The 72,089-nt window shown below is 34.3% G+C and overlaps 8 protein-coding genes and 2 pseudogenes across 9 annotated transcripts in view; 5 read left to right on the top strand and 5 right to left on the bottom strand.

Moving 5' to 3' along the window:
* The first annotated feature begins 1,722 nt into the window (after positions 1–1,722).
* On the top strand, positions 1,723–3,502 carry LOC122608831 (annotated as a pseudogene).
* Positions 3,503–11,123: 7,621 nt separating this feature from the next.
* On the top strand, positions 11,124–12,835 carry LOC122607360 (UDP-glycosyltransferase 85C1-like). Its single transcript, XM_043780318.1, has 2 exons — positions 11,124–11,729; positions 11,855–12,835. The coding sequence occupies exons 1-2, from the start codon at positions 11,204–11,206 to the stop codon at positions 12,790–12,792; spliced, it is 1,464 nt and encodes a 487-aa protein (XP_043636253.1). The 5' UTR covers positions 11,124–11,203; the 3' UTR covers positions 12,793–12,835.
* Positions 12,836–13,958: 1,123 nt separating this feature from the next.
* Positions 13,959–16,399, bottom strand: LOC122607180. Its single transcript, XM_043780107.1, has one exon. The coding sequence runs from the start codon at positions 15,931–15,933 to the stop codon at positions 14,083–14,085; it is 1,851 nt and encodes a 616-aa protein (XP_043636042.1). The 5' UTR covers positions 15,934–16,399; the 3' UTR covers positions 13,959–14,082.
* Positions 16,400–19,606: 3,207 nt separating this feature from the next.
* LOC122607593 (F-box protein At3g58530-like) lies at positions 19,607–21,686 on the top strand. 2 transcript variants are annotated; one of them, XR_006325067.1, is made up of 2 exons: positions 19,607–19,705; positions 20,344–21,686. XR_006325067.1 is itself a non-coding variant. In XM_043780601.1 (2 exons), the coding sequence occupies exon 2, from the start codon at positions 20,335–20,337 to the stop codon at positions 20,986–20,988; it is 654 nt and encodes a 217-aa protein (XP_043636536.1). In that variant the 5' UTR covers positions 19,614–19,705; positions 20,238–20,334; the 3' UTR covers positions 20,989–21,593. The 2 variants fall into 2 exon arrangements, 1 of the variants encoding a protein (XP_043636536.1); XM_043780601.1 differs by having other exon boundaries at positions 19,614–19,705; positions 20,238–21,593.
* A 3,391-nt stretch (positions 21,687–25,077) lies between these two features.
* Positions 25,078–34,659, top strand: LOC122607430 (protein TIC 40, chloroplastic). Its single transcript, XM_043780401.1, has 14 exons — positions 25,078–25,414; positions 26,096–26,207; positions 26,293–26,350; positions 26,795–26,812; positions 28,920–29,292; positions 29,627–29,730; positions 29,817–29,883; positions 29,988–30,066; positions 30,910–30,950; positions 31,023–31,068; positions 31,161–31,255; positions 32,287–32,390; positions 32,503–32,550; positions 34,209–34,659. Exons 1-14 carry the CDS (start codon positions 25,222–25,224, stop codon positions 34,266–34,268), a joined length of 1,398 nt encoding a protein of 465 aa, XP_043636336.1. The 5' UTR covers positions 25,078–25,221; the 3' UTR covers positions 34,269–34,659.
* Positions 34,660–37,603: 2,944 nt separating this feature from the next.
* On the top strand, positions 37,604–40,177 carry LOC122607819 (serine/threonine-protein kinase-like protein CCR4). The gene has a single exon (XM_043780871.1). It carries the CDS (start codon positions 37,672–37,674, stop codon positions 40,024–40,026), a length of 2,355 nt encoding a protein of 784 aa, XP_043636806.1. The 5' UTR covers positions 37,604–37,671; the 3' UTR covers positions 40,027–40,177.
* Positions 40,178–42,216: 2,039 nt separating this feature from the next.
* On the bottom strand, positions 42,217–44,254 carry LOC122607803 (40S ribosomal protein S21-2-like). The gene is made up of 4 exons (XM_043780853.1): positions 44,151–44,254; positions 43,869–43,945; positions 43,351–43,483; positions 42,217–42,516 (listed from the first exon to the last, which is right to left on the bottom strand). The coding sequence occupies exons 2-4, from the start codon at positions 43,916–43,918 to the stop codon at positions 42,454–42,456; spliced, it is 246 nt and encodes an 81-aa protein (XP_043636788.1). The 5' UTR covers positions 43,919–43,945; positions 44,151–44,254; the 3' UTR covers positions 42,217–42,453.
* Positions 44,255–47,368: 3,114 nt separating this feature from the next.
* LOC122608448 lies at positions 47,369–48,434 on the bottom strand (annotated as a pseudogene).
* Positions 48,435–65,556: 17,122 nt separating this feature from the next.
* Positions 65,557–72,089, bottom strand: part of LOC122606711 (putative methylesterase 12, chloroplastic) — a 13,080-nt gene continuing 6,547 nt past the window's right edge. Inside the window, exon 5 of the mRNA XM_043779567.1 lies at positions 65,557–66,066. Within this exon, the coding sequence (XP_043635502.1) occupies positions 65,794–66,066 (273 nt within the window). The 3' untranslated portion in view covers positions 65,557–65,793. The remainder of the gene's footprint in view (positions 66,067–72,089) is intronic.
* LOC122606712 (40S ribosomal protein S21-2) lies at positions 68,127–70,309 on the bottom strand. The gene is made up of 4 exons (XM_043779568.1): positions 70,205–70,309; positions 69,640–69,716; positions 69,202–69,334; positions 68,127–68,377 (listed from the first exon to the last, which is right to left on the bottom strand). Exons 2-4 carry the CDS (start codon positions 69,687–69,689, stop codon positions 68,315–68,317), a joined length of 246 nt encoding a protein of 81 aa, XP_043635503.1. The 5' UTR covers positions 69,690–69,716; positions 70,205–70,309; the 3' UTR covers positions 68,127–68,314.

Below are 72,089 nucleotides of genomic sequence, written 5' to 3' on the forward strand. Positions count from 1 at the left end.
ATTTTCATAATCAGTTCTATAAAGATTTCACAAATATATTATATATTAAATGATAGATTGATGTACAAAAAGTTTTTATAAATATGTTATTATTAACATGAATTTTAAACATATTTAGTTTTTTTTAGATATTTCAAAATGAAATGTTTTGTAAATTTATAAAAAAGATTGTTGTGATGTGCTCGTTTTATCTATGTTTTGGTATAAAATTTATTCAAAAGTTAATTAGATCAAAATACTTTAGCTATGATATGTGTAATTTCATAAATTATAGAGTAGGTTTGTGTACGTGTCACCGGTTTAAATAAATTCCAAGCCAAGTGAATACTATTGTATTATCATTTTATATATGTTCAATTAGTTTGACGGTACGATCACCTCAAAAGTAAAAGTATGCACGAGGATCTTAATATAAGAAATGTTAAAGAGTTTTGATATCAAAATTACATATTATCACATATAATGAACGCAACGCCCAATTGACATATTTTGTTATGTTTTAAAAAATGGATATGAGATACAAACTATTGAGTCAAGGATTCGCTGACCAAATTTGTTCGTTGGTGAGGATTCATCAGCGAGTCGCTGCCAACGATGCATTCTTATCTAAATTGTTTGTCAAGGCGGGAAGAATTCAAACAAGAAGAAAACAAGAGTCACTTGGTAGTTGTTCCAATTGTAATGTTCTTCTTATGGCAAAGATGCAGTTGGATCCAAGAGAAGGGTTTCTCTCTCATACCCGATTTGGTAAAGGAGACAAAGGGCATCTGTCGCAATTACTTCTAGCTAATGAGATCTCGACAATCACCATCCTATCACCATCAAGACAAGACTCTGTTGCCCTACTTCACCCCTATATAAAGCATTACAATTGTATTTTCATTTACATGCTTGTAACTTTGTAAGTCAAGTTGTAATATCGACCATATTTTCACTGTTTATTTAATGGTACATATAATTAGACTTGCATAGATTGTGTTCTTGAATTCTACTCATGTTCTTGTTCTTTACTTACTGTTCTTAACATTCTTGTCTAGTTAATTAAAATAAATTAAGCAAACAAATGAACTATGAGAGCCACTATTTCTAATTCATTGAGACAAAGATCTAGTTTGCTTACTTATTTCTTTAAAATCCGTATAATATTGTTCTTTTTTTTTATATATAAACCTTAAAACTTATTAATCTTCTTATCTTTTCTTAAAAACAAGTATGACTGTTGTACCTAATCTTATTAACACACTTGACTTTGGTTGTACCTAATCTTATTAACACACTTGACTTTGGTTATGTGTCAACACTACTAGTAGAGGCGTTTCAACATAAAGATAACAACGTACCAACAACTTAACACTAATCCAACTGAATATATAATTAACCAAGTCTGCTGCATGCTCGCCCATTACTTGATCCGTACTCGACCGGACTTGATGCGAACCGTCAAGATTGGTCCAACACCTTTATATGAATGAAAAACGTTATATAGTTTAATTATTTTTAGTTCATTTAAAGCTAGATTGCATCTTACATCAACAATAATAACAACCTGTAAAACAATAATATAATAATCGTAATATATTATTAATCGTGTGAGTTCGTGTATTGCTTATGATTAATTAATAGGTTAATTAGATCTCTTTAATTAATTACTCGTATATAGGAGATGTACTAGCATATATATTCAAGGGCTAATTAAAGGCTGATCGATCACCAAATTAACGATCGACTAGCATGGTTGGGCGGAAGCAAAGAATTATCTTGTTTCCGTTCCCATTTGAGGGACACCTAAACCCAATGATTCAACTTGCCAATATTCTATATTCCAAAGGCTTCAACATCACCATCCTTCATACCAATTACAATGCACCCAAAACCTCCAACTTCCCTCACTTCACTTTCAGATCAATCCTTGATAACCATCCCGAAAGCCAAGGCTTAGGCCTCCGAGATTTTGTTGATAAATTCTTATTCAAACAGCAAGACGGTGGAGATGAACTACGCCAAGAGCTGGAACTGCTGATGTTAGCTTCACAAAAAGAAGAAGAATCCACCATACCGTGTTTGATCACTGATGCGCTTTGGTACTTCACGCAATCCGTTGCTGATAGCCTTAACCTTCCGAGGCTTGTTTTATCGGGATTCAACATGTTCCTTATGGTTTTTTATGATTCAATATCACTTCTTGATGACCGTGGTTTCTTCAAACTTGACAATATTAATAATACTGGTAAGTTAATTTGCTAGCTATATATCTATTTATATCTACTAGTGCAGAGACGGTATCAGAAAAAAAAATTCCATGAGGAGGAAAAATCTATGTAATACCTTCGACCCTGATCTAGTGCAAGTAGATTTATACTCCGTCCGACCCATTGTGAATGTCATCAAAAGTCATTTTCTGATTTATTGTTTGCATTATAATGTAAAGAATGTTTATACATTGACCATAAAATAAAAAATTTTATGGTTAAAGTTGAATGTAAAAGACGACGGAAGGAGTAGTAATAAATATTTCTTTTGTTCCATATATACATATAATGAGAAACTCGATGATCATTTAATTTGACTGTTTGATTGTGATGCGGGTTTTAATTAAGATATGGATGACCAAATGATTGAAGAGCTTCCTTTCCTAAAAGTGAAAGATACGTTGAAGACGGGAATAAAAGGCAAGAAAGATGTAGTCGCCGAGTTTCTCATGAGTCCCGCGATGAAAGAAATAAAAGCATCATCAGGAATCATCGCCAACTCTTTCAAGGAAATCGAAGGATCCGGGCTAGAAACGGTGCTTAATAACTTCCGTGTCCCCTGTTATTTGACACCATTCGCCAAATATCTCACAGGAGTGGCATCAGCAGCATCGAGCAGCTTACAAGAATATGATCGATCCTTTTTCCCATGGTTAGACCAACAACCGGCCAATTCTGTGATCTATGTTAGTTTTGGTAGCGTTCATCAACTGGGCGAGGAGAAGGATTTTGTGGAAATTGCTCATGGGTTGGTCAACAGTCAGCAGTCGTTTTTATGGGTGATTCGATCCGATTCCCCTGGTAATGGGTCAACATGGCTACCTGATGGGTTCCCGGGTGAAAATGGTCGAATAGTGAAATGGGCTCCCCAGCAAGAAGTGCTAGCTCATAAATCAATTGGAGCATTTTGGACTCATAATGGATGGAACTCGACAATGGAAAGCCTTTGTGAAGGTGTTCCTATGATTAGTTCGCCTTTGACTTGTGACCAACCGGTAACCGCGAGATATATGAGCGACGTTGCCAAGGTGGCGGTGTATTTGGAGAATGGGTTAGAAAGGCAAGAGATCGCAAGTGCAATAAGAAGAGTAATGGTGGACCAAGAAGGAACCCAGATTAGAGAGAGGGCCAAAGTTTTGAAACAAAAGTTAGACGATTCTTTACTTAAGGGTGGGTCTTCCTGTGAATCATTCAACTCCCTTTTTGATCGTATTTCTTCCTTTTAAACCCACCCACCCACCCCCTATTATATGGGAAGCGATCCGTATATTATCAGTTTTTGACCATACATCACTAAATGTGTTTTATAGGGTTGTATTATAGAGCATATTTGGCGGTGTATTGTCAAAAACTGGTGATGTACAGATTTCCACCCATATTTTATGCATGCATCGTGTTATCAAAATTTAGTGATGTGCACATCATAACATTTGGCAAAACCCGATAATCTACATCTTACATCTCTCATGCCTCGTTTTGACAGGGATTAACTGTTGTTGTTATTATGATGGTCAAATATTATTCTGTAAACTCTTCGATAATTAGTCCTAATTAAGAAATTTTTGTTTTACTTTTTAATTCAAATTTCGATAACCAAATCGGTACTTCAATCCTTTTTGAATTTTATTTGATTATTTCATGTAACCAACTCCACTTAAGTGGGTTGGTCAGGGTATCTTCTAAATTCACTATGTGGGCCCCAGATATAAGTTTTTCTCAAGGTCTCAGGTTCGGGTATGATGTTTCTCATTTCAAAATATTTTCCATGAGCAGAGGATTGAAGGTCCACCAAATCGCTGGTTAAAATTACCTCCAGCCAGAGCCGGCTCATAAGTATTAGTGGGCTAGGCTGAGACCTAGAGCCCCCACTTGACAAAGGCCCCTAAATTTTATAACATACTGTTTTTAAGTAGTTTCCTTTTACACTATATACATCCAAGGAAAATGCAAAATCACTCTCCTACCCCTACTTTGGGGTCCATCTTTTATAATACGTGGTATATCTACTCATGTGATATATGTACGTGTTTATATTTGATGGTAGATGTGTGTAGGTTATTTTGATGGTACATATGTAATTGTTATGTAAGGTTGCTGTATTTATTGTTATAGGCTAGTTTTTCCTTTTCTTTATTGTATTTTTTTATTTTTAAGATTTGAATCCTTAACGACTTAAATATGACCATTAGTTTATTAAATTGTTGGTTTAGATTTTACAGCAACATGATTATTCAAATTGAGTTTAAAATAGTTATCTAACTCGTTGATAAGTATCGGTTAATGTTATAACTAAAGTGCAGGTAAAGAAAAAGAATAAGAAAAAAAAAAGTTCCATGTGAATGAAAAGTCAGAGCGGCTAGAATGAAAGTGTTAGGTAATTGAAATACCTATTTTGGAGCATTAGTGATCAATGTCATTAGTTTACCCAAAGCTAATGAAATAAAATGTATTTGTGAGTCTTAAAAGCCGTCACACTTAATTTATATGTTAATGAACAAGGCCTCTAAAATTGGTCTCACCTAATACCCCCAAAACGATTAAGCCGGCACTACTCCAGCAGAATCAAAACTAACTTTAAAAAAATAAAACTAATTATTCATGTTTATCTATACTCCCTTATAAAGAGTATTGAATTTCTTAAATTCAGCATTTTTTTTCTTCCCAAACTACCCCTACTTAAACATAATACCCTTATATACCATTCTTTTTCTCATTCTCTCTAATCATTACACACTCTCATCGACTTTCTATCACCCTCTTCCGCCGCTGCTCTCCTTCTCCACCGCCTACCTCGCTCTCCACCACCGTCTCCCTTATATATTGTCATCACTTTCTAAGCGCTGCAACGCGCGGACACTATGCTCGTTATTCCATAGATTATCCATTATAAATTCTTGTTACAACATTTGTATACATCATGCAGTAGTTTTGTATTGGGTCGGTTTTATTCTCAGTGAGGTACATGATGAAATAGTCAAAATGTGCCTCCACCAAAATTTTCAGGCAAACAACCTATAGGTATAGGTTTAAAACATTGTCATGCTAGGGGCTCATATAGTCATATATACGTCAAGGTTTAGCAAATAAACTCCTAGTTAAAAGTTTCACATTACAAGTCACTTAAAATGTTGTCTCCATGCGTCTTTTGAAGTAAAAACATTAATTGTTTTAATTAATCTTGGCTCGATAAACTACTTTCAAAACATAACAAAAATGATTAAAAAAGACCTAACTAAAAAGTTTAAATTCCTAAGAACCTAACCACTAGTTTATTAGCATCTATGTCACAACTAACTAAGACGGAAAACTCTGGATGCAACAATAAGCACACGCGTCATGGGTGTTACATATAGTAACTACATAAGCAAGGCGGATCTACATAGGTCCAAGGTAGGTCCATGGACCTATGTTAGATTCCAAAAACTTTTAGAGAGTAATATGATATATTTTGATTAAACAAACTACACCTTAAATTAAATTGAAGAAGTTACAAACCTAAAGTGATTAGGTATAAGATTAACTTTTAGTATCTGAAAATATGAAAGTGAAATTCAACTGTAATGGCTGAACTGGTGAAGAAACAATTGAGCAGTGGTCTGTGGGGGTAGAACCGTAGAACTAAAGAAAATGATGTAGTGGTTTGGGCCTAAACCTAAAAGTTATAGTTATTGGGTTTTTCTTTTATGGGCCTAAATAATATAGATTATTACTATGGTTTTTCCAGGCAAGTGGCAACATACTATTCGTATATAATCTTTAATTTTTAATATATATTAAAACAAAACTTTTAATTCCAAATTGAAAAAGTATACACCATTGATTAAATTTTATCTTTTATTATCCACCATTAGATTTCTTTGATTACATCATCATTGACTAAAGAATTGGTCAATAACATTTTTAGTCCTTATACTTTACTTTTATTCATATAAATCATTTAGTTTATTTATTTTAATTTAGTAATTAGCCTAAATAGATACTACTCAACAATTTTATTAACCACATCTTTGTAACAATGGTATTCCTTATTCTTTAATGCTATAATTTTAAAAAAAATTATCTATCTATGTAGTATATATTATATTTTCATGTATATAAAGTTTTTTATATTATATATTTGTATTTCTAATGTCGTCTAATTGACTATTCTATAAAATTTCAATTCAAAATGGGTTGATAAAATTAAATATGATATTTAAGTTTTGATAAAATACAATTTTGATATCTTTTATTATACTAAAACACAGTTACTCTGATAGTTTATTAACAGATCAGAACTCTTGATTTCCTTAAAATTCCAATTTTGACTTTTCTTGACTTTTATTATATATATAAAATCAATTACGACTAATCATATTTCATACTTAATAATTAATGCAATATATTTAAAAGATCATCTATTTATCCATTTAAAATATATCAATTATATGAATTACCATAAATCCAAAACCTTTAATTCGATGTTGTGTACATCAATTAGTTAACCTTATCTATTTGTCTATAAACACGAGATTACAAATTTTAGTCAATGTATTTAGATATAATTTACTCTTTTTTTAAATTCTATTTCAATCCAACAATTTTATTTTGTTCGAAATTGATTATTTTGTATGGGAAAAAAATTATAATATAACATACGTAATAAATCCGTTTCGTATTATTTTTTTTTCCAACTTTGACCATAAATATTTTTGTTTGTGTTATATAATAGTAGATGAAAATTATATCAATAAAAGATAAATGTAAAACTCGATCTACCTAAAGAAAATATATTAAGTTGCATGAATTTAATGAAAGCATAAAACTTGATAAGTTTAAATTGAACATTTAATATGAGACAAAGATATATAAGTTGCACAAATTTTAGTTAATGTATTTAAATATAATTTACCTTTTTTTAATTCTATTTCAAATCAACAATTTTAATTTTTCAACTTTGATTATTTTATATGAGACAAAATAATAATATAGCATACATAATCAATCCGTACATCATAGTATAATACAACAATTACCACTCTACCTAAAGAAAACTATTATGTTATTAGAAAACTATTAAAAACTTATAGCTAGATACAATAGGAACCACAAATCCCTTATTATAAATCCAACACCATATATAACTAAGGTTTGATTTACGATCATCTTAATTGAATCCTAAATTCAAATGAATATGAACTTCATTCAAAGCAAATGTTATCTCTCAATCAAAAGGTATAATTTTCTTCTGTTTTTATATATTAACATTGTGTATTAATGTTTACACTTATGATTGTCACTCAAATTATGACTCCTAATAGTTATCAAATCATCTTATTTGATAATTTCATAAGCCCCGTGTTCAGTGTTGGACACAGGTTTAAAATCTAGTATATTTACTATATGCTTATTTGCTTATTAATAATCTATACCATTTACTTCACTAATTATTTTTCGGCAAACAATCTTAGTTGTATGATTTTAATTTTTAAAATTTTTTTTTAGTGTTTGATTATAATAAAACATTATAAATATTATATTGTTACCTGAAATTTTAGTTATATTTTCTTTACATTAATAACATTTTATTTCAACATGCTACAAATATTTTTCAAAAAAAGTTATATTACATTGTATTATGATGTGATTGCTTAAATACATGGATTAAAATAACACCTTGAGTACCCTTGATAACAATAGAGATATAGCTACAACTTATTGTTAATAAAAATATCTTTTTAATATTTCGTGTATATATTTTAGTTTTATGGTTGGATACATTATTAGTTAACATTCTTCCTTAACAGGGAATATGGTATTATAGTTGGGGTTCAAAAGTTTGTAAAATATTTATTTAGATGTTAATAGTTTAAGATATTAAAAGTTTTTTAATGAAAAAAATAATAAAATTACAAACTCCACGTAAAATGCGGGTAACAAGCTAGTAAGTATTTCCAAAAAAAAAACTAGTAAAAGTAGTTGTATCATTGGTTGTAGTTCTATATATATATATTATTAAATTAAATAGGAGTTTTATTAAAAGCTACAAATGACTTATATATATATATATATATATGAAAGTTATTTTTAGTACAAGGGTTTAAAAAAGTACAAAAAGTGCAAGGTATTTTCTCCTTTTTCTTCCTTCTTCCTTCCATCTCCGACCACCACCACCACCACCATGATCATCTCCGACCACCACCATGATCCTCCGGCGACGGCGACCATCTCTGGCGAGAGTTACACATGTATAACTAACCTACACATGTGTAAGTACAACTTTTTTTTAGCATTTTAAGGTATAAATTTTCTAGGTTTTTTCCTTCGCGAGACAATCACCACCAGCCACTATCATCTCCGACCACCCCAACCACGGCGCCGGCGCCGGCATCAAGGGCTTCGCCCATACCGTAGCAAACCGTTACCATCTCTTGGATCGCCGCCCATCAAATCCATACGATTCCCATATGCGTCCCTTAACGGTCAGCTTAGAACGGATGAGGGCCTCTGGCCCGTACCGTATCCACCCGAAAACGAAAAGTTAACTTACACATGTGTAAGTCTCGCCGGAGATGGTCGCCGTCGCCGGAGAATCATGGTGGTGGTCGGAGATGATCATGGTGGTGGTGGTGGTGGTCGGAGATGGAAGGAACAAGCATATGTAAGTTAACTTAGACATGCACTTTTTGTACTTTTTTAAATGTTTGTACTATAAATAACCCACCCATATTTTGAGAACCATAAAAAAAAAAGAACGCGAGAACCAATCTGGGCCACACATCTCATCTCCTTTTTTATCTCTCATCACTTTCATCCAAATTTTTCAAAACGTTTTATCTCACAAACCGTGCATCGTTAGACGAAAAAAAAACCATGGATAGTCTTAAAATTTCGTCCTCTTTCATTAGAGATGCGACTTGATATACTTTTGACAAACTTTTAAATTTCGAAATTTTTTTTTTTTTTCGAATTTTTTTTTTTACCTGCACATGTGTAGGATGTGTATGATGTATACCCTACACATGTCCTGCACATGTGTAGGATTATCGCTAAAAAAAAAATTAAAAAAAATCAAAATTTAAAAGTTTGTCAAAAGTATATCAAGTTGCATCTCTAATGAAAGAGCACGAAATTTTAAGACTACTCATGTTTTTTTTCCGTTTAACGATGTACGGTTTGTGAGATAAAACCATTTGAATGAATTGGGTGAAAATGAGGAAAGAGAAAATTAAATATCATCAAGATCAAAATCAATTACACATGTGTAGGATGTATGTGAAGGATATACATCCTACACATGTGTAGGATATACATCCTACACATGTGTAGGATTATCGCTAAAAAAAAAAAATTTAAAAAAAATCGAAATTTAAAAGTTTGTCAAAAGTATATCAAGTCGTATCTCTAATGAAAGAGCACGAAATTTTAAGACTACCCATGCTTTTTTTTTCGTTTAACGATGTACGGTTTGTGAGATAAAACCATTTGAATGAATTGGGTGAAAATGAGGAGAGAGAAAATTAAATATCATCAAGATCAAAATCAATGGCCCAGATTGGTTCTCGCGTTCTTTTTTTTTTTATGATTCTCAAAATAACCCACCCCTATATATATATATATATAAGAAGTTTAATAAGATAATGATGTTTTTTTTGGGAAACATAGTAGGTTGCGAATTTATGAATGATTGTCTCGTATCATATGTGGAAAAAGATGTCTTAGATGTTAGTAACAATACAATTATAGACACTTTTTACGACATAAATTTGGTCATGTACAATTGTAAGAATTTGAATGATATGTATAATATATACATATATGATCTTTTGGAAACTCTTGACACGAAAAGACCTGTTATCATATGGGGGAAAAAAATTTTTACTTTACTTAAACCGAACACATGTAAGTCTGATTCCTGGATCCGCCACTGTACATAAGTACTTAAAACAATCCTCACTTCATAAAATCCAAAGATAAGTATCAAACATAGCGTCAATATTTAAATCAAGCATAAATAAACTCCTACGAAAGGAATAACAATCAGGCATAATCATAGTTTAAACATAAAGCAGCAACAACAATAAAAATTATTAAGATAACTAGATAAGCAGCTCCAAATCTTAAGTCTGAGTCTGCTAAAGGTTACCATGCTATCCCCTTTAGCCACCTCTAATACGGTTCACATCTTGAACGGATACTCAAAACCGTCAACACAAGGGTTAGTGAGTTCGTAGGTTTTATGAACATAACAAGTTTTGCGTCAGGTCGAGTATCATAATGCACAACAAGCATATAATCGGCTACTAATTTACTTATGAAAGCATGCACATAAACATGAACTTCATCAATGTATTAAGAACTAACGGTACCAAGCTATATGTATCCAATGCATCCAAACAATCATAACATAACACTTTGCATAATATACAGTATAGTTAAGTAGCCATGAATATGATAAAAAAGAAAGGAAAAATAAAAAAGGACGAGTATCCTTAATTCCACACCAAAACATATAAAAAGGTTACGAAACTCACTTGAATGCTAACAAAGATTAAAACTAAACAACATATCAGAAAAAAGTAACTGACACACAAATAATCTGTTTCAAGCTACCACAATTAAGTATGTATTCATCATAAAAAAAAAAATTTTTTTTAAAAAGCGTGCTCATAACTTGCCACCAAATGTGACTAAGTTGTCCAAAAGCGCACAAATTTGCTTTGACCAAAATTTGAACACAACTCTTGCAAGGGGATGCAATGTATCTAATTAATGATTTACATTTGGTTCTAAAAGAGAAAATGGTATTGGTCCCAAAATAAAAGATAAAAGGTGTAACAACGATATATAGACAAATTTTCCAAAGATATGTATTGACTAATGATAACGATAACGATTTGTAGAGCTATTTCAGACCATTTAAACTAAAATTAAAAGAAGAAAACAAGACCAGACACATTGCAAAACACGTAGAGATGGATTCAGTGACCAGAAATGATCAAAAGAAGCCTCATGTAGTGTTCATACCATTTCCAGCCCAAAGCCACATCAAGTGTATGCTCAAGCTAGCTGAGCTATTGCACCACAAGGGTATCCACGTAACCTTCATCAACACCCGCTCCAACCATAAGAAACTCGTAGAGTCTGGTGGGACTCCTTGGCTTGATGACGACTCTCCAGGTTTTGTGTTCAAAACGGTTTCGGATGGTCCCTCTTCTGGTGCAGCAGAAGATGGTGTTGAACCTGTGACGCCAACAATGGAGGAAGTTTGGATGCACCTTGCAAACAATTTCTTTGATTCCTTTCTTGATCTTGTATCTGGGCTAAAAACTCCAGTAACATGTATCATTTGTGATGCTTTCATGACTTACACGAATACAATTACTGCTGCCGAGAAGCTTAAGATCCCTATCATCCTTTTCTGGACCATGGCTGCTTGTGGATTCATGGGGTTTTACCAGGCAAAAGTTTTAACTGATAAGGGGCTTCTCCCTCTTAAAGGTTCGGTACCTCTAACTGGAGTTGATCAATTTCTAATTTTATTTAATCAGTTTCTCAAAAAAGCTTAACCAAAATCAGCTTGTTTTAAATAATTAGTTAATAGTAGTCTTGCTTTATTTTGGCAGATGAAAGTTATTTGACAAACGGGTTTCTTGAGATGGAAATAGACTGGATTCCAGGAATGGAAGGTTATCGTTTGAAGGATCTACCTGAGCATATGCTAGCTACAAAGATGGATGATCCTGGTTTTAAATATCTCTTGAAGACAGCTGAGGCGGCTCATAATGTTTCATATATGATCATCCATACTTTTGAGGAACTAGAAGCTAGACTAGTGAACGAGATTAAAACCATATTTCCCAATGTTTATACTGTTGGGCCCCTTCAGTTGCTTTTGAATCAGATCAAAGAAAAAGAAAACAAAAGGACAAGTTTGGGTTGCTATAGTTTATGGAGGGAAGAACCTGAGTGTATCCAATGGCTAGAGTCAAAAGAACCGAGTTCTGTGGTGTATGTTAATTTCGGAAGTTTGGCAGTAATGTCTTTAGAAGATCTAATAGAATTTGGTTGGGGACTTGTTAACAGTGGGCATGAGTTTTTGTGGATTATTCGGACTGATTTGGTTAAAGGGGAGCCCGTGGTTTTGCCCCAGGAACTTGAAGAGGAGATGGGCAAGAGAGGGTTTATAGCAAAATGGTGTCCACAGGAAGACGTCCTGAGCCAGCCATCTGTTGGTGGGTTTTTGACTCATGGTGGGTGGAATTCGATTATTGAGAGCTTGTCGGTTGGACTGCCAATGATTTGTTGGCCATATTATGGGGACCAGCGTACTAACTGTAGACAGATGTGCAAAAAATGGGAAGTTGGAATGGAAATTGGAAAGAATGTGAAAAGAGATGAAGTGGAGAAGCTTGTGAGGCTCTTGATGGATGGATCAGAGGGTAAAAGGATGAAGGAAAAAGCTACACAGTGGAAGAAAATGGCCGAAATGGCTACCAGTTCTAACGGATCGTCTTCTCTAGATATTGAAAAACTTGCTAATCTAATTATCAACTTCTCATAATGTTTTATGTAATGTTATAAAAAATTTGATGTTTCCCATTTCATTATCTGTCAAAATACTTTATTTAACTCAGTCAGGATTTCATTAACCTAGTCGCGAAATCCTTGGTGTAATTATTACGAGTATACATGGCCATTTTCATCCGTGACAGTATAGGTTTATACAATCTCCACTGCCATGTTCCATTTTCTATAAGGAGCGGGATGCCTAATCTGAATCGCCTTCTTTGCGCATGCCGTTATAGGAGTCTTCATCACACAGGTATAAAGGGGATATAGCAAGGTCAATAATTCTTTATGGTCCACAAGAATATTTATTTTTTTCAACCAAGGTTTATTTATGTCTGCAACTTCACATCTTATTATCATCAGCTATAAAACAAGAACCTGGCTTTCTTTTCAGACATAATATGCCCCAAAAGAGAAGCTAGCAAGCCATGTAACAATCTAGGTCAGCCATATACCCTTGCTCGGAAGCATATAGCATGAAAATTATAATCATAAGTTGCAAGGCTTATATCAGAAAAAAAGGAAGATAAATGAATGGACAGAATAGATCCAAGACATTTCATCGCAATGAGAAATTAATAAACCTCTCACCTAGAAGTGGCAAGTTCAGCCCATTCAATTATGAATGGCTTGGGTCATGTTTTATCATAAAAAGATCAAATTCACTCGACTGGAAAATGTATATGAAATGGTAATGGGTCGAATGGGTTTAATGTCACCGAAAATCTATATTAATGCATATACTCTAATAACTCATCTTATTTATTGTCTTTGTAACCTTGATCCATTTATTTAGTTATTTACACAAGCTATTTACCCCAAAAAAAGCGAGACTTTTTACAGTCAACCTGAACAATCCAGCCTACTTCAACACAGACCAACAATAACACATTTCAACCCAAACTTGTATTGGCATCTTATCCAATCCGCCCAATGTGCCCACCTAGTCATCTCTACCTACAGCTTATGACTAGAGGTATGAACATTAAGCAAAGCAAACTTACATTTTGTCCCATCCAGCAGAAGTTTCTGGTACTTAAACCCTTCAAATCGGCCAAGAAATCTGTCATCCAGAAGAGCAAGAAAAACGTACTTCTAAAATATGTACAGGCATTCAAATGAAAGATAAAGGAAAGAGAGCCACAAAAGCTACAAGACTGACAAAAATAATTTATTTTAGGCAACTTGATAACCATACAATTACACAACTCTATGCCGACTTTCAAAAAGAAAAACAAGTCGATACGAATAAAAAATTATAAAACAGAACCGCTTATTGACCTCAGATTGGCATTGCACACTTCTTTTGGGAATGGCCTAACATATGGCAACGACCACATTGAACAATTCTTTTTGGTCTTTTCAAACTCTCAATTCTAAGAACCTTCTTTTTGGGCCGACCCGGAGGCCTACGTGTCTTTGGTGGTCGGATTATCATTTCACCCCTTGCACCACCACCCTCACTGTCATCATTAACATCCTTCCAAAGACTTCTGTCAGGAACTGGATATATTATTTGTGAATATGTTTCCCTATAACTTTCCACTTTAAAACAATGATCAGCAAACACATGTGCGTTTTTTCCACTCGATATAAGGGCAGCTGCAGCATGTGCACACGGAAGACCATATAATTGCCACCGCTTACATGAGCATACTCTACTTCTTATGTCAACAATATTCGTTCTTTCAGTTGACACAACTTCAAATTCAACTTCATTTGCACGTAACACTTGATAGCAACGTGAATCAGCAACAGATTCAAGAATCCGTTGCTCAGCAGAGGGTACAACAATTGAGTTCCATCTCATCCCCATATTCCTTCTATTATCAAACCATACAGTCAACTGATGACGAATATGTTCCATCAATTGAACAATAGGGAGTTCATGACCTTCTAAAACCCAGTTATATAAAAGCTCAGTGACCCCTAAAGTGAAGTGACCATAACGGACACCCTCAAAGTAAGCCACAGCCCAGAGCTGGGGTGGGAACTCTTGGAACCATAAAATCACATCTTGTGAAACCTCTAACATTTCAGATATCTTGCTTTCAAATTCGACTGGTGTAAGAGCATAAACGGCACTCCAAAAGATGTTCACTAACTTTGAGCTTTTAAAAGTGTCACGGAAATTTTCACTCACATAACGCAAACAGAACCCGTGAAAAGCACTAGGAAAATGCGTGTCAACTGCTTCCACCATGCCTCGTTGTCGTTCAGATAATATTGTGAGTCTTGGCATATTATCAGTGTTAGCACCAAGAAGTTTTCTTAATTCTGACATGAACCACATCCAATTTTCATCATTTTCAACATCAACTACTGCAAATGCTAAAGGAAACAGACCATCATCGGCATCAATGGCAGAGGCACATATAAGGGTACCCAAATATTTCCCTTTCAAATGAGCTCTATCGAGTTCCAAAAGTGGTCTACATGCATTTAAAAACCCAACTATTGATGCACGGTAAGATATAAAGAGACGATTGAAGCAATTATCTTGACCACTAGAATAAACCAAAGCTATACTTCCCGGATTACTCTTTCTAATTTGTTCACAGTAAGCCGGTAAAAGCTGGTAACCTTCTTCAAAAGTCCCATGTAAAGCAGCCATACTTCGTTCTTTTCCACGCCATGCTTGCATATACGACACCGCGACACCATGTTGATCACGAATATCTTGCAAAATTTCCTTTGGTTTATACTGTGGATTATCCCTAATCCGTGACTCAACAGATCTTGCAACCCAACCAACAGACGCTTGTTGATGATGAAGGTTTCTAACACCTTCACACGTATGTTCAGAGTGAAGTGTCCTAATTGAAAAGGTCAAAACATTCGGGCATTTTGCAACATGAACTCGCCAAGGACAACCTTCTTTCGAGCATTTAGCAATAAAACGACTACGATCTGATTTAACTATACGAAGATCGAAATGCAAAGCTATAGCTATATCTTTTAATGCCCGTCTACATGTTTCGACATCTGGGAATTCTTGGCCTATTACTAAACCATGATTTGCTATATCTATAGAATCTCCTAAATCTAAAGGCTGTTGTTGAAACTGATGACAATGGTCAGTCAAATTCACATAAGATTGCTCTGGGATTTCAACTAAAGATTCATCAGCCATGATACTAATAATTTATATAATATCTAAGTATCCTGACTCTTACGAATCGAATCACGAGTCAGAAATTTAGGCTTTCGAGCCACGACCCACGAGTCTACAACTATGTTTATAAACTTTATATAAGCCCTATTGCAGTACAAATTTTAAGAAAAATTTTCAAGCACAATAAGATACAAAGTTTCAAACTTTTTCATATGGGTATGCTCAAAATTACATAAAATTAAATGGGTATTAAAACTGCAGTGATTTTATTGAAGATTTTAAAAGTGGGTTTTATCTAATATTTTTGAAAAGGGGAAAACAGGAGAAGTTTAAAAGATGGATTCACCTCTGAATTGTGTGTTGGGGATCTCTGAAGAAGAATTAGGGCAAGAAATGCATTGAAATAGTGAATTTTTCTGGAATATGTTTTGTGGTGGTTCTTGCTAGCCCTAAAATCTTCAATTATTATTTTTTTATTTAATTTTAGCATTATTTTTTTATCTTTTACTTAAGGTATGTGAAATTGTGAAGTGATGACTGATGAGAAGACCTCACTCAACCAGGGCCCATGTTTATGGATTTTTTTTAATGGAGTTCATTTAAGGAAAATGATTGATATTTATAACAATTGGGTTGGATCAGTAGTTGGAGCTTATGCCTCTGGAAACAGAGGTCATGAGTTCGATCCTCATGTCCAGTGGTTGGAGCTTATGCCTCTGGAAACAGAGGTCATGAGTTCGATCCTCATGCCCAGCAAGGAGGTCATTTTCTACTTATGGTAGAACCTGAAAGCAACATTTCTATCTTTGGTAGGGGTAAGGCTGTCTACATATCAACCTCCCCCATACACCGTGGAAGACGGCATTGGGGGTTACTTTACTATTTTTACTTTGATTGATATTTATAACAAATTAGCCTAATAATTCTGTTAATAATTTAAAGCTTTGACATGTATAATCCACTAATTATCCTTTCTCATCATCTCCCTTGATTTTTCCATGTGGCTTGATCCTATGATTAAGAGAATTATTAGGTTGATTAATTAAGATGATCCATCATTTCCCTTTATCTAAATATCAAACCTCACCTAATACTCGTATTACTATATTAGTAAGAAAAAAACATAAGATCGTTCGTTTAAACACACGACAACATCTTAAAAGAAAGTCTTGCACTCTAATACTTGAACTTAAGGTTTCCTAAATCCAAACTCTCCTTCCTTACCATTGAGATATTAAGTCAATGGTATAAGATATTAGTTAATCCAAACATAAAACAGAGCTTGTAAACTTATGAAATAAAAACAGCGTTGGCATTGGGTGGGGGTTGAAGCATGGGTTACACTCAACCCATGTGAAATACCGTCGTTATTTACGTGGGTTGGGCGTGGGCAAAAGTTTCATGGATTGTAAAACTATAATGGGTTGGGAGAATTTGGATTATTGATGTCTTGGGTAACGGGCTGAAGCTATGTATATATGTGTGTGTGTGGTGGGGTTGGGAGAGTATTTTGTGGGTGGGTTTTCTAGATCAACTAAAGTAGTTGTCGATTTGTGTGTGTGTTTTTTTCCCCGACGAAGGAAGGGAAGAAGACATGCCCTATATTTATTATTATTATTGATCTTAATTTTCACTTTACACCTTATACTTTTATGTTATATTAAACTCTATCCTATATTAGTATTATATATATATATATATATAAGACTTATGTTTGAACAATACGGCGGTGGTGGGAGTACTAGTGGTGGCGACGGGTGGCAAGGGTGGTGGCGATAGTATCGACAACGGTGGTGGGGGCGATGTAAAAGTAATTAATGTTAAATGTGGTAGTGTAGTTATTTTAAGGGTTAAGGTATCAATGTTGTAAATTAGTTAATTAAAAGTATTTTAGGTATATTAAGAGAAAGATATTTTTAGTTTTGAAAAGGCTGAAAGTTTCTAGGGAAAAAAAAGTCATTTATTTTATTAGATTATATAGATACTGAATCCGATTAGTTATTAAAAATAATCTAACTTTATAAAATGATCGTAAAATGTCAAATACAAGCCATCTTAGCCGTGTAAGTTTCTCCTTTTTAAGTCTATAGGTTGTTAAAGTGATAATGGCAACGTGCTTAATTGGTATGTAGGTTGTAAGTGTTCAATGTTTTTGGAGGCGTTAAACGATGACAAATTTTGGGAGCCTAATTCATTAGCATATAAATCAAAGTAAACGAAAAAAGCAAAAAGAAAGTTAGCTCGACTTATGTTATTAAACTACTAGTAATAAGTAGATGCAGATGTTTATGCAAAAATCAATAAGGATATTACCAGAATGCAAATTATATAATGGTATTTACCCCGAAATTAAGTCGAGTATACAAATATTGAGGCCTTAAATTTTTTGGAGGCTTAAAACGATCGTCTAATCCCATAGTACTGTTGAGCCAACTATGATGAAAAATAAGTAGTAGAAAAAATCATGGGTATTGACCGAGTTCATCGAGAATGTAGTAGCACATACTACTTTGTTTACTAAGACCTCAGTAGTATGTTTGCCTATATAAGGCTTATTGGAATTGTTTAATGTGACAAACTTTACTTTTCCATTTATTTCTTGGAAATTAAATCTACCATCATCAAAATGTGAGTTAATTCAGTTTTTTAAACTGAGTAGTAAGTTTCCATAATTTTTCATTTTTTATTTACATACTTATTTTTTTTAAATAGCTTTATATTATAATAATAAAAAAAACATCTAACAAAGCACTAAATGCCTTACAGTTACATTTACATTATCAAGAGAAAAAAAAAACAATAACAATGAATTCCTACACACCTCTAGAGACTTGAAATACAAGGACTGCAAATAAGCCCCAAAGGAACAAGACAAAGTCAAAAAGAAGCAGGTTAATAAACCACTCATCTTGCGATACACTATCACTCTCACAAACCATCATCAAAGTCTCAAATCTCATATTCATTTTTTTTACTTGCAGATAAATGTTTGAGTAACCCTTTATGATTATAGGTAACGATAGAGATACTTTAAAGTTAAAAATAATTGTATAGTAAAGTTGAGATAATTTTAATCATTGGATTATAATAATCAGGGTTAAGATCCAAAGATGATTTTCTAATCTTACTTTTGATTTTAATCCAATTGTCAAAATTTTCAATTTCACTAATAAATTTCATGTCAAGTTTAAAGTATCTCAATTCGAGTTGAAAAGTGTAAAACTAATATGCTATAATAGGAAGGGTTAAGTGCGGAGAAATGTAACTAACGGAGAAATGTAACTAACTATAAGCAAATGTTTATAGTGGAACCAACTATCAGATTGGATATTGTGTGTTAAAAACTTAGTAAAAATGTTGAAATCATGAATTGACCAATCAAAAACTTACACGTGGTTGTTCATATGGATTGTCATGTATGTCATATTACTTAATTTGTACAATTTATCCAGTTGTTAACATACAATGTCTAAAAACCTTAGTTCATTTTTACAATAGACATTTGGTTATAGTTAATTATATTTTAAGGTACTTGACTGATATAGGATAGATTGACAATGTGGGTTAAAAATTAGGAAAGTGATATTAATACCACAAAATTTGATTAATTTGCTATAATATTTGTAATGTGTGGTACGAATATTCTAAAAATTATGGTAACCCTTATCAAATAAACTCATAAGCCCACAAACAAAAGCCCAGGCTAAACACGCCCTCAAACCTCACTCCCTTTCACTAGTCAGTATTTCTGTGTTTACTTTCATTTCCTCACCGTCGTTATCTTCACAAGGTGATTCTTCAGCCTTCACTTATTTATTATATCTATATCTGTTTTATTATACCCGTATATTCGTATCATATTAGCTTATTCTGATGATGATTCTGCTAATTATTTTGATTCTCGCTCCTAGCGATGCATTCACGCCACGTGGCACTTGTTTTTACTGCTTAGATCTAAACATTACCGATTGATAGGAATATTACTAGCATAGGTATGAATATGAATAAGATGTATTGATATGATATTTACAGTTTTTTTTGTGTGGCTAATTTATAGTTTTTGGTCACATTTATATATTATGTGATGTGGGTTTCAAGGTTTTTTCAATCATTTAGATAGAACCTGTAAACCACCTCTCTACTACATTTTAACCGCCCTCATACACCGTCGAGACAACATTGGGTGTTACATTTACGTTATTTATATCTTAATTAATTGAATTTAAAGTATTTTCTATCTAGCTCAATAAAAGTTTATATATATCTAATTCCTACTATTTCTTGATTTGTTGTAAAAATAACTGTATTTTTGTGTATTTCAGTTTTTTCTTCCTTTTCCTTTTGTTTGAACTTCAAGACTAGTTTTTTGGAGACGACTTGCTACTAGTTCTCGTGGTGATATTGTTAACTTGTTATGCTATGGATCAGTTTGGAGACGACTTACTACTCTCCATTTACGACAAAGTTAACGACCCAGATGATCGAAAGTCTTTCTCTCAAGTTTCTAAGCGATTCTGGAAACTATCATGCCTTCGCCGCCAACCAAGGTTATACATAGTGTTTCCTGATTTGTTATACTATATTCTACCTGCTGCATCCCCAAAAGTGGATATCTTTAAATGTCATAAACCACTCTCAAACGACCACATGAAACTCCTAGCTCAGTCATGCCCTCAGCTCTCAATACTCGATATCTATTTAGACCAGAATTTTGATCCTAGTGAGCCTAATTTTGATGATGACGGTTTGTGTGCAGTAGCAAATGCTTGTATGCATTTATCTAAGGTGTTTTTGAATAGGAGGTTACATATTAGTGATGTTGGAGTTGCTTATCTAATTGCACGATTGAATTCCTTAATATCTTTAGATTTGAGTGGATGTGTTAATGTTACAGACGAGTCACTCAAAGCTATTGGAGAATCTAAGTGTTTAGGAGGTTTGTTTTTGGCAGGCTGTAGTCGGATTACTGACTTGGGTTTGAAGTATTTGGCAAAAGGGAATGTGCGGAAATGTTTGGCGCAACTTACTCTGGCTGAATGTGATAGGATTAGTGATAACGGTATTGTCATCTGAAGAAAAATGCGTCGCTTAATGTGCTTGGATCTGTCAAAGTGTGGGATTAATGTAACAGACCGGGGGATTCAAGCCGCAATATCCCGATTCCCAAAAATGTATATATTGAATCTGTCTTGGTTGGAAAAAGTGACGGATGTTTCATTGTTTGCTATTGCTAGATTGTGCAGGAATCTGGGGTATATTGGGTTGATGGGTTGTGAGGGTGTAACTGGTAAAGGTTTACTTGCTTTCGCAGGTCATACTTTTCTACGTGCTATCAAACTGTCTTCGTGTCACAATATTTCTACCAAAGATGTGGAGTCATTTATCGTCGCCAGGAGAAGTTATACGAGTATCAAGCATTGGCCCAGAAGTAAAGTTTATATTCTCATGCCAGATGCAAATGATGATTTTGATCATGACAACTTTACAGAGTGGGAATGATCAGAAACAGACGTTATGTTTCGTCGATGGAAAAGAGGACGGTCATGTTAATTAGCATTTCAATTTCGGTATAAACTAATTTTGTATCGTCACCTGGGCATTGGGGATATATAACATTTTTTGTGTGATAAGAAATATATGTAAAATAACTACTCTAGATAAGTAAAATAATTTTATTTTTTTTTAACATTTTAGTATTTTACCATGGGCACATCCGTACATGTGTTTCTTTTTGGCATGACATGCATCACCTTTATTTCTATTTTTTTCAACGAAGATGCATAAAACATGTATGCATTCCGTATAGAAAAGTGAAAAGAAAGATTAATCAGCTTTGTTTACAATGCAAAGAGAGGTAATAACTCATAAGTTAGAAAATTTTGGTCTTTGAATTATGGGATAGTTATGACATATAATTGAGAGAGAGGAAGTGACTCATAAAGAGAAGAACCTTTTGGTGAAAGTTATTGGTTTTGGGCCATTGTCTGTGGGTTGTTCATTAGATTGTTTTGATCTTTGGTAGCATGTTGTATAGTTGTTGGTATATGGTCATGTCGACATTGTCATGTAGCTTTGCCATCTTTTAGAAAAGTTAATCTTGGAGATGTTTCAGTTAAATCGGTGAAGTTATGTTTGCCCATTCCAAAATATTTCTTCCTATTGAAGAAAATGAGACTAAAGGTTACAGGCAAGGTCAAATTAATGTGAGATGGTACTATGGTAGCTCGAATCATACGGTTACTATGTAAATTTTTTTATTTATTTTGTTTTATGTATAGTTATTGACTTATTTTGTATCATAAGCAGGTAAGAAAATGGTAGCATGTTGTTATATGAAAGCCTATAATTGTCTGACCTACCTTCGGTTTGTTCATCATGGTTCTATAGCTATGGACCTTTTAGGTTTAAAAGGAGTTACGACGCAACTTGTTGCCCGTTTGCCTTTTATTTCTATGTAGATTACTATATCTATCAATGAAATTACTAGATATTTAAACTATATAACACACTCTTTTTGCAGAAGTCTAAGGATCCTAATTGAGGCAGCTAGCTTTTGCTATTTATTGTTATTAGTGTGAATGTCACTCACTTTTTCAAACATCCTAAGGGGGAGAGAGTCATATATCCTCATCTCCCGATCTCCCTTAAATTACCCAATCAAATTACTATATCTCATTTCAACCCTTTAACCATTGTTCCAACCTTTTTTAGTGGCAATCATCACTCCCAACTTTTTTTCCATCTCACTCAACTCTCCCAACCTTTTTCCATCTTCCTCAACTCTCCCCTTAACTTTTTCAACCTTTTCTTCCATCCTTTCTTCATCTTCCTGCGAGAATAATACTCCTCACCCAACCTTTTCTTCCATCTCCCTCTCATCTCCTTTGAGTGGCAACCGAACCCCCTCTCATCTCCCGAGCTCCCTCTCATCTCCCTCCCTCCCTCACTCACTCCCCCTAAGTAGTACTAAAAAAAATAGATGGAAAGTTAGTATAACTTATTAAATTCATCATACACTAACTTAAATTGAATCTTCATTTTCTGCAAGTCCAAGCCAAAAATCAAAAATAAACCAAGCGTGAAAAAACGAAAACCAATTCTTTTGCAATACTAGAGAACAACAGGGGTTTTTTTTAACATGTAAACTACCTTAAAAAAACAAAAACTTTTGCAACTCTCATTAAGCTAACAGGAAAAACAGGTTAGAGTCTACGTAGCACTACTTTTACTCAATTCTAATACACTTACCTAAATAAATGTTCTCTTTTTGTGATTTGTGCAGGCTCAACCCAACAGTCTACCAAGTAAAACGACAATTTTGCAAGCTCTACAACAAAAAACGATTTTCTACATAATGAAGGCTTCCTAGATAGCAAATGCTATTGTAACTCCCATTAGGCTAAAGACACGACACATCACAAATGTGTAATGCTTTCTGATGTAACAAACACCCACTAAATTATGGAATGAGATTCCCTCGAGTTTCCCAACTTGATTAGTCAAGTTGGGAGGATCTTGACCCTTGATTAAAAATCAAGGGCTAAGATTAAATAAGTATTATTGAATTTTGATCCTTGATTTTCATCTAAGGGTCAAAATCCTTCCAACTTGACTAGTCAAGTTGGAGAAACTTGAGGGAATCCTCCTCCATTAAGTATTCTGCTCTATGGCTAAGCAATTAAGTATATTATATTAACCAATTTGCATTCGTAAGCTATTATAATTAACCCAAAATTTACTAGGTGAAATAACAAACGTGCCACAACGTGCAAAGTTATATACTACTTTTACAATATTTGTATTAATACGAATAATGAGCTTGTATGATGAATTTAATAATTTATACTATATTATAAAACAGATCTCCCCTGTTTACATTTCTCTCTCCTCAAATCTCAACCAATAATTTGTTTTCTCTCTCCTCCATAAATCATTTATTCTTCCAATTTATTCAAAATCTTTTATTTCAAAAACCGTACATCGAAAAAGTATAAAAATTATATGGGTGTTCTTAAAATTTCATGCTCTTTCATTAGAGATGTTATTCGATATACTTTCGACGAATTTTTAAATCCAAGCGCGGAGCCCGTACGGCTAAGGCATTTGGCTATCACACTCTTTGACCTATCACCCACATTATCTTATCGCCGCAACGCGCGGATACTTGCTCTCGTAACATATAAATATAATTTAGTGAGAGTGAGAAATAACATGTAAAAACAAAACGTACACAACTTATTAATTTAATACAATAAACTGGGAAAGGTAAAACATTCGAAGAAAGAAAGTGATATTTGTACCACCACTATTAATTAGTGTACCACACTCATGTATTACTGACTTATATGGTTAGCTGTAAAACATATATATTGTGGTACATTCATCAAAAGTGATGGTACTAATATCAATACTCTTTGAAGAAAAGACTTATTTAAAAGAGAATGTATAAAATAGAAAATGTAATTCAAAATGAAAAATAATAAAGTGTCAAGCAGAAAGTGTATTTAAGGGGCGTAAACTATAAGTTTATAAATACTTGATGATGACCGAATTTTAGTCCAAGTATCGAATTGTCACCTGACCGATACATGATACGATTCCGAAAAATCGGCATCGATCGATTTTCAAAACACCGCTCACAAGTATGGTACCATTTGCAATGGTGGTTTGCGATTTTAAGATGTCAATGAGGTTCATGTGAATTGAATTGAATTGATTTGATGGGTTGAAATTTTTGACCTTAATTCAAGCCATTTTTCAGGTCTCATATATTAGCTCACCCCTATTTGGATTGTCTCTAATGTGCCCTAATCGATGTGATTAATACATGAATTTTTATTTTTTTTTTCACAAGTGAACATTTTTGTGTTAATTTTTATATCGATAAGTTATCTTTGTTATTTTTTTAAGAGTTTTGTTAATAAGGGCTGTCATTATTAGTTAATTTAATGGATTAAAATTTGTACTTTGTCTTACGAAAATTCAGGGGGCGGTTATTGATATATAAAGTACTACTTTTTATGCATGTAATAAGCTGTTAATGACATTAGGGCTGTTATTATAATTTTTTTTTTAATATAAAAAACAAGAAGATAATATAAAAGAACCTACAAAGTAAAATTTGTGTCCTCTCTAGTATTGATGAGCTTATTATTGGCGATAGAAACCAAACATTTCTTCACCTTTGTCAACTATCTCTTCCCCTGTTTCTTTCACACTCCAAAAACCCTAAAAATATTTCTGTAATTATATTTTCTGTATCTATAATAATCATAATAACAAAATCTCAGAAATTCCTTCAAGTTAATGGACAAATTAACCCTTAGTTCTTCTGCATCTCATAAACCAATTTTGGGTTTTACTCAAAACCCAAGAATTGATTCCATAATAAACCCAAACAAACCCTTTTTTTGTTCTTTCAAGATTCCAAAATCCAGAACAAAATCTCTAGTTTCAGTCTCTGCTTTGGGCTCAAATTCATCAAATAGCAAATTAAATGGTAATTCTTGAATTTCCCTTTTTGTTAATTTGGTGTTTATTTGCATGTAAGTGATAAAGTTTGCTTCTTTAGGATGTTTTAAGTCTTATTTGCTATTTTTTAGCCATCATTTCAAGAATTGCTATTAATTTGGGATTTTTATTTTTTCAAATGTGTCAAGAATTGTGCTTTTTCAACTTTAATTGATGGTTTATATGAAGTGTTGTTATTAGTTTGAATATATACAATGTTTACATCGTAATTGAAAATGAGGAGCTTTTTTCGAGTCGAGTTAAATCTAAGAAGCTTGGATGAAAAAGAAGTAAACTTTGATGGTTTTTTTTTTTTTAAAGAAGGAATTGTGTTAGTGGATTTAAGAATTGCGTATATCCGGCTTACCGTTTTATGGATATGGAGGTCTTAATGGGCTAGATTAGGATCGATCAATGTAGCTGCTTGTGCTACTATGCTAATATTTGGACCGTGTCAAGAATCTTCTGATTTTTACTTCAAAGTTGATAGGGATTTCCTGTTTGAAGGAAGGGTTGCTAACTAAATGTAGCATTTTATTGAGTACATTTCGAATGACGTATGTTACATAGTTAGATGGTTAAAGTTGTGCCTCATCCGTACTACCTAACTGTATACGGAGTATAGTTAACTTATGTCATTTTCACTTGAAATGATTTTACCTGTGTATAGAAGTAGAGAGGCCAGGGAAAGATTGCTTTGCTAGAATTTCATCTTCAAGCACTCAACATACAACATCGGTTGGTGCCACCCCACCAATTACAGCACCCCCACCTTCTCAAGTGTAACTATGCATCATCCTCTCTTGTTCTTTTCATTCTATTTTATAGGATTCAAGCTTGACTTATCGACTTTGATTGTGTTTGCAGAGGTTCTCCTCTATTTTGGGTGGGAGTTGGTGTTGCATTCTCGGCTGTTTTTTCATGGGTGAGTTTTCTGATACATTGCTTTCACTTTCTTCAAGAATAGATTTGGTTCTAATTATTAGAGGTGTCAATTATGACCCGACTACCTATGAACGGGTTGATTCAGGTTATGTATCATATGTAAGGGTTAAACAGGTAAACTAAAAGAAGTTCTCTGAAAAGGAAAGGTGAAACTCGCCAAAGTGCATTTTTTAATTCATAAAACCTATGGAGTCATTATGTTCACAAATTTAGATTTTGGTGAAAGTAATTTAATTATCAAATCATATTTGAGGTAAGTTTAAACCATTTGGAACAAAAATATTTTCCGGGGTCAATGACCTGTTTTGACCCGAACCAGACGCCATTTGTTTTGACTTGTTAATCAACCTGCCCCCTCTGAGACAATAACTTATTAGAGTTGCTTCTTCTGCTTCTATGCTAATTTTTTCTTTTTAATTGACAGACGGCTTCATACTTAAAGGTAAAATTTATCAAACAGAGCTTTGTAATGATTTGTGAGCAAACTACTAATGCTTTAGGCATTGGAAGGTATTTTCTTATATTTGCAAGTGTTGCATGATGGTGAATAGTGGTCACAGTTGAGTAAACTAAAATGTTGTAGGAATGACTCCTGTCATTTTCAAGTAATTTCAGGTTCACTTATGGATTTTCCTTTTGTATTTTTGTTTAATTGATGACCATGAAATTTTGAAGTAATTATATGCTCAAGTTTTGTGTGTATAGTTGCATGTGTTATGCATAAAAGTGGAAAAAAGGCGGGTTCGATCGTCTTCAGCAATGGGTCAAAATATTTAAATGGTCATTTAAAAAAGGTGTCAAACTAAAATCAGTTACATATATCGAAACCTATGTAAGCAAACATCAAACCTAATAATGGTGAGATACAAATTGAATTGTAACTTATACATATGACACCTATATGAACATGTGTGAAACCCAATGACCAAGAAGTATATGTAATCTCAAGCTTTAGTTCGAATTTGCATTTAGCAAAATTTATACACACCCTGAAAATTTGTAATGGTGAAAATTTAACAACGCTGCCGATGGTGTGATTTTTAGTCGCTGGAACCTTAAACAGAAAAGGATCTGTCGTGCAGCTAGAAAGTTAACTATATTTTTAAGTGAGGGAAAGAGGTACGGAATTGATGTGTCACTTTCGTTTAGGGAGCTGGGGGTGAACTTGACCCGCCGCCTTGCTTCTACCGGCTCCCAGGATGACCAATTCTAAGAAATTTTTCGTTTTTTTCATCAAAGCCCACTGGACCTCCTTCTGAAATATTGCCTAGGGTCCAAGTTAGTGCACGATGTTATGATACATGTGCAAATCAGCCTAGTTTTGTGTTTTTGGGTTCAGTTTGCCGGCTCTATATATCAAAATATGCATATAGTTTTAGAACCAGGCCCTTTGCCCTAGTTATCTATTGTGGCTTGACTAATGCATTTACTGGAAATGATAATGGTCACCGGTATTTTTGGGTTTATAAAGTATTCTCACTTGACCTGATGAAGGCGTGAAGTATTTTAATAGGAAGGGGTATTATAATAACTTGTATATATGTGAAAATGGGTTGACTTGTGCTTTAGGATATTTACCCATGGGTCAAAAAGTTCAAAAACATGACAAAGACGAGAGTGGGAACAAATAGTGGATCATCATTGAAATGCTAGTTTATATATATATATATATATATCTTTCATCTCTCTAGTTATTTGTCATTATGTAAAGTTCACGAGCAGTTACCTACCACCTATTTTACTGCCTAGAGTTATGAATATTATCCAAGCTCCTTACAAATGCATGGTGGTGGGCTACATATTAGTACCATTTACTTAATTGAATCGGCAATTATGTTCGCTGGCAACTTTGCCATAGGTTTTTATTGATGTAAAATGGCCGTCCTTGAGAATTTGAGTTGGATACAGGATTGTAAAAAACTATACTGCATTATATGCTTCTAATCTGCTTACAAGGAAAACTATTCATAAAGGAAACTTTAGGTGTGATAAGATGGTTATTTGAACCCTTAAAAATTTGATTGGAAGTGATCTTTGTTTTTTACTGAATCCTGAAATAAGCCATGGTGCAAGGCAAATGGGGCAGAAAGTATCCTTTTGACGAACCAAAAAATGAAATAAGCAAATTTCCAAGTATTAACAAAGAGATGGGAGTGATTTACTGAATTATGTAACTGTCTATTTTTAGTGACATTAAGACAAGACTTAATCTATAACAGTTTCTTTAGCTAAACATGATGTTTGTGATGCTTAGTTTCAGTGTGTCACTCATATATGCTAGAGAATGTAGTGTTCCTCATTCTTAAAGTTTTAAAAAACAATTATACAATAAAATAATGACTAGTAGATCTCAGTTTATAATTTTTTTTGTGGTACGAACACAAATGAAGATTGGAGATTAGGCAATAATTGTAAATGTTTTTTTCTGCAGCTTGTTTTACATCTGTGTATAGATTCTGCCGAGTTATCTTATATGAGAATTTACTTGTGTTGTTTTGAGTGCAGTTTGTAAGTATCTCTTATGTTTTTCTTAATGTTTGTAATTTCAGAAATATGCTATGCAACAAGCCTTTAAGACCATGATGGGACAGATGGACACACAAAATAACCAATTCGCTAATGCCGGCTTTTCACCGGGATCACCCTTTCCGTTTCCAACACCTGCAGCATCGGGCTCATCAGGTGGGTCACCTTTTCCTTTCCCAACATCTGCTGCACCAGGCTCATCAGGTGGATCACCCTTTCCTTTTTCAACACCCCCACAAACAAGCTCAGCTTCCACAACAGGACCTGCTTCTGGACGAACAGTGACTTTAGATGTAAATCCTACCAAAACAGATCCTGCACCTGCACCTGCACCCGCACCCACCCCTACAAGTTCCAAAGATGACTTTGAGTTACCAGAGGAGCCAAAAAAGTCTGGTATGTAGCGACTTGATGACAAAGTTGCACCTTTTTTAAGTTTTTTTGAAGTTATATGTTTTGTAATATCTGGTTATTATGTATTCTCATACCCTTTAATAGTTCATATCCATATATTACTAATATAAGAAGATACATCTACAAAATCAGAATTAGATAACAAGATGATTAAACTTGAGATAATCAAGTAAAGATACATCTACAAATCTCGTTATTTTGAAGCAAAATCAATTTTCTGTTTAACACCAAATGATTAATTTGACTCCAGGTCTCAATTATTTAGATGTTTTGTTCAATTTAATTTTCGCCAAAATGGCTAATCTATTTTTTGCAGCTTTCGTTGACGTGTCTCCTGATGAAACATTGAAAACCAGTTTTGAAAAGATTGAAGAATCTACTGATACCAATTCCCCAAAAGAATCCCAATTTACGGATCAAGTAAGAATTTGACAGTGAACTATGCTACAGGTTTATATCTGAATATGTTTTAAGGATTGACTTTATCTTTTATGTATAACACGAAGGCTTCCCAAAATGGAGCTTCTTTCAAGCCGATGGATAATCCATTTGAGGGGGCTTCATCTTCCACAGGTAATGTAAAGCTTTGCTGCCTTGGTATATATTCTTTAAATATAATGAAGCAAAATGCTTTTCTAGCTTCTAATTAAGAGGCTAATATTGTAATATACGAATAGGCACAAAAGGCCCCGTCATGTCAGTGGAGGCATTGGAGAAAATGATGGAGGACCCAACTGTACAGAAGATGGTCTATCCGTAAGTTATCTTCTCTACTCTTTTATTGAAGCATCTAGTTGTGTAATATAACGTGCTGTAGTGCTTGGATGTGCTTGTTAGGTAGTTAGGTGGGTATTCACAAATTCAATTATGAAATGACATGGAATGATGGAATAATCATAATTGATTTTAACTCTAATAAAACATGCTGTAGAATGTATTGTTCAGATGTGCTAATAATTACTTTTTATGAATTATGATTTTCATGGATGTTTTCATGGGTAGTTTGAAAGTGATTATATGGTTTTTAATCATCAAAGTTGGATAATTGATTGTATTAAAAAAACTTACTGCACATGGTAATAGATAAATTGACAGAATTTGATTACTTAAGGAAGTAATAGTTCCTGGTATATAACTGATTACACTCTTACATTTGATCATGGTTGTAAAACTCGGCCAAGTTGGCCGATATTCGGCGATTACTCTTACCTTGGAGGTCGGCTGAGGCGAGTTAGGCAAAATCCGAGTAGATCAGTCAACGGGTTAAAATTTGTGAAAGTTGCTATATCTCTTAATTATTAGACAAAGTACTACTATGAGAACTTATTTGTAGAGATTTTAACTATTTTTTAAAAAAATTTCAGAATGTTTTTTATTTTGATACATATAATTTTCAGTTATACTATTTTTATATAGAAAATACCAATCTGAGTACCCCTCAAGTCACTGTGTACTCTTACCCTTATCCGTTATGGTGCCACTAGTAACAATCAAATCTAAATCTAAATCTTAGATATAGTACAGATCTAGATTAGTCAAACAATATAACCAGTCTATATATTCCTAATTTCTTATAAGATTTACTTTTGTTTTTGCTAGCTATCTTCCGGAAGAGATGAGGAATCCCACCTCTTTTAAATGTGAGTATCTTTCAGTATTCAATTAAGGTTTGAAAGACGTTGCCTTAGTAATTTACTCCTTACATAAAACAGGGATGCTCCAAAACCCACAATACCGTCAACAATTGCAAGATATGTTGTAAGTTTCTATTTGACTGTTTTTCCATCTTAACATAGTAACATTAGTTTGTGATGTTATATATAATTATACGTTTATGCCTTAATATTCAGGAATAGCATGGGGGGAAGCCCTGAATGGGACAACCGTATGATGGATTCGTTGAAGAATTTTGATATTAGCAGTCCAGAGGTCAAGCAACAGTTTGGTAATTTCTTATCAAAATAGATTGTTGATGACAGCTCTCTCTAACCATATTTAAATATTGATAATCTGATACGAACCCATCCCATAATAGGCTCGCATCAAGCCATAAGCTAGGTGTAGAACTCACTCCCAAATGCTAGCTCAAAGGAGGAGGGGACACCTAGGATTATAAGCCACCAACCAATCCCTGGCCAATGTGGGATCGTAACAATACCCCACCCTTTGAAGAGTCAACGTCCTCGTTGGTCATGGTTGGCACCCTTCTTTTGGGTCCAAGCTACCACTCCATAGGCTACCACTCTGAGTGTTGGAACTTCGAAAGGTAGGGCTGGCTCTGATACCAAATGATATGAACCCATCTCATAATAGGCTTGCATCAAGCCTATTAGCTAGATATAGAACTCATGCTCAAAAGCTAGCGCAAAGAAGGGGACACCTAGGCTTATAAACCACCAACCAATCCCATACTTGGCCGATGTGGGATCGTAACATAATCAAACTAAACTGGCTCGCACGTTATAGAAACCAACATTTGTTATATGTCGAGGTGGCAAGATGACCAGGCTGGGTAACTGGTCAAAATGGGTTTGGCCATCCGCAAACAGTATTCCTTTTCCATCTTATTGAATTTTGTAAGTTTTCAGTGAGTTAAATATGATATGAAACTTGTATAATTACAATTGTAGGTCGAACGTTTTTTAATAGTGTGGTAGTTTAATGGAAAGGGATAAACTTGGATGACTTTCAACCCGTTTTCCTAGTGTGGCCCAAATCAACGGATATATTGGTAAATAATTCAAGTTTGCCATATCTGTTGACATGGATGGGGCTGGGGTTGGATAAAGTTAAGAATATCTTGTCAAGTTATTCGCAAGCCACGTCGAGATCAAATTAAACGACCTCCTGATATTTTTGTGCAAGCGACATATACAGATACATGTTCTGCTTCAATTTATATTACTCATGTGTACAGAGTTGGATATTAGTCTAATATGTTTTTTACTTATTGTACCTTTCTTGTTCCTGTTGTAGATCAAATCGGACTTACCCCTGAAGAAGTTATATCTAAAATTATGGCCAATCCTGATGTTGCCATGGCCTTTCAGAACCCGAGAGTTCAAGCTGCCATCATGGATGTATGTCTACATCTTGATACACTTTTATTTAGATCTCTTTATCACACATTAAAAAGCACACATGCACTCTGGCTGCTTATTAATTTCTATGGTAACATTAATGTTTTTGCAGTGTTCTCAAAACCCCATGAGCATCATGAAGTACCAAAACGACAAGGAGGTAAGACCACAGATTCTATGAAATGTCTCTTCTAGTCTACGTTGTGCAGTTATGCTTGTTGCATACTAGAAAAGACAGATTTTACTAAAATAATACACACTAAAGTAAACCAGGTTATACATAGACTTCATCTATATCTATACTTCTATACTCCTTATTAAAGATTATTGGGTGGTGTTGAAAAGTTTATAAATTTGGGACATGCGAATTTACTTATTTGCCCTTACACATATAATTATTGTATACCACTATCTCCATCTTAGACATTTATCTCTTTTACACATACCAAAAGCTTAGACTTTTGAGACACTAATCACGACATGAAATGCCCCTATCAATGGTATCTGCCGCAACACGCGGGTACCATGCTCGTATTAGAATTTTGCGAGTAATTGTCTGATATTAGAATCAGAGTTAGATGAACAGGTATTCAGGTGCAGTGAAACAGGTTCTAGAAGGTAGTGTTTGGATTTGCTAGTATGTATGGAAGTTCTAATAATAGGTTACGTAGACGTTTAATTATTCGGTAAATAGTGATGAGCTAAAGAATTACTCTAATATACAAAAGGAACAATAAGAACATTTCGTGTGAAAGATGGCTTGATGATATTAAAGTAACATATTTTTTCCCCAAAAGATATTATGGTAACATTATTATATTAGGTTATAATAAGTTTAATTACTGATAGATTTTTCACTTCTCTGTTATAGGTGATACATAGTGGTTATCCAAAATCAACTATATTGGTCAATGACCATTTTGTGATTAAAAGAAACAATATGTAATTGACCAAGCATATGTATTCCGTGAATAGATGAGTCCGTCACTCAGTCTTGCGAATTGAGAGTAAAAGACTGTTGAGTGTTGAGTCGTGTTAAAAATATAAATAGGTAGTTTGGTTTAACTTTAGACAATTAGCTTTCTGTGATATCATGAAAAGATATACAAAGCTGATTGTTTAGGTAATTATCGGTATAATTCAAAACAGAATTTATCCCATCATTATAGACTGATTTGTCAAATGACCTATTTGACAAATGTAATACGGAGTATATTGTTTATTCCTTTTGACCACTTTTTGCAAGTTTAGTACAAAATGATCATCAACTTTGTGACAATCCATCGTGTTATGCACTTTATGTTGTGAAAATCCAACATCGGCTAAAAAGTAGCTACAGTGAGTTAATGACCACTAAAAGCTCAACATACCAGATCTGCATTTTTTTTTGTGCCAAACCAAGTCCTGGAAACACCAATGAACTTTAACCTACCAAGGAATTCCAATCAAGCCACAAAATGCCCTACAGGTAACGCTACTGCTGCTAGCCGTTTGGAATTCTGTGGTAGGTTTAATGATGTTGACTGTGTCACAGTGAGATTTAGTTCGTACTGAAAAATATAGATTTGAATTTTGGGATTATGGGAAAATAAAATGAATTCTGTATAAGGGTAAAATGTTGTGCTGCTGACTCTAAATTTATGCTCACTTTGTGGAAGAACCTAAAAGAAGGCGGCCAAAATTGTAATGCACATCAGTCAAGAAGTTGAAAATGAAAAATCTACATATTCTGTACTTATAAGTTCTTGCTCATTTGCGTCTTGTCATGAGCATGTCTTTTGAATAATGGTCTACACTCTGTTTCTTTCCTTGTTTCAGGTTATGGATGTGTTCAATAAGATATCGGAACTCTTTCCGGGGGTAACAGGTGCACCCTGATCATGTTTATGTTTCAGGTTCTTTCTTCAAAAATGAGTTTACTTTTCTTCCTTTCGCAACGGAATGAGTTTAGAGCTGCAGAAGTAAATCATCTGTCGCAGCCCGTTAGACATAGTTCAGTCACATGAGTTTGGCCCCTGGGTGCAACTGTTAGGAAACAACCATTGTCCAGCCTTATTAAATTTTGTGTATTATTTATAAGCGATCGTTGTTTAGTACTTAACAGTTAACACTAAATTTTTTGTGTTCAAACATATTAGATGACACTGGATATTCGAAAATTAGTGGTCTGGTTTGAAACAAAACCTAAATAGTTTCCTATATTTGTAGCTTCCTATACATTTTTACGAGACCAAATATTTAATATGACACTGATCATATCATTCATTTATTCTGGGTATATATAAAGATAATCAGCTATAGATTTAAGATGCTATTGGCTCATAAAGTTGTAAATATTGTTAGTTTATATAATGTCACTGTCATGAAATAATATGGTTGCTACGCATATACCTGAAAACATATTATAGTAATTTTTGAAACCTGAATATACAATAAATTTAGATTATCATTTTGTAAGTTTTTACACACTTAATCCTTTAAAATATTCTTAGTACGTTTAATGCATTCACCACGTATTTTGGTTCTGATACAAGAAGTTACAAAACATAGTATAAAGTTGAATGCATTTAAAACATAGTATATCTCTTGAGTCTTAAATAACATGGCATTACGTGTTATATACATCTCTTGAGTCTTAAATAACATGGCATTACGTGTTATATACAGACTAACAAATTAACAAGCAAATCTTAAAAAGTTCGTTTATATCATAAACATATGAAAAATCACAATCTTAATCTAGGATAAAGAGTGTTCGGTGGTGCTATTGTAAAAAGACTCGTGAGTTCAAAAATCAATAAAACATAAAATTAGGTGCAAATTTGAATGGAATGACTAAAGTTTTATTACGTAGTTAACTAATATTTCTTTAACCCTGAAAAGGTCAGTATTGTTATATTTGGTATGTTGGGTGTTTAGCTGGTCTACTTTTGATTTATTAAAGCTTAAAAAATGCTACTAAGATAATTTCTTTCTAGCTTATCAACTTGAATCTTAGGGTCCATATAATTAGCTCAAATGTAAAAGTTTATAAACCGATAGAAATGTGCTTATCGTTAATGGGGTTTGTTGTCCATTGGTAAGATCTTTGTACCTTGAAATTTCATGAGGTTTCGAGTCTCACTATTCATATATGTGGGGTGGGGTGCATGGAAGTATTTTGGGATATTTTCGGAAGTTCTGAATTATATTTTAGGCGGTTTTCGAAATATATATGACGGTATAAATAATATAGTTTGTTGTTTGAAAAAAAACTTGGTTATCCATTATCTGAAATTTTAATAAGCAAAGTATCCAATAAGTTGAAAATTGAAATCTTTAATCCTCGAGATACTTAAAATCAAATTTCGATCACTAGATTACGGTTGCTTTTTCACCTTTTTTGTTTTTCTCAAATGACCAAATCAAAGTCAACAAGAATCAACAATCTGGGTGGGCTTGGAAAGGGTCGTGGGTCAATCATTCAACTTCACACGCTAATCTTTTTCCTGTTTTTGGACTTATTTCACCCTTGTTTTCAATTTTAATTCAATTTCTCTAATAACACATTTTTTCTTTCTTTTGAAACATTAGAAATACCAAATAAGCTAAGAAAAGTCACACATCAGCTTCACCTAATAACTTGATGTTAACTTGGTTTAGCTCGAGTGTCTACCTTCAATGGTCCAAATTTGTGCTCCTGTCGATTCCACGAAGTTGCCAAGACGGCGTTATAATATGCTACGATTTCTTCACTATCAAGCAAACGTATTTTTTTTTTGTCTTGAACGACACAAGTTAGTTGTTAGTAGTTAGTTTTATCAAGGTGAATAATTAAACATCAATAATGTTTAGATTTAAACCCGAGACCTCCAGATTGGCAACATATTACTCTCAAATTCTAATGTTTTGCTTCCTTTTTCTTTTACTTAATAAAGACAGAATATTTTAGCGAAAGATTATGTAATGACGTTATCTAATGATTGAGATTTGAGATGTACTATTGGGAACTAGCTTAGCTTTTATTGATGTTAAGTGAAGATAAAACCTTACCTAATGTGTTGTATATCAAAATGACATCATAACAAACCCAACTCAACTCAATTATTCAATGTGCGAAAAATCAATCCGAACCTGTTTTATTGCTTGTTAGGCTAGACAATATGTATATAAATATATTTTATAGTTGCCATATTAAATGAATACTTTTAAAGGAAAAAAAAAAATCATACGACCATTAGACCATATCGTCATTATTTTCCTATACTTTCATATCTTAATCTATAAAGAAATGAGCAGACTCAAAACAAAATTTTTTTAATCATTCTAGGATTGTTTATACTAGTTTTTAGCATTTGCATGAAAACAAGATGATTATTATATCTGGATTTGATACGATACGTATTATATTTGATTTCATGACAGACCCGTTTGAATTATTTAATAGTTAAACAGATTGACATGTTAATATGTTATCGAGCTAATTCGAATCAAATAAATTAATTTCAGGGCAAATAATGGCATCGTGCATCATTAAATAAAATTTTATCAAGCATTATACCGTTTTGAGACTTTAAAACCATATACCCAATTGAAAATAATAATAAAAAAATGTGGTACAAATTAAAATGCAAATATCATGTTATTATATAAACTTGATCATTTGTTTAGTATTAGACGATCTATGACTTTTCAAACGAATAGTTATATTCAGAAATATATAATTAATACTTTTCTAAACTACTATCAAATTGATCATCAAAGTAACCATAGGCAATATAGAATGCATTAAACCTTAAAGTTCTACTATTTCATGTTAAACTCATGATAATAATCTTCAAAGACAAAACTATTATATTATTTGTTAAGCATGATCTTAATAATCCAATCTTGTTAGAATCCATTATTAGCAATTGAAGCCTAAACCAACATATAAAATTAAGAGACGTAAGATCGATCTTTAGGAATGTCCAAATCATGTGAAAATTAAATAAAAGTATTTCACTAACATCTTAAAATCATATGGCGGGGTCGATGACTATCCAATGTGATACCAGAACTAGAGTATTACCGATTAATTTTTTTTTTATTTTTTCTGAATTAATGTAGTACCAAACAAACTTTCTTCCATACTTAGAAACGGTCATTTACTCGTTCTCACTCTTTCTTGCTTTCTTTGTTTGCCCCCTTCCACACTCCCGACCAAACCGCGTTTACATATACACAAACACATATACTTACAAAAACACACATATGAAACACTAACACCAAATTCACATAGAGCCATGAAACCACCTTTTTCATGGCTACTTCTAAATTTCTCTACTCTCTAACTCTCTTCATTTTGCTTATCAATATTCCAACTTCAATCTCCACACTTCCAACTGTATCTATATCATATATCAATCCAAACCAAACTCTAATTTGTGCAATAACCAAGTCACCAACAACTCAACAACCATCCAACCTCAATTGCACCGGATATCCGTCCCCTTTCAACGTAGGAATAATACCACGTTATTCCTACGTTGGAATCGTGGGCGGAAATCGTTTCCTATGTGCATTAACTTCAACTTCTGTTTCTTCATTGTCAATTTTAGTTTGTTGGCGGTTTTTTGAAGATGGAAGTACGGTTTTCAAAAGAATTTACCGTGGCCCGTCTCTTAAAGACATTGATTCTAGCGATTCCCATGTTTGTGGAATTGTTAGCACAACTAATGAATTGTTTTGTTGGCAATGGGATCAATTTAATGATAATTTAGGACTTAATCAAACCCGTTTTTATTCTAGTGTTGCTGTTGGAGAGAATTATGTTTGTGGACTATTTGAAATCGGGAATATTAGTTGCAAACAAGGCAACATTAATAAGAGTAACAGTATTAGTAATAGTAATAGTAATATTATTACAGATGTCCCACGTGGAAACTACAGTGTGGTTTCCACGGGGTATAATCGTGTTTGTGCAATAAATTCGAGTCGTGGTTTGGATTGTTGGGGTGAGGCAATGATTGGGAGGAAGCCGAATGGTGAGTTTAAAGCGATTTCAATTGGGGAAAATCGGTTTTGTGCGGTAAGAAATAATGGAACAGTAATTTGTTGGGGTGAAAATGATTTTAGTTTACCAGAGAATCTAAGAGAGGTTTCTTTTGAAGGATTGAAGGCGAAACGAGGTGTTTTTTGTGGTCTTTCAACCGCGAATTATTCATTATATTGTTGGGGGAATGAGTCTTTGAATAATAATTCGAATGCAATTGTTTTTGGTAATGTGGTGCCTGGTTTGTGTACAAATCTAACCACATGTGATTGTGGTCCAATTCCGAATTATGCAACGTTTTGTAGTCAAGGGTTGATTATTTGTAGGATTTGTGAGCCTGATCGAGGTTTAATACCCGAATTAGTACCCCCGCCCGACGGGTCAAAAAATGGTGGTTTGGATGGTAAAATGGTTGCTTTTGTCGTAGTGGGATCAGTCGGGTCGTTATTGTTTATTCTCGTTCTTGTGTTTTTGGTTTTTCGATATTGTAGATCGAGTGAAGGTAGTCGGGTTCATGATTCCGGGCCAATGGAAGAAATTCGAGTGGATTCACAAGTTCAAAATCCGAATAATCGTGTCTTAGTGAAGAAATTGAGTCATTTGATTAGTATGGGAAATGGGGGTCATTTGGAAGAGTTTTCTTTACAAAGGATTATTGATGCAACCGATAATTTCTCCGAGGAACACCGAATTGGGGTGGGAAGTTTTGGGTCGGTGTATCGTGGTTTGTTAACCGATGGTCGAAAAGTGGCTATTAAACGAGCTGAGTTAACAAGTTCCTCGTCGTATACGGGTGGTTTTAAGAAACACCAAGAAGACACGAACAATGCGTTTGTGAACGAGCTCGAGTTTCTATCGCGGGTTAATCACAAAAACTTGGTTCAGTTGCTCGGTTTTTGTGAAGAAAACAATGAACTTGTTCTTGTGTACGAGTTTATGGAAAATGGTAGCCTTCATGAACATTTACACAAAACATTTGGTTCACATATAATGTCGTGGCCCGCCCGGATCAAAGTGGCACTAGACGCGGCTAGAGGGATCGAGTACCTTCACGTCTACGCCCAACCACCTATCATACATCGTGACATCAAGTCGTCGAACATTTTGCTTGATGAGGAGTGGAATGGAAAAGTATCAGATTTTGGGCTATCGTTATTGGGCCCGCCGGATAATGTGTCACACCTCTCATTACGTGCCGCGGGCACGGTTGGTTATATGGATCCTGAGTACTTTAAATTTGAGCAGTTAACAGCCAAAAGTGATGTTTATAGTTTTGGCATTGTTTTACTTGAACTTTTATCTGGTCACCGCGCCATTCAAAAGAACGAGGCAGGAGAAAGAAGGAATGTCGTCGATTCAGTAGTACCATACATTGTGCGCGATGAGATACACCGAATTTTGGATCATAAAGTCCCTCCCCCGACACCATATGAAATAGAAGCCGTGAAATATGTTGGATACGTAGCCGTCGATTGTGTGACATTGGAAGGCAGAGACCGGCCGACGATGAGTGAACTCGTCGCCTGCTTGGAGAGAGCATTGTCCGCTTGCTTGACAATCCCTTGTTTATCTCCTGGTAGCTCGAATGACTCATCCAATGACATTAGTCACGTTTCTTTGTAAAGATTAGGACTTAGGAGTTTAAATCTTTGTTACATGTACATTTGGTATTCATAAATTGTTGATAAATTTGTTGTACATGTTCATATTTTTTATTAGTTCATATTAATGATAAAATTATTTTGATGGGTTATATTTAGCCCTTTGCCTTTTATTTGATGCATTGTTCTTACACTGAGATCCTAAAACTGCCACTACTATTTGATGAGTGTGAACTGTGATGTCTTATTTGAAGAAAGAAGAAAAACAGATACTCTTATGAAACTTGAAGTCAAATGTGGCGTTATAAAGCACGATCTACACAAAAAGAGAAATAACACAAATATTGCCCCACAGGAGCCCAAATATAACCAAGTTGTATTCCATTTCTATTATATGTTTAAGTTTCATAGCTTGTGATAATATATGGTATGGTATGTTATCTTTAATTTAATATATTGTATATATTCTTGATATAGTATCTGGTTCTACATTAATCACATATACAATACGATTGCGTTAAGGACCATCTACAAAACTTGTCTATTGTATGATACAGGACCACGCGGAGAAATGTGACAACACTAGACATGGCTTGAGAGCTTAAGTAACTTCATTCTATTCGAGACCAATAATCATACACCATGACATCGAATAACACATTCGTCGAAGTTAAATGGACACCTATACGAGTTATCTGGCTTTCGTCTATCACTATTCACTAGTACGGTGTAGGCCCCACCAGGCGACGAGTTACACCTCTTGTTACGCGTTGGGGCCTTGTGGGCACTGGTACAAATTTCAGCAGTCACGATAACAACTCTTCATATATGGGGTTAAGACATCTATGAATTTACGATCATCTTAGTAAATAAACAAAGAATTTCAAATAAGGCTTAATTGTGTTGATTTATAATTTGAAGGGTAAAATTGTAAACTTTTTAAAACCATTTTGAGATAGTTGCAAAGATGTATGATATTGTGGTTAACAGCACCGATGTTAACCCTTTCATTGAATGCATAAAATAATGTTTAAACTGCTGTTAGTCCTTATAATTTTGAAAAGTTTAAAAACTACACAAAGAAGATTGATTTATGATTTAAAGTCAAATTTGGGGTTTGGTGGATAATAATAAATATATCAAAACGCACGTTTATTAAATCAAAATGTCCAAAATAGTTGTATATCACATATGATCCAAAGAACAATTTATAAGCTCCGTAAAATCAAGTAATTTCTTAATATGAATATAGTTTACATCGAAAATCATATAATATCTATATTAAGTATCGTGGAACCTTAAACTTCACCCAAAAGGTAAAAGTCTCCGTTAAGTGGTCTAACCTCGCATTGATATATTTTCTTAAAGTAATATACGTTGGTCATTTGATGTAGCACAATGACTTCAAATATAAATGTACATGGTCCTCTTTTCTAGAAGTTTCTACATAAATAGTTTATGTCGAAATGCATGCAAAATTGATAATCATTCTGGTGTAGATTCAATCAAGTCGGTGCAATATGCATCAAAGTCAAAAATGTTAACAATGGTTCTTTAAAAATCGAGCATAGAAGTCAAGAAAAAGTAGAAAGTCAAACAATATGACATCAGCAATGGAATTGTGACACTTAACCTTCTATTTTAGTGCGATTTATTTTAAATAACAACACGAGTTGATTGACTTTTTCACATCACATAACCTCAATATTAAAGTTTGTTTAACCACTCAAACATTACTTGTCTTATTTAGAGAAGACAAATGATACCTAGTTCTAAAATAAGCATTTAAGGAAGGGAAATGATCAATCTTTTTAAATAAATGTCTTAAAAATCATCTTAACCATAAAACAATGACAATCGGTAAAATCAAAGAATAAAATTAAGAATCGCAAAAGGTAAAGTCTCAAGCTATAAGATGATTGACTTGTATTAGCCCATGTATACAATAGACTAACCAAATCAAAATTCTTAGGAACAGGGCCGTTCTAAAGGATACTAAAATGTATACTAACCGAGACCTGAATCATTTTAACTAGAACTTCTTATGATCCATTTCCATAGTCTGATAGTTGTTATGACAATCCCATTTAGTAAATACATTTTATGTTGAAAAGTTTTTCGATTGAAAATAACACATCTTATTGCAGTTATCAACACATCTTATTGCAGTTATCAAGCAAAAATAGCATATATACTACCCAGAAGTACGGTGTAGTTTAATCATCACTTAGCATTTAAAAATGTTGGAGCTCAAAACAAAGCATTAAAGAAACTTTAAGGCTGCTCACAAAATATCTAAACCGATGCTGTCCAAATTTTGATGCACCATTTTACAATCCCAGATAGCAATAACCCATGTCTAGAAGGATGACAGAAAGAAATTCACCACATAACATTAAATATTATCCTAATATAGTAAGGCTTTCCAAAGAAAGCAATCTGGTAGAATCTATTGGCGTGCCTCAATTTTCTTCTTTTGCCAAAGCCTATCGAGTGCACTGTCGGCATCACCCTACACAAAGGTTCGCACAAACTAAAATCAGTACCGATCTCAACAAGTGAAGTAGACACTAACCAGCAAAAGTGACAAAGCTAACCAATTTAATAAAAAGTGTCAGACATGAACTGTGTTAAACAGGTTAGCAGTCATCTACAATCTACTCCTACGACTAAAGTTGTAATATTATTGTATTTTGAAATGTATTCAAGGCCAAAAGTTTTTTACACAAAGTAAATAGACAACACAGATAACATTAAAAAGTCGACAAACAAAAAATACATATAACACAAACCGTTTCAAACCAAACCCCTTGAACAACCTAAACAACCCAACATCTTGTTACGCATACCAAGTAACATATCTGATCAACTCTACACTCTATTAATTATCAAAAATAAAATCGATGCCGATCTCTAATCTCATTGTATGTAAAGATAATAACAAATGAAGTAGATACTAACTGGCAGAAGAGTGAAAACTAACCAATTTACTAAAAAGTGTCGACTTAACAGTCATCTATAATTTACTCTTTACGAGTTAGCTTCTTAATCAATTTAAAATTTAAAAAATGAACTTAAATGGTAAACGTGTCGCATTTTGAAACATATTAAGGCATAGCCCCTTTAAAGGGAGTAAATAAACGACACAGATAACATTAAAAAGTCAACAAACAAAAAACACATATAACACAAACCGTTTCAAACAAAACCCCTTGGGCAACCTAAAAAACCCAACATCTTGTTACCTATACTAAGTAGCATATCTGATCAACTCTACACCATCCAAAACAAGAGAAATGACTACTATTGGACGAGTTTTGTTAAGAAAAAAGACGATAATACTAACCTGAGCTCTCACAAAACCACATAGAGCAAAAGTAGAGAACTGCCCAGTGTATCGCCCAGATTCATCCAAATGACCAACATTAATTTGAACCGAAGCATGATCTTTGGAGGTGATCAACCGGTTAGTGGCAGAGCTGCAGAAAAAGACAGCAATACTTTATCAACACAACTACTTTTTACACGGGGGCGTTCGGCCTAGCTTTTTAACTTTTGCAAATGCTTGTAAAAGAAAAGCAACTTATTGCTTAAAGGGGAGTATTACATAAACTTATAAAACTTGTATGGATAAGCTTATCTTGTATTTATGAAGCTTTTTAAGAAAATCCCTTCAATATTGCAATATAAGATAATAAAGCATCATAAAAATTGCTTATCAATAGTAGCGTATATAAGCTTAAAAGTTCACCCAAACACCTAAATTAGCTTATTCAATATAAAATAAGCTATAAAGCTATAAGCAACTTTAAAAAAAATAACACAAACAGCCCAAATGTAAACTACAGATGATTAACAACATACCACTTTCTGGGGATATACAAGTCCATATTTTGTCCTTCCTCATTCTGCATGTTTGCGGATTTTTCGAATAACAAATACTGTAAAACAAATAAAAAACAAATAAAAAAGTTATATAATGGCAAATATGCAAATATATGATCAGCCAAAACATAGTATCAATCAAGTATTTTATAAACTTAAATGGATTAAAAAAAAAACAAAACCATCACATATACATAGATTTAAATATGGTTTATTTATTTGTGTAAAAAAAAGGGGGTGTTTAAAGAACAGAAAACAAACCAAGAAAATGTTTTAGAATGGATGAGAATGGTCGTGCGTTCTGCAATGAGGAGGCGTGTGGAATGCAATAGAGAGAGATACACCGTAAACCCTAAAAAGTAAAACCTTTCCCTTTGGGCTTAGGATGTTGTATTGCTTGACATATGGGCCTATATGATTTTTTTTAATTGGGCCTTCGCTATATCTATAACATCTTATAAAACATTTTACCTTCTTTTAGAATCTCAAAAGATAATTTGAACTACTTAAATTACTCTCCTTTTTTATTAACTAATTTAAACATATCTACCTAATATATCTATAATACACTTAAATCTCAACCACTCATTTTTTTTTTCTCTCCTCCATAAATCATTTTATTTTCTAATTTATTCAAAATCTTTTATCTCAAAATCCGTATATTGTTAAATTATAAAAATTACAGGGGTGTTTTTAAAATTTCATGCTCTTTCATTAGAGATGTCATTCGATATACTTTCGACGAATTTTTAAATCCGAGTACGATTTGGCTATTACACTCTATGACTTATCAGCTCCTATGACCTATCACCCCACCATCTCACCACCGCATTGCACGGGTACTATTGCTCGTTAGTATTTAAATCTATTTATTTTAATTGGAAAAAAGGGAATATATTTTTTTTAACACCAATGGTGATTGGACTCAGCGGCATTGCCTCTTTATCGTCCGGTAGAGATCGATCATGTCACTAGTACAGTCAATCCGAGGGCATGACTAGCAGTGGAAGTCCACATATCGTCCTGTAAAAAACCAGCTAAATGCTATAGAAAACCCTCGTTCCCCCCTCATTGGCAAGAACTTCCCAATATGGTTTTCAAATGTTTCGAACCTGTGACCAACATTTGACTGAAAGACATAAGGAGCATTAAATGTCCAGTTGAATTAAATCCCAAAGACAAAAGGGAAAATATTTTGATGTCGTTTGCATCTAAAATGTGTTATTCATAAAATCTTAGTTAATCTATGTATAAACAAGCAAGGCTAATATCCATTGTTGCAATCACTCTTATCTTAAAAAAAAAAATTCACTCTTATCTTTTGAAAAAAAAAAAAAACTTTAAAAAGTCATATATCCTTTTATACTTTAAAAATGAAACTTTAAACCAACCCCTTTATCTTAGGTAAAAGAAAAATTATCTACATATCAACCCCTTATACACCATTTTAGACGATAATAAGACTCATAATCCGTAAAAATTGGTATATGGTGTTATTTAATATTTACATACTTAGTATCATGATCACATGTAAAGAAGAACTGAGGAATCTGTATAAAACAAAGACACAAATAGGTCCTTAAAAAATTTTAATTTTTGATGTAAATAAAAAATTAAAATAAGAACAGTAAATTCAATTTAGATTACATCAAAAATCCTTTGTAGTAATTTTTAAAGATTTTTGTTTATTTTTAGTGGGTTGTAATAGTTTTAGACACTACTAGTGGCACAAGTATATTTTTATAAGTTTTATTGAAAAAAAAATATTTTGAAAGTTTAAAGTCAAATAACGTTAATTGGTATCTCATACAAAAATCATCTTCCAAAAAGTATAACTACATGAAATTAATAGACCCATGGTAGTTCCACCGCCACTCTATCAACTAAAAAGTTAGAACATAATCGTAACATGAAACGTGAATCCGCATTAATGTTTTGGAGTATTTCTACATATGTTCATATCGTCAACCATGTAATGGGAATCAACACTGTTTGGAAATTGGAACTTTGGAAGTAGTCAAGGTGAATCTGCACTAAGGGGTAAGTAGGTGGCCACCTTCTAGTAGAGCCATGTACCTATTGATACCCAGTGCGTTTACCGCCTATACGCATATACGCGTGTAGCTAATGTTCCAAAGTTTATCGCTTTAGGTAATACCGCTGCTACTAATTCAACTTGTCAAGTATTCAAACAATATTACAACATCTTTAGACGAGAGTGTTTCGTTAAATTGCAAAATAGAAACTTTATCTTGGAACAATCATAAACTCAGTATTGAGTATCATGCTTCTCTATCACAAATTGCAAATACAATGTAACAATCATACATTTACAAAATATTTGAACAGTATTACTCTTGGCTTTAATTTGAAGTGTTGTTAGAAACATTTCAAACGGCTTGACTATGTTGGTCCGACAACAAATTTAGATTCTGAAAAACATCTACCGAGATCCTATAGAGAAAATCCATGGTCCGTTCTCTATCGTACACTTACTTAAATGTAAAGACTATTTCCCTCTAGATGTTGAAATCTCTGTACCTAACAAAAAAGTATTATGTTACACTACGCTTTAATGAGGCGAGAAACAGACAAAAGCGTAAAAGTGGATGGGATATTGACAAATCATGCGGGACCTTAAAAGGTTCGGATGTTGATTAGGACCCTTTGCGTTGTGGAATGTTGCATCAGGTGTCAAGTCCATAGGAGGCCGTTCTTTTTCCGTTGCGATATATTTTTATGCTACATTTGCATTATCTTAAGATACTTTGGTCATTTGATGTAGGCATGTAGCATAGCAATGACTTTGAAAACATGGCAATTATAATAAACATTCTTGTGATTTGTTGGAGGGAATAAATAAATACATACAAAAATAAATTACAAGAAGCATTTGTGTAAATGTGCTTGATCATCTTTTCTAGAACATAGATAGTATATATATATCGAAATGCATGCAGTTTGGAGTAGATTCAATCAAGTCAAGAAAAAGAAAGAAAGTCAAACAATGTGAAATCAGGAATGGACTTGTTAGGATGTTCTAGACAAACGTTGAACGACAACTAATTATTTTAATCGAAACCCATATAATTTTAACTAGAACTTCTAATGACCCATTTTCATGGCGTCTGGTAAGAGTTGTGACAACAATCCCATTAATACCATAGTCTTGTCAGCACATCTTATTTCAGTTATCAAGCAAACATAGCATAGATACAGGTATACAACCCTCAGCAGGTCGGTCTACTTTAATCATCACTTGGCATTTAAAAACATTAGAGTTGAAAACTAAGCATCAAAGAAGACTTTACGATTGCTCACAACATATCTGACCGATACGATTCAAAATTGATGCACCATTTTACAATCCCAGATAGTAATAAAAACATGTCTAGAAATATGACAAAGAAATTCACCACATAAATTTCAACATTGTCTTGAATTAAGATGGCCTTCCATAGAACACAATCCAACAGAATCTATTGACGCGCCCCAATTTTCTTCTTTTGCCACAGCCTATCAAGTGCACTGTCAGCATCACCCTACACAAAGGTTAGCACAAACTGAAATCAGTATCGTAAAGATAATAACACATGAACCAGATACTAAAAAGAGTGACATGATCTGCGTTAAAAACTAACCAAATTAGCATAAAGTGTCGACATTAACTGGGTTAAACAGGTTAATAGTGACCCAAAGTCTACTCTTTACAAATTAGCTTCTTAATCAATTTATTTAAATTAACATTCTAACATTATTGCATTTTGTACATATAAAACGTATAGACCTTTTTACACAAAGTAAATAAACAGCAGAGATAATATTAACAAGTTGACAAACATAAAACATATATAACACAAACTGTTTCAAACCAAACCCCTTGCGCAACCTAAACAACCCAAAATCTTGTTACCCATACTAAGTAGCATTACACTATCAAAAACGAAAGAATTAACTACTATTATATGCATACTGTCAAATTAATTCTAAAATTTCTATATTGACATTGTAATATTGTTTTATTTTGAATTCTACTAAAGGCATAGACTTTTTTATAAAAAAGTAAATAAACAACACAGATAACATTTACAACTCGAAAGCAAAAGAATACATACAACACAAACTGTTAAACCCCTTGCTCAACCTAGAAAACCCAACATCTTGCTACCCATACTAAGTAGCATATATGATCAACTCTACACTCTATCAAAAACAGGAGAATTAACTACTATTAGACGCGTTCTGTCAAATAAAAGACGAAGATGCGAACCTGAGCTCTCACAAAACAACATAGAGCAAAGGTAGAGAACTGCCAATTGTATCGCCCAGATTCGTCCAAATGACCAACATTAATTTAAACCGAAGCATGATCTTTGGAAATGATCAACCGGTTAGTGGCAGAGCTGCAGATAAATACAGTGATATTAACTCAACACATCAACTGTTTACATATGTACATTGATAATGTAAACAACAGATAATTAACGGCATATACCACTTTCTGGGGATATACAAGTCCATATTTTGTCCTTCCTCCTTCTGCATGTTTGCGAATTTTTTGAATAACAAATACTGTGAAACAAAAAACCAAAAGAATATAATGTTAAGGCAACCATTAAAAAAAATAAAAATTTTGACACTAACAAATATATGATCACCCAAAACATGAAATATAGTATCAATCAAGTACTCCTACTTTATAAACTAAATTGATAAAAAAAAAAAAAAGATTAACTAAAAAAATAAACACAATTGTGTTCGATATAACCTCAAACAATAATTACTAGAACTGAAATTCCATTACAAAAGCTAATGAATATATGATAATATCCAACATATAAAATTAAAAAATATGATCACCCAAAAGGCCAAAACTAAAAATATAATATCATCGAGTACTTAAAAAACTTCCTTTTTTTTAGAACGACACTTAAAAAAAAATAGTTAAATATATTCAAAAGTATGTTCAATATAACCTCAAACAATAATTCGTAAAACTAAAATTTCATTACAAAAACTAATAAATATATGATGATATCAAACAAATAGAATTAAAACAACATTTTATTCACAATATGATCACCTAAATTAGTAATCAAAAAAGCATTTTACAATCTTGTTAAGAACCCACATATTCACATTAGTTTTTAAATGAAATTACATTAATTACTCAAGAAAAAAAACAAAACAAAACCATAACATATATATACATCAACATATAATTTATTTGTGTAAAAAAAGGGGTGTTTAAGTAACAGAAAAAAAACCTAAGATAATGTTTTAGAATGTCTGAGAGCTGCTGCTGCTGCGTTGACTGCAATGAGGCGTATAGAAAATGGAATACGGAGACATTCACATAAAACCCTAGTAAAAAGTAAAACCAAGCCCTTTGGGTTATTGTCTTGTTTGCAATATGGGCCTATTCAAATGTGTGAAGATTTGTTAATCGGGCCTTTCTCTATTTTATTATTTAAATCTATTTATTTTTCTTGGAAAAAAGAGAAATTATCTAGATGGCTCATGTGAGTTTGTATTTAAAATGTGTTATTCATATGTGAACATAAATCCTAGTTAATTATGCATTTGATCAATTGTAACACCCCGAACTAGGGCCCGGAATATTACGGAAATTAAATTGCACATGATGGAATTATCGTAGGCAACTAAATGAAAATAAATGAATTCAGTGAATTCAATAAGTTTAAGACAAGTACAAACACAAAATGCATAAGGAGCAAGTAGCCATCACAAGTTTACAAAACAATCTAAAAGATGGCGATCGATCCTAAGCATAATGCAAAAGAAGGGCATGTGAATCCTTAATCCATATAAGTCTAAGCCCGGGTCCAACAATCTATCAAATCATACATCTTGTCTTGGGTTCACCTGATTACTTGAAAAGTGTACTAAACAAGTCAACACGAGGTTAGTGAGTTCGTAGAAATGGTTCACAAGGAACCATTGTCGATAGTCACAATGTCTAATCACAATAAGACCATATGACATAAAATAGTTACGTGTAATAAATGAGCACAAGTGATGTAAATGTCCAAGTCACGTATCGTATGTATGCATGTGCCATGATGAATATCAAATGTAAGCCAACCATGTCACGTAAAGGGTTTGCATGTGTGTAATTCGCATAGATAAGTGAGCTTGCGTGTAAAGCGCGTAAATAAGTATACGTTGCGTGTAAAGTGCATAAATAAGTATACTTTGCGTGTAAAGCGCATAAATAAGTATACGTTGCGTGTAAAGTGCATAAATAATATACGTTGCGTGTAAAGCACATAAATAAGTATACTTTGCGTGTAAAGCGCATAAATAAGTATACGTTGCGTGTAAAGCACGTAAATCATGAGTAACAATACGTATACGTCCATTCCAACACAATCCAATATCCATCCATTCCACTACACAACACGTACCTACACTTCGGAGGATTTTACTTTCATCAAGTTCTAAATGCTTGTATACAGGGTCACCCGTAGCCTTCCCACCACATCTAAAACCCTTTGAGAAGCATAACCGACTGCCATGTAGGCACAACTATCCTAACTAATCATGATATCACAAACATGCGCAAAACCAACCAAGTAATGGATAAACCGTCAAGTAAGTCAATCAGACAATCAAACGACTAACAAGTAGTTGTACACTTTCCAGCCCGAATCTCAAGCGAGTAGGGAGCTACAAAACTCACCTTAGCCTTTGATGTCGTTAGAATGAGCTTAAGCGGGTGAGTGAGGAGCACAATGATCACAACCCTATTACATCAACATATTATCATCACATTATATCATACACTATGCCACAACCCCAAACATGGTTTATAAGACGAGTCTAGAACATTTGGTTAAAGATATAAAAGTTTTGGTCGAACACGAGTTGAGGTTTGACACTAACTTTTGACGGAGAAATCAAAGCGTTACACGCGCCTTGTTATGGATCATTAAGATGTAAGAATGAATTTGGGTTAAGCAACTAAGGATTAGACACTTTAAAACACAAAATATACATAACTAGCAAATATGTGGCACGTAGGAAATGCATGTGGCACATATTTAGCTTTTTCAAGTTTTTGGGCAAATATGTGGCACATGCATAAATGCATGTGGAACATATTTGGCTCTGTTCGGACTTATACAAAAACTGTGGCACATGCATTATTAATGTGGCACACCTGGGCATGTTCTTGCTCAAAACGGGTTTTCACCTCAAAATCGACCCCAAACTCGTTTTTGACCATTTTGAAGCTTTTGTAAGCGAAATTAGACACAACTCACTTCAAAACACAATCCATAACAACAATTCCATGCTTAAATCCGAATTTAACCTAATTTACCCACTTTGTAACCCTAATTTCGACCCAATTCATTTTTGACTTGCAATTTGACCCAAGGTCCATCAAAATGACTAGAAATATGTAAATATGCATGAAATGATAACTATGGGATGAATTTAACTTACCAAAACCTTCACCTCGTGCTCAAACCCGAATTTGACCCGAATGGGAGAATCCTTGGACTTCAAAACCTGAATTTTTGATATGATGAAGATGAGATGGTGATGAAACTTAATCTTGCATTAATCTAGCTTGAGATACACTAATTGATGAAGAGAATTTAGAGAGAGAGAAAGAGATTGTGTGTGTGTGTTCTTGAGAGAAAGATAGAGAGAGAAAGAGATGGGGAAATGAAAGGGGTGGTGGAGGTTGGAGGGGGATAAGGGGGATGGGGTTGGGTCACGGGTCTTGGGTCATGGGTTGACCCGCTTCACACACTACTAGCTCAAATAAATCGTTGCCCCTTTTTGTCGTCTAAAATCATACCGTCCAACGAGTGGTCAAGTGACCCATTAAACGTTTTGCCCATCATTTAATCTCAAAGGAGCTAAATCATTCTTTATTTAAATTTACTAAGCATTTTACATAAAAATCAAAGGGTCAAAATTTGCGGATGTTACATCAATAATCATATTTAAGTATGTAAAATAACAAGACTTGTATCAATTAGTTTTCATTTTTATCTATAGGGACAGAAGTTAAAAGTTTGATCTTTGCATTTTATATAGAAGTAAAGTTGTTTACATCTGACCTGCTTCATACACCATCATGGACGGTATTAGAATTCATAACCCGTGAAAAACGTTATATCTTAAAATATCATTTCAGGTAATGTGTAAGTTTTTAAAATTCGAATTTTAAGACATCTTTGAACAAATACATAATGACAAGTCTATCTAGAAAAACAAATTAGTCAAACTGCTTGAAACATGTCTAATCTAATCTCATAATATCTAAACTAAAGGGAACCCGCGCAAAGCGACGATGGTTCGGTGGTGGCAACAGCGACTAGTAGTGATGACGGCAGCGATGACGGGTGGTGGCTCGACTTGCGACGGTGGTGGCGAAGGCGAGTAGTGTATGCTATTAATGTAAATGTAAGTGATGTAAAAAAACAGTGTATTATTTTATAAGTTGTGAATTATTTAACTAACCAAACATAATACGTAAAACCACTTGATCAACTAAGAAATTGGAAGATCATCACAATGTGAAACACCAATCTGTGTAAATGTTTTGAAGTATTTCGATAAATTTTCATATATGTCTAGCATGCCTGAGAATTTGACGTTTGTTGCAGTAACTAAAACATCTTTGACTTCATTTGTTAGGAAGACTAGCGGATTTTTCAAAATGAAAGTCGATTAGTTGTCAAACAAAAACTTTTGGGCGGAAGAATCATAAACTCAGCATTAACTCAGAATTAAGTATTGTTGTCATATCATAATTTGTTGGTACCATGTAACAATCATACATTTATTAACAAAATTTTTGAATAGCGTTACTTTTCGCTGTAATTTGAACTATTAAGGAATATATGTAAACATATTAGGGAATGTAAGATGTATATCATTTATAATCTCATACACTCGGGCAATGAAACGGATGCTATACCAATGTTTGTTTATAACTAGAAAAACTATTGACAAATTAACATGTACTCTCTAAACATTTTGTGATAATGACATAGATATAAATAAATATATATATAAAACAAAACAAAATATCGTGATTTCTAACATTACAGACCCTTAATATATCAACTCAAAGGAATCCTGTCTTGCTATGCGATTTGTGCGATCTCTAGCAAAATTTTGTGTATTGACTGTGGCTTAGAGAAGAACGGGCAATGGTCACTACCTTTAATCTTGAAAACGCCTTCGGGTGGGTTATCTCTCACAAGTTTTTCTTGAATGTCTGGAGAAAGGGCGTGATCTTCAAGTGTTTGAAAGTAGAACCTGCGGCCTGTTCCATATTTTCTTTGGATAGTGAGAGGTTCTGCATTATTGGTCCAAGTGGGATGGGTCTCATAGACACCATAGCTAGAGCAATATCCTGCAATAAGTCAATGATAGATCATGATGGACCAACCCATAGGATGGACATATATGTGTATATATACATATATATATACTTCAGTGTGCTTCCTTCATCCATTTTTGACATATATATACATATATATGTATATAAATATATATTTGTATATATGGTGAACATATATGTGTATGAGACTACTATTTGTATGTAGATATATTTGATGGCAACTACATCCCTTGCACTTCTCGTTTACTTTTCATAGAGTGTATGTGCACCCGTGATCAATTTAATTAGCTGCTTCACCGTACTACTTCGATTTGTCTTTCTTTTTTGTTACGTATATATCGTGCACACATGTATGTAGGAGATATTGAATAAAATTGCTTCATACAGCACCACACGTGTTTTTCGCAAGAGAAAAGTTTCTCTTTGACACTAATAGATTGTATAAATACTTATATTATTAACTTGCTATTTGTTACTTACAAAATTCATTAGGTACGTATTGTGTGAAGAGGGGAAGTACCCTCTTTTTGTTTTACTGGTCCACTTGGAACAAGTTTTATTTATACATTGCTTCTTGCAATTGCCTCAGCTTGTATGTATATATATGTTTGTTTTGATAAGAGTAAGGATACAATAATGATTTGAGTATGTCTTCCCATGTTTTGCTTTTGGTTCATCCAGGTGATACATACAGGTGGTTCGACTTGGTGAAGCAAGATGTCGAAAGATAACATGCGCTTAATGACTTCTATCCTTACCCGTGACACACTTCGCAAGTTTTGCAAAGAGTATGGTATTGATTCTTGTTATCACCCTACCGTACCTGCTGCTGATGCGACAATTAAGGACCGCCCAGCCGGTAAGATAGGTTTGTATACTCATTCGTTTGAGTGGGCTGGAGCGCGCATTCCGTTTACTCGATTTTTTCTTTTTGTTATCGAGTACTTTGGGCTACACATTAGCCAACTTGTTCCTCTTGGGGTTATAAAAGTGATTAACTTTGAAGTGGTGTGTCGCACTTTGGGTGGTTCGCCTACTCTCCCCTTGTTTCAGATGTTTTACAAGTTGGGACGAGCAGGGAACTGGTTTACTATTGAAAGAAAGAGAACTTCAGCACGTAATGGGGAGATAAACGATTGTATTTTGGGCGCCCCAACTTGCCTACGAGACTGGAAGGATTGGTTTTTTTGGGTTGATACAAGTGTAGCTCCTATTAAGATGGAGTGGCGGACCTCAACAAAGATGATTGAAAATATGCCAAGGGATGGAACATATCCGAATCTTTATCAGAAACTGATAGATCATCCTACAATGGTCCGTCCCTATCCTGAGCCCATTCTTCTTTTAGGTGGGATTAGCTGTCGTTGGACACAACCATCAGTACCCGTTATTTACTACTATGAAAATGGTAAATTCCTCTTAACTTGTTGTTATTGTTACTACCGTTGCCTTATAAGTACTTATATACTTTTTATCTAAGTAATTTTTTTTTTAGCTATCTCGCTCAAGGCGTATGTTAAACTTGAAGAAGACGACGAAGTTATTTTTGGAAACAGGGCCCTTCGTCCAGATGAACCTTCCTTGTTGGACCGAATTCCCAATGTCTTGGTTGCTCCATCCACCACGCTCATCTCTTTCCATCCTCCTACTATTTCGCCTCGGAGGAGGGTGATATCCACTGTTGTAGCAAAGAAGAAACGATATGCTGAACCTGAAAACCCTCTTGCCGCTGCTCTACTGCCTTCTAAAAAACAAAAATTGAATGTTTTGGCTAACAAAAAGGTTCAAAATCCTAAAAAGAAACTTATTGTTGCAGATGATGAATCTTCCAATGAGGATGTACCATTGGAACCGACTGGTTGTTCCAAAGCTGCTATGGTGGTTCCCTCGGGGGGTTATTCATCCGGGTCACCCTCCTCTAAACCCGTTTCGGGGGCTATTAACCGTTCTGATGGTGATTTTGCTAATAATGAAGAAGAGAACAAAGTAGAGTATTATGAGAGAAATGATTTTCATGAAAATGCTCCTCATGACTCTCACCATGTGACTATTCCGGATCATAGTAATCATGAAGACGGTTCAGCTGAAGTTAATGTGTATGAGGATGAACTAAAAGATGTTATTGAAAATGATGATGATGCACCCCTTGATGGGGATAGTGATGATGATAGTTTTGAGGTTGATCTGAATACTAAAGATGACATAGAAAGCAACTTTGTGGATGATAATGATACTGTATCAGAACCTTTAACTGAGGTTGATACCTCCACCTACAACAAGAGGTATGACCCTAGGTGGTGAGCTGAATCTGGTTCACTATATGTAGATCCTTCCCTATGTAAAGATGTTGTGGATCGGTTCGCTACTCCTGCAGAAGTGCATCGCTTACTTCGTACCAGCAATGCAGATCTTCAAGATGATGTGAATGTTCTTTTGGCTCAACTGAATGTTGTTGTTCCTGCTATGAGGCAGTGTTGGGAATCTTCAATTAATTCTTGCCAACGAAAACAACTTCATAATTGTCGGCTTCGCTCTAAGGTTTTGGTTCAAGAGGAAAAAATAAATGAACTAGAAAAGAATACCTCTTCTATTCATGATGATCGCATTAAGGAGCTCAAGGCCGACAAATCGCGTTTGAAAAAGAAACTCAAAAAGGTTAGATCTAAGCTCGAGGATATTACTTCTAATCCATCTTCTGCGGTTGATGCATCTTCCTCCGTCTTTGTTGGAAAACTTCAAAAGGATCTCGATGATGCTTGTTCTGAGTTAGTTAGGAAAGAGAAAGTATGGGAGTTGGAACGTGAAAAGTCGAATGCCTTGATTCATGAGCTCGAAGAAAAATGTTTTTTGTTAGAGAGGGAGCGTGATTCAGCGGATGAATGTAAGCGTTGGGTTTTTAGTGATGGGCTAGGTCTAGTGGAGGATCGAATGCGTAGAGCTCCGGAATTTGTTAAAGCATTGCAGTGTGTACAAGTAACCAGCAGTGCTTCGGGCTATCAAGATGGACTGAAAACAGGTTATCTTCAATCCTCTCTTCAAGTTAATATTTCAGATGCACCAGGGTATGATGTTGAAGCAACTGCTAAGTGTCAACGTGCTCTTCTTGACTTTAATTCGTTAAAGATGCCATGTGTAAAAAGAATGGCGACTCTTTCCGAGCTAGACTTGGACGCGCTTAAGCTTGGACTTTCTGACACCTTTGATGAGAAACTGTTCTCTGCTTCTTAAGTATTTCTTGTTTATTTGATCTGTATTTTGCTCATGCTTTTGGATGATCCATTTTCTTTACTCGTACTATTATTATTATGTTTAAACTTATGAATGGTAAACCCTTGTTGGCACCACATGGATGTTGCTCTTTCACTTGTATTTGCATCTACTTTTGGTATGAAGTATTACATTTATGTCTTGTTTGTTTCTTCATATGTTAATAACAAGTTCTAAGCTTCGCTTACTAAGCTGAAACGACTCGTTTCTTGTTTATTTCATTATTTGTCTTTCCAGGGCGTCCCCCGACTTTGTTATTCCATGGAACCTATTCTTTTCGTGATTCGAGGACGTTTCCTCTGAACCCGGAGTTAATTTGTGAGGTCACTCAACCTTGCGCCATCCCCTTAGGAGCAACCTGGCTCCATGGGATGAGACCATGAATTGGGGCGGTCTAACCCAAATGCAATATAGCATTATAGAAATGTGCTTAATTTCAAAGGAATTTTGAATTCCATAATGGCTATGATTGTGTATTTGGAATACTTAAACATGCAACATTTCATTACTTCAACAGAAAATACATAGTAGTAACATCGAATGAGGCAGTGCCTCGGCTATAACAAGTTACAAAAGATTGAGATGAAGCACTATAGCATACATTGATGTTTACTTAATACGACAGGAGCATCGAATGAGGCAATGCCTCGGCTATTGTAAACTACAAAAGATTCAAGTAAAGTTCCTAGCATATATCGATGTCCATTTCACATAATATATAAATCTAGAAATAGTACCTACGAAGATGCATCCCATTTTATGGTCGCGGAACAGGTTCCCCGTCGAGGTGAGCTAACTCGTATGAGCCGTTTTGGTGAGCTTTTGTTATTTCATATGGTCCTTCCCAAGAAGGGCCCATCTTTCCTTGGTCCTGCATCTTGCTTGCTTTGTTGTTCCGGAGCACGTAATCTCTTACCTTAAACCAACACGGTTTCACCCTTTTGTTGTAATACTTTTCCAACTCTTTTTTGTATTTGGCCCCTCTTATTGCCGCTATCTCCCTTCTTTCCTCAACAAGGTTCAAGTTCAATTTTAGCTCCTGCTCATTCGTTTCCTCATCCATCTCCTCCATTCGGAACGTTGGCATTCCAATTTCAGCTGGTATAACTGCTTCTGTCCCATACGTCAGACTGAAAGGAGTCATGCCATTGCTTGTTTTTTCCATTGTCCTATGTGCCCATAAAACATGAGACAATTGGTCAACCCAATCATCACCTTTTCTTCCTAACCTTTCCTTTATTCCTGTCACTATGCTCTTATTGATTCGCTCCACTTGGCCATTACTTTGTGGGTATGCTACTGATGCAAACACTTGCTTTACTTTTAGTTCTTGGCACCATGATTTGAAAGGATCATGAGCAAATTTCTTTCCATTATCTGTCACTATGACCCCTGGTAGTCCGAATCTGCATACTATTTGCTCCCATATAAACTTTTTGACTTGTGCCCCGGTGATCCTTGCCACTGGTTTTGCTTCCACCCATTTGGTGAAGTAATCTACTGCAACGATTAAAAACTTGGCTCCTCCGGTTCCTTTTGGGAATGTACCAACAATATCCATCCCCCATTTATAGAAGGGCCATGAGGAAGTTACCGGGACTAAGTTTTGTTTCGGCTTTCGAGGTACTGATGCATGCAACTGACATGCTTCACATTTGCGTATTTCATGTTCCACATCTCTGTACATACTTGGCCAGTAGTAGCCTAGATTCTCTATCTTTGCCACCACAGATCGTGGCCCGGCATGTAGCCCACAGGAGCCCATATGTACCTCTCTAATCACATAGTTTGCTTGGATTAGACCAACACACCTAAGCAGCGGACCCAAATAACTTTTGCGATACACGTTGCCTTGCATAACATACATTGGCGCTTTCATCCGGATTTTCCTTGCTTGTTCCTTGTCCTGCAGCAGCTTGTTGTCAAGTAAATACTCTTCTATTGGTGTCATCCAACTTGGTCCATCCTCTTGCACTATCGTGTTTGCTTCTGTTCCTCGTATGGAGCTCTGATCCAATACTTCTACCAAGATATCTTTTTGGAGGTGTGCAAATGTAAATGATGCAAGCTTACTAAGGGCGTCTGCTTTTTTGTTCTTGTTTCTAGGCACCTGCTTTATTGAAAACTTTTCGAATCGCCGTATCAGGGCTCTGGCTTGTTCTAAGTACAACTGCATATTTTCATCTTTTGCTTCATAAAGCCCATTAATCTGATTCGCCACTAGCTTCGAATCAACATACACCTTAATCTCTGGTACTTTCATTTGTTCCGCTATGCGAAGCCCTGATAGCAATGCTTCATACTCTGTTTCATTGTTTGTAACTGTGAAGTTAAAACGCAGTGCGTAAGTTAGTTCGTCTCCCTCTGGGCTGATCAACATCATCCTTGCACCGACACCTTCCACGCTTGACGCTTCATCTGAGTAAAGTTTCCATCTCCTCTTTGTCATTCCTTCTTTCATCTTCTTTGCCTCCTTCGACACCTCCATATTTGATGTTTGCCTTTTTCTTTTTCGTTCATTATCAAGTCTGCTTTCTAAGGACAAAGACGAGTGAGTCATCTCTGTGGTTTGTGGGATCTCTGCTAAAAAATTAGCCAATGTTTGTGCCTTCATGCTACTTCGAGTTTTGTACTCAATTTCGTGCTCTCCCAATTCAATGGCCCATTTTGCAAGCCTTCCAGAAATTTCGGGTCGATGTAACACTTGCTTTATAGGTAAGTCAGTCATGATGACAATCGGGTGAGCTTGAAAATATCTACGTAACCTTCTCGCTATCTTCTCCTTGTAACGTTCTACTGACAAAGTAAATTGGAATCTGCTTCTTTACTTGCTCAGCTAATAGAACATAGCTTATTGTTTCCGTGGATGCCGATAGGTACAACATCAACTTTTCTCCTGCCTTCGGAGCAGTAATCATGGGGAGGTTGGCCAACCTTTTCTTAATTTCAATGAAAGCTGCTTCAGCCTCGGTTGTCCATTCAAATTTGCTTTTACCTAAGCTTTGCTTCATCATTTTGAAAAAAGGTAATGATTGCTCCGCTGACACGGACAAGTATCTACTTAGTGCTGCCAAACGCCCGTTGAGGCGTTGTATGTCTTTTAAAGACTTTGGAGATGCCATCTTCCGTACCACTTGCACCTTGTCCGGATCGGCATTCAACCCTTCCTCCATCACTATATGGCCTAAAAACTTTCCTCTTGTTACGCTGAAGGAGCAGTTCTTCGGATTCAATTTCATATTCACACTTCTCAACCTTTGAAATGTTTCTTTAAGATCTTTCAACACATCCATTTCTTCCTTGCTCTTTATCACCGGATCATCTACATAGGCTTCAAGGTTCTTTCCAATTTGGCTTTTAAACACCCTATCGATCAATCGCTGGTATGTTGCTCCAGCATTCTTTAATCCGAAAGGCATTTTTTTATAGCAATATATGCCTTCGTTGGTGTAAAATGTTGTCTTGTCTTCGTATTCAACCACCATTTGGATCTGGTGGTATCCCTTGTATGCATCAAGGAAACTCTTCCACTTGTATCCTACAAGCGAATCTACCTTTAAGTCTATTTCTGGAAGTGGATAGCAATCCTTCGGACACGCTTTATTGAGGTCCTTGTAGTCTACACACATACGCCATGATCCATCTGACTTCTTTACCATTACTGGATTTGCTATCCAAGTTTGGTATCTTACTTCCCTCAGGATCCCTGCTTCAGCCAATGCCTTTACCTCTTCATCCATAGCGTTGGTCCTTTCCGGACCAACTACCCTTCTCTTTTGCCTTTTTGGTTCTATGCTAGGATGTATATTAAGACGATGTTCGATGATGCACCTTGGTATGCCTACCATATCCGATGGTGTCCATGTGAATATATCAAGGTTGGAACGGAGCAATGTTATAAGTTTTTTCTTGACAAAATTTGATAGTTCTCCTCCTATCGTCACCGGCTGCTCCGGATATCTTGGATTGATGATTACTTCTTCATCGCCTTCGTTCTTCTTTTTCATGAGTTCTCTTTGTGTGTATTCTGCAATCTGTTGGCATTTTTTCACCTTCGATACTTCCGCTTTGACAGTTGTGATGCCTGCTTTGGTTGGGAATTTCATTTCAGCGTGAAACGTTGAAGCAATTGCTCCAAGTTGATACATTCCCAGCCTTCCAATGATGAGGTTGTATCTGGAAGGGGAACGAACCACTAAGTCCATCATCACTGTTCTAGAAAATGGATATTCACCCAACGTCACCACTAACTTTACTTCTCCCAATGGCCATACCACTTCCCTAGCAAAACCAATAAGGGGAACAGTTGGTCTGATCATCCGTTCCCTTGTCTTCTGGGGGAGCTGTATGAAGCAGTGCTCATATATTACTTTTGCTGAGCTTCCTCCATCGATGTACATCCGATGTACTACTTGGTCTCCAATCATTCCTCGGATCACCATTAGATCTGCCGTAGGCACGACTAAACTTGCGGGTGCAAATGTGATAGGCTAGTTTGCCCAAGCTTCACTTGCCTCTTCTCTACTTCCATACTCTTGCCTTGTTAATCTTATTATCTGTACCTCTTTTCCTTTCCCTTTGTTGGTCCTATCATCTCTTGGCTGGTTTTTGTGAATTGTTGCTCCGTTTCTTATATCTTTAACCAAATGAGCCAGTTGGCCCGACTTGACTGCTTCTTCAATCTGTCACTTCAATTGGTAGCAATCGTTTGTGTAGTGCCCTTTTATCTCTATGGAACTTAGAAAACCTATTCGCGTTTCTCTTTTCTGGATTTCCTATCATAGGCGATGGGGCAACTAATGAAAATCTAGCATTTTCAGTTGCAAGAAGTTCTGATGGGGTTTTTGTTAATGCGGTGAAGACTTCATATTTCTTTGAGTTAACCAGAGCATATGGGGTTCTTGGTCTGTATTCTCCTGGCCTAATATCGTTGCTCCTTTTTTCACTTCCGTGAGGGCTGAACACCTTGCGGGGGTTAGGACGCCAACTTGTGTTACCCCCTCGCCTAAACGGTTGTCTCTTTTGAGCTGGTCCATCCAACCTGGCTGATGGTTCTTTGCCTCGTATGAATGCATTGGCCACTTCCATCATTTCTTGGACCGTTTTTGGAATGTTGGCATTTAATCTTTCCACCAACTGCTTTGACTTGATGCCAGAGACTCGCATTGTCTCATCTGCTCCCAATATTTGTAAGCTTTCAGTGTTGTATCTTTCCATGAACGCCCTTAAACTTTCATTCTCCCTTTGTATGATGTTGTGAACTTCTATTGGGCCTCGAGTATATCTTTTTTGCTGCATGAAGTTGGTCATGAATTTTAACCGAATTTCTTCAAAGTTGTCAATGCTTCTTTCTGGTAAGCTATCATACTATACTCTTGCTGCACCGGTCAATGTCTGAACAAACATGTGGCACCACACAGGCATGGACCACTGCTCCACCTCGGCTGCCCCAGCGAACAAACCAACATGATCATCTGGATCAGTTGTTCCATTATACATTTTCACATTGGGAAGCATTCTCACTTTTGGTGGGAACTTGAATGTAGCAATCCTCCTTGTAAACTTTGAGGCAACAAAAGGGCGATATGGGCGTGCTAGTTCTTCACTCTCGACATTAGGCATAGTGTAATACGCTGCATTGGTATGCTGGAACTGGGGACGGTACCCCGTTGTCGGGATAGGTCCCTCTGGACCTCTTGCATACATGTAGCTATTATTGGGTGTAATGTGGAAAGGCATAAAAGACATACTGATAGGATCTGTATAACTGTGGGTTAGTGGTGCTACGAAAGTTGAGTTTGCCCACCACTAGAGAGTTGAGGTCCACTTCCCACTACTTCGTACTCGTTGGTTCTGCTTTGTCCTACTGCAAATCCTTCATTCGAGAAATCCAACCTTATAGGTTGTCCTTGTCTTCTTTGTCGTGTACAATCATTCATCAAGGTGCTTAATACATCATAATGTTTTAGAACATATTCTGGTGATATTTCTTGTGGGGAATTACGAATGTTGTTATTGGGTGTTTCCATATCTTTAGTCGTGTCAGAACTTGAGATTACGACCTCAAAGAGTGACATGATCTGCGTTAAAAACTAACCAAATTAGCATAAAGTATCGACATTAACTGGGTTAAACAGGTTAATAGTGACCCAAAGTCTACTCTTTACAAATTAGCTTCTTAATCAATTTATTTAAATTAACATTGTAACATTATTGCATTTTGTACATATAAAACGTATAGACCTTTTTACACAAAGTAAATAAACAGCAAAGATAACATTAACAAGCTGACAAACATAAAACATATATAACACAAACTGTTTCAAACCAAACCCTTGCGTAACCTAAACAACCCAAAATCTTGTTACCCATACTAAGTAGCATTACAATATCAAAGACGAAAGAATTAACTACTATTATATGCATTCCGTCGAATTAATTCTAAAATTTCTATATTGACATTGCAATAATGTTTTATTTTGAATTCTACTAAAGGCATAGACTTTTTTATAAAAAGTAAATAAACAACACAAATAACATTTACAACTCGAAAGCAAAAGAATACATACAACACAAACCGTTAAACCCCTTGCGCAACCTAGAAAACCCAACATCTTGCTACCCATACTAAGTAGCATATATGATCAACTCTACACTCTATCAAAAGCAGGAGAATTAACTACTATTAGACGCGTTCTGTCAAAGAAAAGACGAAGATACGAACCTGAACTCTCACAAAACCACATAGAGCAAAGGTAGAGAACTGCCCAGTGTATCGCCCAGATTCGTCCAAATGACCAACATTAATTTGAACTGAAGCATGATCTTTGGAGGTGATCAACCGGTTAGTGGCAGAGCTGTAGATAAATACAGTGATATTAACTCAACACATCAACTGTTTATATATGTACATTGATAATGTAAACAACAGATAATTAACGGCATATACTACTTTCTGGGGATATACAAGTCCATGTTTAGTCCTTCCTCATTCTGCATGTTTACGGATTTTTTGAATAACAAATACTGTGAAACAAAAAACCAAAAAAATATGATGTGGCAACCATTAAAAAAAAATAAAAATTTTGGCACTAACAAATATATGATCACCCAAAACATGAAATATAGTATCAATCAAGTGCTCCTATTTTATAAAGTAAATTGATAAAAAAAAAAAAAAAGATTAACTAAAAAAATAAACACAATTGTGTTCGATATAACCTCAAACAATAATTACTAGAACTGAAATTCCATTACAAAAGCTAATAAATATATGATAATATCCAACATAGAAAATTAAAAAAATATGATCACCCAAAAGGCCAAAACTAAAAATATAATATCATCAAGTACTTAAAAAACTTCTTTTTTTTTAGAACGGCACTTAAAAAAAAATAGTTAAATATATTCAAAAGTGTGTTCAATATAACCTCAAACAATAATTCGTAAAACTGAAATTTCATTACAAAAACTAATAAATATATGATGATATCAAACAAATAGAATTTAAAACAACATTTTATTCACAATATGATCACCTAAAATAGTAATCAAAAAAGCATTTTACAATCTTGTTAAGAACCCACATATTCACATTAGTTTTTAAATGAAATTACATTAATTACTCAAGAAAAAAAACAAAACACAACCATATTACATTAATTACTCAAGAAAAAAAACAAAACAAAACCATAACATATATATACATCAACATATGATTTAGTTGTGTAAAAAAGGGGGGTGTTTAATTAACAGGAAAAAAACCCTAAGATAATGTTTTAGAATGTCTGAGAGCTGCTGCTGCGTTGACTGCAATGAGGCGTATAGAAAATGGAATACAAAGACATTCACATAAAACCCTAGTAAAGAGTAAAACCAGGCCCTTTGAGTTGTTGTCTTGTTTGCAATATGGGCCTATACAAATGTGTGAAGATTAGTTAATTGGGCCTTTCTCTATTTTATTATTTAAATCTATTTATTTTTCTTGAAAAAAAAAGAAATTATCTAGATGACTAGATGTGAGTTTGTATTTAAAATGTGTTATTCATATGTGAAAATAAATCCTAGTTAATTATGCATTTGATCAATAATCATATTTAAGTATGTAAAATAACAAGACTTGTATCAATTAGTTTTCATTTTTATCTACAAGGACTGAAGTTAAATGTTCGATCTTTGCATTTTATATAGAAGTAAAGTTCTTTACATCTGAACCTGCTTCATACACCGTCATGAACGGTATTAGAATTCCTAACCCGTAAAAAACAGTATATCTTAAAATATCATTTCAGGTAATGTGTAAGTTTTTAAAATTCGAATTTTAAGATATCTTCGAACAAATACATAATGACAAGTCTATCTAGAAAAACAAATTAGTCAAACTGCTTGAAACATGTCTAATCTAATCTCATAATATCTAAACTAAAGGGAACCCGCGCAAAGCGACGATGGTTCGGTGGTGGCAGCAGCGACTAGTAGTGATGACGGGAGCGATGACGGGTGGTGGCTCGACTTGCGACGGTGGTGGCGAAGGCGCGTAGTGTATGCTATTGATATAAATGTTAGTGATGTAAAAAAGACAGTGTATTATTTTATAAGTTGTGAATTATCTAACTAACCAAGCATAATACGTAAAACCACTTGATCTACTAAGAAATTGGAAGATCATCACAACGTGAAACGCCAATCTGTGTAAATGTTTTGAAGTATTTCGATAAATTTTCATATACGTCTAGCATGCCTGAGAATTTGACGTTTGTTGCAGTAACTAAAACATCTTTGACTTCATTTGTTAGGAAGACTAGCGGATTTTTCAAAATGAAAGTCGATTAGTTGTCAAACAAAAACTTTTGGGCGGAAGAATCATAAACTCAGCATTAACTCAGAATTGAGTATTGTTGTCGTATCATAATTTGTTGGTACCATGTAACAATCATACATTTATTATCAAAATTTTTGAATAGTGTTACTTTTGGCTGTAATTTGAACTATTAAGGAATATATGTAAACATATTAGGGAATGTAAGATGTATATCATTTATAATCTCATACACTCGGGCAATGAAACGGATGCTATACCAATGTTTGTTTATAACCAGAAAAACTATTGACAAATTAACATGTACTCTCTAAACATTTTGTGATAATGACATAGATATAACTAAATATATATATATAAAACAAAACAAAATATCGTGATTTCTAACATTACAGAACCTTAATATATCAACTCAAAGGAATCCCGTCTTGCTATGCGATTTGTGCGATCTCTAGCAAAATTTTGTGTAATGACTGTGGCTTAGAGAAGAACGGGCAATGGTCACTACCTTTAATCTTGAAAACGCCTTCGGGTGGGTTATCTCTCACAAGTTTTTCTTGAATGTCTGGAGAAAGGGCGTGATCTTCAAGTGTTTGAATGTAGAACCTGCGGCATGTTCCATATTTTTCTTTGGATAGTGAGAGGTTCTGCATTATTGGTCCAAGTGGGATGGGTCTCACAGACACCATAGCTAGAGCAATATCCTGCAATAAGTCAACAACCAGTGTCATGAAAAAATCAACATTTCATATGATGCTACTACTATAGGTGGCATGCAATGCCATTTTATATTTATAGGCCGATTTGGGTTAAAGTTTTTAGTTTCAGAATTATTTGAAGCAATCAGATGAGTGTGAACTTTGATGTCTTATTTGAAAAAAAAAAAACAAAAACAAATAATTGTTATGAACTTAAAGTCAAATGTGGGTTTATAAAGCACGATCTACAGAAGAAGTCAAATAACACAAAAAATACCCCACAAAAGCCCAAATATAACAAAGTTGTATTCTATTTCTGTTATGTTTAAGTTTCATAGATTGTGAATTTGTGATATAATGTGGTATGATTTGTTATCTTTGATATCTTGTATTCTTGATATAGTATTTGTTTCTACTACATTAATCACATATACAAAACAACTTGTCTATTGTATGATACTAGAGTACAGGACCACGCGGAGAAATGTGACAACACTAGACATGACTTGAGAACTCAAGCAACTTCATTCTATTCGAGACGAACAATCATACACCATGGCATCAAATAAGACATTCGTCAAGGTTAAACGGACACGTATACAAGTTATCTGGCTTTCGTACTATCACTAGTACGGTAATGGGCCCCACCAGGCGACGAGTTGCACCTCTTGTTACGCGTTGTGGCCTTGTGGGCACGGTTATAATTTTCAGCAGTCACGATAACAACTCGTCATATATGGGATTAAGACATCTACGGATGTACGATCATCTTAGTAACTGTATATAGTAATAGCTATATAAAACTACATGAACCAAAAAAACATAGAATTTCAAATAGGAGCATGAGGCTTAATTGTGTTTATGTATATAATTTGAAGGGTAGAGTTGTAAGCTTTTTAAAACCATTTTGAGATAGTTGCAAAGATGTATGATGTGGTTAAAAGCACCGATGTTAACCCTTTCATCAAATGCATAAAATAATGTTTAGCTCTTTGTGCTTGTGATTTTGAAAAGTTTAAAACTACACAAAGAAGATTGATTTATGACTTAAAGTCAAATTTGGGGTTTGGTGGATAATAATATGTCAAAAAGCACGTTTATTAAACCAAAAGGTTCAAAATAGTTGTATATCACATATGATCAAAAGAACACTTTATGAGCTAATGTAAAGCTCTAATCAAGTAATTTCTTATGACGAAAATAGTTTATATCGAAAACCATACAATATCTAATAAAAATACATGAAAAAATATATATATTACAAGAAGGATTCGTGTAAATGTACATAGTCCTCTTTTCTAGACGTTTCTACATAAATAGTTTATGTCGAAATGCATGCAAAATTAAGAATCATTTTGGTGTAGATTCAATCAAGTCGGTACAGTATGCATTGAAGTCAAAGATGTTAACAGTGGTTATTAAAGATCGCGCATAAAAGTCAAGGAAAGGTAGAGAGTCAAACAATATGAAATTAGCAATGGACTTGTGACACTTAACCTTTTATTTTAGTGCGATTCATTTTAAATAACACAAGTTGATTGACTTTTTCACATCACATAACCTCAATATTAAAGTTTGTTTAACCACTCAAACAGAACTTGTCTTATTTAGAGAAGACAAATGATACCTAGTCCTAAAATAAGCATTTAAGGAAGGGAAATGATCAATCTTTTTAAATAAATGTCTTGAAAAATCAACCTAACCATAAAACAATGAAAATTGGTAAAATCAAAAGAATAAAATTAAGAAACGAAATCAAAATTCTTAGGAACAGGGACGTTTTAAAGGATACTAAAATGTATACTAACCGAGACCCAAATCATTTCAACTCAAACTTCTGATGAACCATTTCCATAGTCTGATAGCAGTTATGAATCCCATTTAGTCAATACATTTTATGTTGAAAAGCTTTTCGATTGAAAATAACACATCTCAGGGCTTATAAACACATCTATTGCAGTTATCAAGCGAAAATAGTATGTATATATATATATATATACCTCAGCAGTTCTGTGTAGTTTAATCATCCCATGGCATTTAAAAACGTTGGAGCTAAAAACAAAGCATTTAAGAAAACTTTAAGGTTGCTCACAAAATATCTAAATCGATACGGTTCAAATTTAGATGCACCATTTTACAATCCCAGATAGAAATTAAACCATGTCAAGAAAGATGACAGGAAGAAATTCACCAAGTAACATTCAACATTGTCCCAAATTGGAAAGGCTTTCCAAAGAACACAATCTGGTAGAATCTACTGGCGGGCCTCAACCTTCTTCTTTTGCCACAGCCTATCAAGTGCACTGTCGGCATCACCCTACACAAAGGTTCGCACAAACTAAAATCAGTACCCATCTCTATTTCCATTGAATTTAAAAATAATAACAAGTGAAGCAGATACTAAGCGGCAGAAGTGGCAACCCTAACCAATTTACAAAAAAGTGTCGACTTGAACTGTGTTAGACAGGTTAACAGCCATCCAACGAGTTAGCTTCTTAATCTATTTCAATTTTAAAACTTAAACTATCATTGTTATAATAAAGCAGATAACATTAACAAGTCGCCAAACAAAACATACATATTACACAAACCGTTTCAAACCAAACCCCTTGCACAACCTAAACAACCCAACATCTTGTTACCTATACTAAGTAGCATATCTGATCAACTCTACACTCTTATCAAAAACTAGAATCAGTACCGCTCTCTACTCTCATTGTATGTAAAGATAATAACAAATGAAGCAGATACTAACTGGCAGAAGTGTGAAAACTCACCAAATTACAAAAAAGTGTCAAGTAACAGTCATATATAATCTACTTTTTACGAGTTAGCTTCTTAATCAATTTTAAAATTTAAAACATGAACTAAAAAAGTGATGTATTGTATTATGAAACGTATTTACGGTATGACCCTTTTTTATACGAAGTAAATAAACAGCATAGATAACATTAACAAGTCGACAAACAAAAAATACATATAACACAAACCATTTCAAACCAAACCCCTTGCGCCACCTAAGCAACCAAACATCTTGGTACCTATACTAAGTAGCATATGTTGTAAACTCTACACCATCTGAAACAAGATTATTAACTACTATTGCACGCGTTCTGTTAAAAAAAAGGCGATGATACTAACCTGAGCTCTCACAAAACCACATAGAGCAAAGGTAGAGAACTGCCCAGTGTATCGCCCAGATTCATCCAAATGACCAACATTAATTTGAACGGAAGCATGATCTTTGGAGGTGATCAACCGGTTAGTGGCAGAGCTGCATATTAATAGACCAATACTTTATCAACCTATTAACCTAAACATGTTGTTACATATATAACACAAGTTTAAAACTATTGTATGTGTGTTTGGCTTAGCTTATATTCTATATGAAGCTTTCAAAGGAAATCCCTTCAATATTGCAATAGAAGCTAAAAAAGCATCATAAAGTAATCAAAAACAGCCAACATATAAGCTTAAAAGCTCACCCAAACACCTAACTTAGCTTATTTAAAACAAATTAAGTCATAAAAGCTATATAAAACTTACAAAAAAAAAAAACTAAAACTAAAACAAACATACCACTTTCTGGGGATATACAAGTCCATATTTTGTCCTTCCTCATTCTGCATGTTTGCTGATTTTTCAAATAACAAATACTGTAAAACAAAAAAAACCCAAAAAAATGTGATGTTATGGCAAATATTCAAAATAAAAAAACTTGGCACTAACAAATATATGATCACCCAAAACATAATATATAGTATCAATCAAGTAATTAACAAACTTAAATGGATGAAAAAAAAAAAGAAGAAGCATATTAACTAAAACATAATCACAATTGTGTACAATATATATATATATAACACCTCAAACAATAATTAAAATTTTATTACAAAAACAAATAAATATATGATGATATCAAACAAATAGATTACTAATATTTTAAAACAACATTTTATTCACAATATGATCAAAAAAACAGACCATTTCACAATATTTTTAAAAACCTTTTTTATTGAGAATTTAGGGTTAAGCTACATTAACTAATCAAGAAAAAAAAACAAAACCATAACATATACATACATTAAAATATGGTTTATTTATTTATGTAAAAAAAGGGGGTTTTAAGGAACAGAAAACAAACCTAAGAAAATGTTTTAGAATGGCTGAGAGCTGCTCGTGCGTTCTGCAATGAGGAGGCGTATGAAAATAGAGAGAGATACACGTAAACCCTAAAAAGTAAAACCTTGCTCTTTGGGCTATTGTTTGAAATATGGGCCTATATGACTTATTTAATTGGGCCTTTCGCTATTTTAATACTCATTTAATCTATTGTTTGAAATCTTAGTTATTTGTTATTTGACAAATAACGATTTCGATTCCGAAAAACATCTGGAGCTACAGAGATCCCATCGAGAAAATTCAAGGTCCGTTGGAATTTGGAAAGACTATTTTTCCTCCAGAGGTTAGGCTCTTTGTAACAAACAAGAAAGTATTAAGTTACACTAACATTTATTGAGGCGAGGAACAGAGAAAAGCGCCAAATGTGGATGAAATATTCACAAATCATGCGGGACCTTGAAAAGTTCGGATGTCGGTTAGGACCCTTTCCGTTTGTGGAATGTTGCAGTGGGTGTCAAGTCCATCGAAGGCCGTTCTTTTACCGTTGCCAGGGGGTGTTTTTTTTTTTTACGTTGCATTAACATTATTGTTAGTACTTTGGTCATTTGATGTACCATAGCAATGACTTCGAAAAAATGACAATTATAAGAAAAATTCTTGTAAATTGTGGGATAGAATTAATAAATTCAAAAATAAATTACAAGAAGGATTTGTGTAAATGTGCTTGATCCTCTTTTGTAGAACAGATAGTGTATATATCGAAATGCATGGAGTTTGGTGTAGATTCAATGAAATCAAGAAAAAGAAGAAAGCCAAACAATCTGAAATCAGGAATGGACTTGTGACATAGCCTACGATCCACATTAAATAACATACAACACAAATTGATTGACTTTTGCATATAAGTGGTCTCAAATCAATTGCTTTCTAATTAGAATGTTCTAAACAAACGTTGAACGACAACCAATTATTTTGATCGAAACCCATATCATTTTACCTCCAACTTCTAATGACCCATTTTCCTGTCTGGTAAGAGTTGTGACAACAATCCCATTAACATTAATGCCGTAGTTTTGTCAGCACATCTCATTGCAGTTATCAAGCAAAAATAGCAAATATACTACCCTCATGCTTTAATCATCATAATGCATCTTAAAACATCAAAGCTCAAAACAAAGCATTAAAAAAGACTTTACGGTTGCTCACAAACTAACCGATACGATTGAAAATTGATGCACCATTTTACAATCCCAAATAGTAATAAAACCATCTCTAGAAATATGACAGAAAGAAATTCACCACATAAATTTCAACATTGTCTTGGATTAAGATGGTCTTCCGTAGAACACAATCCAGCAAAATCTATTGGCGCGCCTCAGTTTTCTTCTTTTGCCACAGCCTATCAAGTGCACTGTCAGCATCACCCTGCACCGAGGTTAGCATAAACTGAAATTAGTATCGTAAAGATAATAACATATGAACCAGATACTAAAAAGAGTGACATGATCAAAGTAAAAAAACTAACCAATTTACCATAAAGTATCGACATGAGCTGGGTTAAACAGGTTAATCGTGATCCAAAGTCTACTCTTAAGTCTTGACAGTTAGCTTCTTAATCAATTTAACATTTAAATTAACATTGTGACATTATTGTAATTTTTTTTATCATATTTATGGTATAGACCTTTTTAAACAAAGTAAATAAACAGCAGAGATAACATTAACAAGTTGACAAACAAAAAACACATATAACACAAACCGTTTCAAAACAAATCGCTTGCGCAACCTAAATAACTCAACATCTTGTTACCCATACTAAGTAGCATATCTGATCAACTCTACACTATCAAAAACGAAAAGATTAACTACTTTTATATGTGTTCCGTCATTTTAATTCTAAATTTCTA

Source organism: Erigeron canadensis, chromosome 7 (genome assembly GCF_010389155.1).
Source record: "Erigeron canadensis isolate Cc75 chromosome 7, C_canadensis_v1, whole genome shotgun sequence".
In the NCBI taxonomy this organism is placed as follows: domain Eukaryota; kingdom Viridiplantae; phylum Streptophyta; class Magnoliopsida; order Asterales; family Asteraceae; genus Erigeron; species Erigeron canadensis.

Bases quoted from the DNA above. Each gene is read 5' to 3' on its own strand.
- LOC122607803 (XM_043780853.1), bottom strand. From the start codon at position 43,918: ATGCAGAATGAGGAAGGACAAAATATGGACTTGTATATCCCCAGAAAG. The intron at 43,484-43,868 runs GTATGTTGTTAA...CTTTTTCTGCAG, and splicing joins TTGTATATCCCCAGAAAGTG to CTCTGCCACTAACCGGTTGA. The intron at 42,517-43,350 runs GTTAGTATTATC...ACCTTTGTGTAG, and splicing joins GTGGTTTTGTGAGAGCTCAG to GGTGATGCCGACAGTGCACT.
- LOC122607430 (XM_043780401.1), top strand. From the start codon at position 25,222: ATGGACAAATTAACCCTTAGTTCTTCTGCATCTCATAAACCAATTTTG. The intron at 25,415-26,095 runs GTAATTCTTGAA...ACCTGTGTATAG, and splicing joins ATCAAATAGCAAATTAAATG to AAGTAGAGAGGCCAGGGAAA. The intron at 29,293-29,626 runs GTATGTAGCGAC...TATTTTTTGCAG, and splicing joins AGAGGAGCCAAAAAAGTCTG to CTTTCGTTGACGTGTCTCCT.
- LOC122607593 (XM_043780601.1), top strand. From the start codon at position 20,335: ATGGATCAGTTTGGAGACGACTTACTACTCTCCATTTACGACAAAGTT.
- LOC122607360 (XM_043780318.1), top strand. From the start codon at position 11,204: ATGGATTCAGTGACCAGAAATGATCAAAAGAAGCCTCATGTAGTGTTC. The intron at 11,730-11,854 runs GTTCGGTACCTC...TTATTTTGGCAG, and splicing joins GGGGCTTCTCCCTCTTAAAG to ATGAAAGTTATTTGACAAAC.
- LOC122607180 (XM_043780107.1), bottom strand. From the start codon at position 15,933: ATGGCTGATGAATCTTTAGTTGAAATCCCAGAGCAATCTTATGTGAAT.
- LOC122607819 (XM_043780871.1), top strand. From the start codon at position 37,672: ATGGCTACTTCTAAATTTCTCTACTCTCTAACTCTCTTCATTTTGCTT.
- LOC122606712 (XM_043779568.1), bottom strand. From the start codon at position 69,689: ATGCAGAATGAGGAAGGACAAAATATGGACTTGTATATCCCCAGAAAG. The intron at 69,335-69,639 runs GTATGTTTGTTT...ATTAATATGCAG, and splicing joins TTGTATATCCCCAGAAAGTG to CTCTGCCACTAACCGGTTGA. The intron at 68,378-69,201 runs GTTAGTATCATC...ACCTTTGTGTAG, and splicing joins GTGGTTTTGTGAGAGCTCAG to GGTGATGCCGACAGTGCACT.